This window comes from Camelus dromedarius, chromosome 11 (assembly GCF_036321535.1).
Source record: "Camelus dromedarius isolate mCamDro1 chromosome 11, mCamDro1.pat, whole genome shotgun sequence".
In the NCBI taxonomy this organism is placed as follows: Eukaryota; Metazoa; Chordata; class Mammalia; order Artiodactyla; family Camelidae; genus Camelus; species Camelus dromedarius.
In genome coordinates this window covers 4196588-4265732 of record NC_087446.1, presented here as the reverse complement: position 1 = coordinate 4265732, position 69145 = coordinate 4196588, and the positions used below count along the sequence as shown (strand labels likewise).

General features: G+C 58.2%; 1 protein-coding gene across 6 annotated transcripts; it reads left to right on the top strand.

The window, feature by feature from the left end:
- The first annotated feature begins 17357 nt into the window (after window positions 1-17357).
- Window positions 17358-68278, top strand: PRR5 (proline rich 5). 6 transcript variants are annotated; one of them, XM_064491376.1, is made up of 9 exons: window positions 17358-17431; window positions 42424-42543; window positions 52144-52224; window positions 55316-55364; window positions 56651-56708; window positions 61371-61462; window positions 61881-62021; window positions 65663-65798; window positions 67331-68278. In XM_064491376.1, exons 2-9 carry the CDS (start codon window positions 42434-42436, stop codon window positions 67804-67806), a joined length of 1143 nt encoding a protein of 380 aa, XP_064347446.1. In that variant the 5' UTR covers window positions 17358-17431; window positions 42424-42433; the 3' UTR covers window positions 67807-68278. The 6 variants fall into 6 exon arrangements, with proteins under 6 accessions (XP_064347446.1, XP_031319278.1, XP_064347447.1 ...); XM_031463418.2 differs by lacking the exon at window positions 17358-17431 and adding an exon at window positions 23637-23762; XM_064491377.1 differs by lacking the exon at window positions 17358-17431 and adding an exon at window positions 24283-24495.
- The last annotated feature ends 867 nt before the right edge of the window (window positions 68279-69145 follow it).

Below are 69145 nucleotides of genomic sequence, written 5' to 3'. Positions count from 1 at the left end.
ATGTCATGTCATTTTGATGCTATCCCACACGATATTTTGAATTTTAGTGGTTTTTAATTTAGTATGACTGCGTAAGCATTTTCTCATGTCTTTAGATACGGGAAACCTAATTCTGATGGGTGCATCACATTCCAGAAGAAGGATGTATCGTCACGCTGTGATTCATTTTTATTGGACGTTTACAAGGTGTCTATGGCCTTTCAGCACAGATGATGCTCTGACGAACAGCGTGAAGGTTTTCCTAAGGTTCGGAATGCTTCCTTAGCATGGCTTTCCTGACGTGGAACTGCTGAGTCAGCTCACTTCCTGAAATATACAGCCAGAGAGGCCTCCAGCAAGTTTGTAGCCATTTACTTCCCCCCAGAGGTACCAGCTCCCCCTGCCAGTGTGCCTCATACACCCACGCGCTCTGACCTGGGCTGCTGCTGACTTGAAACTGGAAGGGAGGTCCCCTTGCCTGGGAGGCGACCCTCCGACTGCCCACAAGGATGACAATGTGATTCTCAGTTGATGCTCCTGCCCCTCCAGGCATGTCTCCTCCAGGCCTGGCTGGGGGGGGTGGCTGGGGAGCTGCCAAGGGGACCATTGCTTGCTTTGAGAAGCCCACAGATTCAGCTCTATGGCTTTGGCCAGTGGCTTCCTAACCTGTTAATGAGGACACTGGGAGGGTCACAAGAGAACATGAGGACAGCGGGCACAGGCACTGACCGGCCACTGCACTGTCACTCTCACAGCCGGTCCCCTCTCTGGCCCGCTTGGTGGGAGGGACGCACTGTTCCTTGGTCCAAAGCCACTCCTGCCACTTCCCAGAACAGCAGCAGATCAAACGCACTGGGTTCCTGGACTTCATTAGTGACTTATTTACTTCTCTTTGCCGGGCAGAAGTTTCCATTTAACTAGAGAAACCTTTTTTAAATTACATGTCTCTTCCACCAGCCACGCGGCTCGGACGCTGAGGAGAGATGGGCTTTGTCGGGATCCATGTGTCTCAGGACAACTTCCTATTTCAGGGCGCGGGGCCCCCATTGAGGGGTGCCTGGGTCCACTTCCAGATGGAAGGAGGCCGGGGCCCGAGCACAGCCGGCCAACTCCAGGGGCCCGAGAGCTCCCACTGGCCCAGCAGGAGAGCCAGGGGCCCGGTTCGGGGAGGCCCCGGTCGCTCATCTGCTCACTCATTGGCCCCGTGTCCCTCAGCCTCAGCTCTGGGGCTGGCCTGGGGCTGGGGACAGAGAAATAAATCAGACAAAACCCTCTTGCCAAGTTACGTCAGGCTCTGGGGGAGAGATGGGCGCCCGAACATGTAATTACATTCAGACCGTTGTTGAAAATCTATTTTCTGACCACTTAACCGTGGGTCATAAATTGCGCTGGGAGATTCACATTGTAAGAATTCTGCGAGCTGGGGACGGAATTTGTCCCAGGCCCTTGCTGGCCGAGGCAGACGGAGGTCCAGCGTGGGCCAGGGCTCGCCCAGGGTCACACCCAAGCCACCGGCAGGAACTCAGGACCTAGGTGCCCAGCCCCTCTGGCTCTGCAAACTTCTGATGGGGCTGGCAAGGAGGCCGGGATGCTTCTGCTTCCGGGCTTCCCTCAGGGTCACAGAAAAAGGGTCCCGAGCCCCTGGGGCAGGGTCACCCAGAGGAACATGTGACCCACCTGTCCTGGGTGAGCTGGGGAGGGCTGGGTTCCTGCAGGCAGCCTGGGCAGGAAGCAGCTGCAGGAAGCTGGGAGGGGGTGGGGGGTGAGAGGCAGCAGTCACCTCCATGGTCCACCCTCCGCGGAAGCCAGGGCAGGACCCTGCTCCAACGTGGAGCTGCAGTGGTGAGGCCGAGCCCAGCTCCAAGGCCCGACGGTCCCCGCTGGTCAGTCACTGCCCCACTCTTGACCTGCTCCAACCCAGTGGCCTCAATGAGGTGGCAGCTGACAGACACACAGGCTGCGAGCACCCCTCAGAAGTGGCCAGGTACATGTGGCCAGTCCTGGAGGATGAGATGGAGATTTCTAGGCAGAGACGGGGTGAAGGATACAAACAATGACCCCGCTCCAGAAACACCAAGGCCAGCTTTTAAAGAAAACAGAGCAGGAATTAGCAGGATTCCCTTCCTAATAGACTTCCCTGTGTTCTAGATCCATCTTCCTGCCTTCATGCTCCCAGCCTCCAGCCTCCAAGAACCCAACCCTTAGGTAGACAGTCCAGCTGAGGCCACAGAAGAGGGCAAGAAGGTGGGCAAGAAAGCTCTTTCTCCAACCTGAACCCCACAAGTGACAGCTGGATGTAGTGAGCCCACCATCTCTAGAAGCAATCAAGCTGCATCTAGACGCCCAGAGGCCAAAAAGCCCAGGAAGGAGTCTTTAAGTGTTGGAGAGCGTTGTAACAAGGTATCAGGAGGCCCCCTGGAGCAGCACTGTGTCCAGGGCCCAGAGACACCCAGGTCCTCTAGACAGACCAGGGGAGCACCCCAGAGCCCCTAGGGAACCAGAAACAGCAATAAAGGGTGAGCAACTGCCACAGGCCAGGAGTTCTGATCTCATCTCAAACCATCTCAACGCTTTCAGAGCATGGATTACTCTCCCCACGTAGATGAGGAGACCAAGGTCCAAGGAGGTAAGTACTTGCTCAAGATCGCACCGCCGTCTGGGGGCAGAGCCAGGATACTGACCCAGCTCTGGCTGATCCGAAGTCTGGATTGAGCGCTCCCCTTTAGCCCTCTCTCAACTGAGAATTCTTCCTGCAGTGCCCTCTGCCTGCGACACTGGCTCTCTCTCCACCTGGCTTTGGCTCAGGCATTTCACACATCTGCCAAGACTGCCTGTGTCTTTAAGTTTTATTGTCTTCAACACACTTTGACCAAAATATTCACTCCATTTCTCTCCTCCTTCCTAAATTATATACGTTCCCTCACTGACTCAAGCCCAGCAGTGGGGGCTGGGAGTTAGCCAGCCGTTAAGTCAGGTCCCTGGACCACAGCCCCAGAGGGGACAGGATGCTGGGCTCCAGGGAGGAGGGGCTGCCGGGACTGGTGTCAAGCCTGGGGCACGCAGCAGCCTCCTACAACCCCCACCCCCTTGCACAGGCTCTGTGCCCATGTTGGGGAGATTGCTACCCCATTCTACAGCTGAGAAAAGTGAGGCTTAGAGAAATCCCAGACATGGTGTCCCAGAGAACATTGGTCAGCCCCTCAGGTTCAGCTGCTGTCACCCCACCCCTGAGAAGCCGCAGCTGGGATGCTCCTGGTTCCATCACCGATCCCTGCCCCCTCCTCGCGCCCGAGGCTGTGGTTCTGGACCCTCGGGGCGCAGGGATTGGCAGAGGGCCCTGTGCACAGACACCCCTCCTCCATGAGGGTCTCACCACTCCCATGTCTCCTCCAGGTGGCTGGACACTTCCCAGCACTGTCCTCTGCTGCATTGGGGCAGGGATGAGGGGTGGGGGGCAAAGAGAGGAAGATATTTCAGGCCCTGGGGGCAGGGAAGGGAGTATGGGAGGCTTGAGAACACAGCGCTTCGCTCTGATTAGTTTATTTACTCCTCACAACCACCCTATGGGTGGAAGGCTCACTCATGGCCACGGTCCACATGCTCCCTGGGCTGGACACGAGCCAGGCCCTCATTTCACCCCCATTTCAAAGACTAGACAACTGAGGCTCCCTGAGGAGGGATTAGAACCTGCAGCTTCCTCTGTGAGGCCCCAGATCTTTTCACTTAGCCACACCCCTTTCGGGTATCAGTTTTTTATCTTCTGCATTGAATGTTTGTCAAAGTATTTCACATTCAATAACTGATCTGGGACAAACTCAGCAACTATGTGGAGTCAGTAAGGAAGCGAGTGGGAGGCTTTGGGCAAGGGCTGGTGCCGCAGCAGCCATCATTCCTGCCCCCAGGAGATCTTTTGCTCAAAATTCAGAACATCAGGATCCAACAGAGGCCACTAGGTCCAAATCATACCCCTGGAGCTCTGGGGGTCCCAGAGGTGGAGGGAGCAGACAGGGTTCTGGGGCCCCTCTTACAGGAGAACAGCTCCTCTGAGCCATGCCACCGGTAAGCCAGACACCAACTCATCCCCAGTCCTTCAGCCTCTGGGGGCTCACCTGATGCCCACGCCCACCTAGAAGCAGATTCCAGCCCCTTCTCAGTCTTGCTGCCCACCCACCCCCTGCTACCCAATCCACCCCCTCCACCTGCACAAAGCACTAGTGAGAGGGAGAGCTCGATGGAGATCTGGTGGGGGCCCAGCAGGGGCTTTGCGTTGCCTGCCACTCAGCCACCGGGGGTGCCTCCTTGGGCACCTCGTTCCCCAGCCGCCCTGGGCAGAGCCTCACCAGGGCGTCGTCTTCTGCCTCTTCCTCCTCCCAGTCCTCACCTTGCTGCCTCTCACTGTTCCTTGATTTTCTCACTCTTCTCCTTCCAGATCATGCTGAGCCTTTCACTCAGCTACAGGTCCCTCCCCATCAGGAACTGGGACAGTCAGGACCCTACCTGCAAACTGCCAAGTGAGCCGCCATGGTTCCGTGGATGCCGGCAAAGACGCGAGATGCCTGAGTCAGAAGCAAAGGATGGCTTACAACTCACCGCAGCAGCAGGAGCCAGTTATCAACATCGTTATGGGCCAGTTCCCCAAGATCGATTCCCACAGGACAACGCACCTGTGTGCTCAGTGGTTGTGCTACAGGAGAGGAACCCTGACCTCAGGGAAGCCGAATCTTTCCTGGGAAGCAGTAGACACGCCTGCCCTTTGCTCTGGAGGGAGAAAGGAGCCCTCTGTTTCCAGGCTGTGCAGTTACACTGTGGTGAATAGCATCCTCCCAAAATTCATGTCCACCCAGAGCCTGTGAATGTGGTCTTATTTGGAAATAGGTGGAAATAGGGTCTTTGCCAATAAAATCAAGATAAGATGAGGTCATACTGGACTAGGGTGGACCCTTCATCCAATGTGACTGGTGTTCTTGTAAGAAGGGAGTCTGAACACAGGGGAGACAGCCATGTGAAGATAGAGGCAGAAGCTGGACGGATGCAGCCACAAGCCAACGGATACCGAGTGTGGGCAGCTGTCACCAGCAGCTGGAAGGGGCTCAGAGGGTCCTTCCCTAGAACCTTCAGAAGGCACGTGGCCCTGCTGACACCTTGATTTTGGACTTTTAGCTTCCAGAACTGTGAGAGAATAAATTTCTGTTGCTTTAAGCAACCTAGTTTGCGGTAATTTGTTAACTGAGACAGGAAGGGACGGGGCAGGGCCCAACGACTGAAGGAATGACACAGCAATTGAAGGTAGAACATAAGCTGGTTAGAACCAAGATGGCAGAAGATTCAACTTCCAGTGGACCTTGAGCCTCATGGCACAGCCACAGGTGCTGCGACAGTTCCCAGGCTGACCGGAAAAGGCCACAAGTGGGCAGGGCCATATTCCTGGAAATCCCCACTCCTTCCCCAACATAGTTGGAATAATCTTCCCACTCATTAGCATCTGGAATTACCTGGCCCATAAAAACTAACCACGCCTACACCTCATCACCTGCTCCCTCTTGCCTTCTGAGACGGCCCACGTTCTGCCAGCGGAACGTGTGTCTCCGAGGCTGCCCTCCCTTCTGAGTGAGACGGATCGCATTGTCTGTGGAGTGTGTATCTCGCTGAACAAACTTGCTTTCACTTCACTATGCCTCGCGCTGGAATCCTTTCCCGTGCGAGACAAGAAGCTACTCTGCGGCGACAGAACCATGGGAACTCACACATCACTACCCGAAAGCCTTGAAAAGCTAGCCAGGAGCAAAGAGGAGTGGTTTTGCTCACAACACGCACAGAAACACGGGGGGCGCTTGGAGGCTCATCTCCAAGCCGCGTGATGCTTTTGCTCATCAGAACCGAAGACCTGCCCATCTTTTCTTGCCCCTGGGGGTCTCACCTCTGCCCCAGTTGGCTCACCGTGGCATTTTCCCACTCCTTGTAAAGGAAATTTTTTACTGGCTGATAAGACAAATGTTTAATGCTTCTGTCACATCATCGCTTGGACTTCCGCCCAAGATTGTCTGAAGAAAAGCTTCCATGGATTTCAAATTTTTTAAAGCTGGAACATCTGGGCCCAACCCTCTCAGTTGGCAGCTCAGAGAAGGACAGGGGCTCACCCAAGGCCAAGAGTGAGTCAGAAGCCGGGTTAGTCAGTTCCCCGAACTCCAGCCCCGAGAGCGGCCTCCCGAGTTAGTCCTCAGTTTCCGTTGATCAAAGAGAGGTCAGAGCAGAAGACGGAGGTTGGGCAGAGCAGGAAGATGTAGACGTCGCTGGGGCCCAGACAGGTCGGGCAGGGCTCACGCCTCTGCCGCTGGGGACAAAAGTGTACTTTTAACAAGCGGTATCCTCTGACCATCTCCTCCCCTTGTCTCCTGTCTAACCGCAGAGAGCTCAGCCACATTTCTAACACCCACCCCTCCCATCCACGCCACTTCCTTCAAGATTTCCATCTCAGTCGTAAGTGTTGTCAGGCCAACATGCTACCTAAAAAGCCTTGTCGAAAGGGGCCACTTCTTCAGTGGCGAGGCAGGGATTTCTTCTTGCTCCCCAGACTGGCAGGTGCTGCCCAGTGTGTATCTGTGACTCCTGTGCTGGTGCCAGGGACTGCTGGGTCTGCTTAGCTGGCCCACCCACTCCTTTCGCAAAGGATCCGTAGCCAGGATCTGGGTTAATCCCCACGACAAGGTGACGTCTGCTTATTTCACACATAAGGAGCCAAAGACTCAGAGAGGCAGGTCTACAGACAGAAAGTAGCCATGTTGGTAAAACGAGGGTCGGGAGTTGGGGAGGGAGGGAAAAAGGAAGGGAGGGAATCTCTAGATGCCCTTTCGAGAGACTAGGCATATCCTAGCACATTAGCTGGCCCTATAAGGGTCTGTATCTTTCATCGTCTTTGAGCAAGTTCACAACTCTGTAAGTGGTGGAAGACAGATAATAACACAAAGGTTTTTACCCGAAGAGATGCAAGTGAAATTCATCAGGTGGAGGCGCGCTGGGTCCCCTACCCCACTGAAGGAACCAGTTTTGCATTTATTAGCAAATTCATTTCAGCCTTCCTGATTGCCTACACTGTCTGCTCTTGGCTTTTCCTCTGAATTGATTGCAACATCTTACTGGTCCCCTCATTCATTAATGAGTTACATACAGTCTTCGGCACATGTTCATTTAATCTTTGTATAAGAGTCATGAGTATGCCCTTCAAACCAGGCTCTCCTATCTAGGTCCAAGCAGCCCCTCAAATCCCAAGTGTGCCACAGAGTCACCTGGGGTGAGGCTCCTTCCCACCCAGTCTGCAGCCCCACCCCACATTTCTGATTCAGAAAGCTGGGTGGGGCCTGAGAATCTGCATGTCTAACAAGGTCCCCGGGTCTGGGGCTGCAGAATTTGAGGACCACACCTCTCCCATAGGCTGACCTTGCTTCTTCCACTTGATTCACCTGGTCCTGCTCTCCTCCCAGGTGTAAGCCCCTCAGCCCCCTGGCAGGTCCTCAGAGAGGATTCTGAGGTCCTGTTGTCCCCACCTGCTCCCACTCCCAGAGGTCCTCTGAGATGGACAGAGCCCCGAGCCTGGCACTGGCACTCAGGGCCCAGCCTCATATTCAGGGGCTCTCTCTTTTGGGATTATGGGGTGGCTGAGAGGCAGACAGTGCTCCTGTTCAGGGTTGGAGGACCACGGCAGGGTCCTCACAAGGCCCAGTCCTGGCAGAGGAGGCCCAGGGGGAGGCCCTCAGAGAGCAGGGCCAGGAGCAGGGCACCAGGAGCAGGAGGCTCACCCGCCACACTTGCAGCCTCACATCCCTGAAGCTGCTCCCTCGGCCTCCAGCTTTAACCCCCTCTTAGCTTCCTGAGCAGACAGCCCTGACTCCCAGGACTGGCTTGGAGGGACCAGTCCCTCCCCCTGCCCATTCAGGTGGGGGTCAGGGCCCCAGAACTCAAGCTGCATTCCCCTCTTAAATTCTCCCCATTGGCTTCTGCTGGTGGCTACGAGGCTGTTCCCACCTGAGTCCACTTTTCCAGCCGCCATGTGCCCAGGAAGGACACAGAGGTCCCCAACATCCAGCCCCTGCAGGCCGAGTCTGCATGGCTCTCTGGGCTTCTTGGTTTCCACACAATCCTCCCAGATCCCTCCCCTCCCACAGTCATGGAGACCCAACCTCAAGGAGGCGAGTGACTGGCCCCAGGCCACACCGAGGAGGACTGGCAGAGGAGAAACAGACTCCCAGTGGTACCAGGAGCTGCCGAGACACATGCCAGCAGACAGACGGGCACAGTGACCGTGCAAAGCCTCTGGCAGCCCAGGCACTGGACCCCCCAGCAAAGCCGCTGGGCTGGTCCTTCCGTCTCCAGGAGAATGTGTGTCCGCTGCTTGGGGACAGGCGCTGCGCTGAGAGGACGCTGGAGAGACTGGAGCCAAGAAAGGATGGAGGCAGAAAAGGAAGGTCCCCAGAAGGAAACGCTGCCCACGTAAAGCCACAGGAAGTCCTTCAAGTGCTAAATAAGGTGGGTGTTATTTGAATTAGAAAAAGAATATGTAAACCTTTGCTCAGGTGTTCAAAATACAGTAATATTACGTGAAATAACGCAAAGTGAATAAAGCATTCAGAGCGCTACCGGCTGGGCTTGGATAAAGGAGTTTCTATCACCTTGAAGAAGCCCACGCCCCTCCCCACCGCGGAGAAAATCTCAGAAAACGGGGCTTGAGGGCGGTCCGTGGGCGTCCCAGACAAGCCCCTGGGCTCCGTCTCATGAGCCCGAGCTCACGCAGCACCAGGCCCGCACCCAGGCTGTCTCGCTGGGTTTCTCCACGGTGGTGCCCTGCCCAGGCCTCCCACCGTCCTGTTTGCCTCCTTCACAGCTGGGACAGGACTTCTGGCCAAGACGGCTTCCTTGAGACAGGCTGCTCTGAGCCGTCTTCCCCACTAGGCCTCACCTTCGGGCCCTGTCTTCGGCCAGCCCCGCCCGGTTGTAGCAGGAACCACCCCCCCCCCCCCCGCCCCCGAGGTCAGTTTCCATCCACCGACCCTCTAAGCCCGCTCCTTGCTTTTAAGTCCTCAGCCATCTGTTGTCTTCAGAGTCGAGCCCGGTCTCTCTCCCCTACTGCAATAGTCTTGAATAAAGTCTTCCCCTCTGGTTTAACATTTAACAAGTGTCGGAATAATTTCTCTCCAACACTGCCCACTCCCCAACTTCTGCCATTTCGTGAAGCCTGAGACAGCGGACATGGAGTGAAGTTCCACGGTCCCGAAGCCTTCAGTCCCTCATGCCCCTGCCCTTCTTGTGTGACTGACCCAGGTCTCCCTAGTTGTGACAGCTCAGCTGTAAGAAGCTTGTCTCTGCCTTTGCTTCCTCCCTTAATTCAGCAACTATTCCTTCCTTCCTTCTTCATTCATTCTAAACCTTGGATTCTAAGCATCCACATGGGGCAGAACTCCTGTGTAGTCATCTGGCTTTGATCTCCCTGTAATGCCATGAGACCAGTCTGTACAGAGACGTCCATGTGTCTGTCTCTGCCCAGTGCCTTTGCCTCCTTCCACCAGCAGCACTGCAAATTTCTTCTGAGAAACCACCCGTCTCCCACTTACAACTTGTGTGGGTTAGGAGGTGAGGAGAGGGGCTGACAATATCTCCCAGTTTCTGGAATAAGCCAGTGACCTTGGCCTGGTCAGTCATCAAGGTACAGCCCGTGGCCACATTGAGTGGTCCAGGAATGGGTATGGGATCCCCACAGGCTGATGACAGCCAGCCCTAGGATTCTTGCTGGAACTCACTCCTCATAGGGTTGCTATGCTGACAGTCTGGAGCTGTTGGCAGCCTCCTTGCCACCACTAGGAGAGGGTCTGCTTGAAGATGACGCCATCATAGAGGAAAGCCCCAATGAGGTCCTTGGAGCCCCTGGATCCAACAGTTCCTAAAGCCACCTCTCAGTACATCAATTACATGGGCTAATGCGTTTCCACGGGTGTGCACGTAAGGCAGTTTAAGCCATAGTGTAGCTGAATAAAACAGGCACTGTTCAAACCTCTCGCATCATTGTGATCAATTTCATATATTCTTTCTCTGAATTTCATAGCAAGAAATTCTTATCCTCATTTTATCAAAATAGATAAATAAACTGAGTCTCAGAGAGAAGTCACTCACTCCAGGTCACACACGAGTTAGTGGCCGCCCCTTCTGGCCAAATCCCCTACACCCACCAGTGCCCTTTCCACCACAGAAGTATCTAGAAACTTCTGCTTGACATAAGAATTCACGTGTCCTACTTGGGTCTTAAAGCAAAGCCATGCAGATCACAGCAGATAGCATCCCCTCTCCAGAATAATGCCTTTTTCCTCTACTTATTTAGGTTCTGCTACAAGGAGAGGGGGTTTTAAACAACGATGGAAAACCTGAAGCAACAAAAGGACACCTCACAATGCCTCTGTGGCTCTCAGATCATCGTCTGCAGTTCCGCCAAATGTGATGGGGCCCTGATATCCATCAGCGAAGGTGGAAAATTCATTTAAGGAAACAATTCTTGTCTAGGGTTTGATTTAGGGTTTTTGGAAGGTTGTTGATCTGTTTTTGGTTTTGCACTCATTTATTCTTTTTTTAAAAAGTTGCACCTGGAACCCATTTGTTCCAGGACAAGCGTAAGTCGCATAAATGCACATTTAAATATGAAACTAGCAAAAGCCCCAAAACTTTCAGAGGGAAATAAAGGAGTGTGTAATTATAGACCACGCGTGAGTGTGAGAAAGGGAAATTTCATCTTGGATGTCCTCTGGCAGGATTGCCACAAGAGGGTCTGGCCCACCCCTGTCCTTTCTGTCCTCTTTCAGCTATTGGTGTGGAGCTGGGCGAACCTCTGCAGCAGGGAGAAGAGTGTGAGCAAAGGCCCAGGGCGGGAGAGCACAGCATGTGCTCAGCCACCTGCAGGCATTCCTGGGGACTGGGCAGGGAGGGAGTGGGCACCAGGCACACAGGGCCCTACCGGCCAGTCAGAGGGCAGGCTTATCCTGCTTCAATGGAAAGCCACTCATAGACTGTGAGCTGGGGAAGGAAGAGCTGGTTTTAGTGCAATCACTGTGGCTGCCTGGAGGAGGTGAGGCTGAAGAGGGGAGGGGAGTGAGGCGATAAGGAAGGCTCCAGGGAGAATGCGAACTGGACTGAGTCAAGCCAGGAGCCAAGGATGTGAGAGGCAGCCGGGATGTCAAAGCTGATTAGAAACTTTCAGTTAGGGTGCAGAATGACATCCTATGTTCATGATTAAAAAAATAGATAAAAATGGAAATGATGTTTCTATGGGGCTATCAAGGAGGGTGAGGTGTAAGGAAGCACTGATTAACTGAATTCCAGGGAAGGCTGAACAGAGAGCCAAGCAGCTACTTTGTCTGGAGCGGAAGGGAGGGGGGAGGGGGAGGGGCAAGGGGGGTGGGGAGCACCTGTCTGGGTGCAGGAGGGCAGAACCAGAGACTGCAGGATGAGGAGAAAGCGCTGAGCCACTGGTAACAGCGTAGAGAAGGAAGGAAATCTCTTTCCTTTACCCATCTCAGGTTCTCTGGCTGGGCCCTGTAAATTAAATTAACAAGAGAAAAACAAACAGAAGTTTATTAACACATGCATTGCACAGGTACACATGGGTGCACCTAGTCCAGAGAGTGGCCAGAACTTGGGCTTATATACCATCTTGGACTAAAATGAAGAAAGGGGGCTTGGGGCATCTGGGTAGGGAAGGAAAGTGATGGGAAAGTGTCCAGGAAAAGTATGGTAAGCGAGGGCTGTTTAGTCAGGTCTGTTATGCAGATTCAGGCAGATGTCTTCTCCTTTGATAAAGAGTTGTTAGGAGACCTCCTTTTCCTGGTACTAAAGAGGGAGGCCCCCGAAGTTTAAGGAAGAATTAATACCAATCTTACAGGAATCCCTTCAGAAACTAGAGGAAGGAGCATGTCTCAAATTGTTTGAACAAGCTAGAATTACTCTGATAAGTAAACTTGGTGAGGATTTTATAAGAAAATTAGAGATCAGTATCACTCATTAACACATTTACAAAATCCTCAATACAATTTTAGCAAATTGAATCCAGCAATATATACAAAGGATAATGAATTGTGACAAAGCAGGCTTTTTTCCAGAAATGCAAGGTTGGTTTAATCTTCAAAATCAGTGATTCACATCCTTTCAAAGGATTTTTTTAAAAATCATGATTTCAATAGATGCAAAAAATTATGTGATCAAATTCATTCATGATTTTTTAAAAATGTTTTTAATTTTTAGCAGTATAGGAATAGAAGGGGACTTGAACCAGATAAAGAAATTGCAAGAAAATCTATAGCTAACCTCACAGGGGAAGAAGGGAGACTGAAGTTTTGCCCAGAAGGCCAGGAAGGAGACAGATGTCCACTGTCCCCACTTCTATTCCACCTGTCCCAGAGGCTCTAGCTATCTCTATTTGCCAGCAATGTGATGGCCTACATGAAAATACTACAGAACCTACAAAACACCCAGGCCCCTCCTCAGGGAGGGAGGGATGGTCCTTGCATTGAGTGAGGGGGTCCAGGAATGCTGGACCAGAGGGGAGGGCTGCAGGCACTGTTTCTGCTGAGTTATTTCAAGTCAAATTGGGCCTGGGTTTCCTGCAGAGGCCAGGCTTGCTCTCTTTGGGAAATCGGAAAGCAGCAATTGAGGACAGATTCTCGGCGGGACTGCGGGGCGGCACTGATCCCGCTCCCTGGCCCCGGCTGCTCGGGCCAAGTGCAGGGGGCTGGCTGCCAGCACACAGAGCGTGCATCGGAGGGATGTGGGGACCAGGGCTGACTGCGCGTGAAAGGCCTCAGCCCAGACCCTCTCATTCCCAAGTTACAGCACTCGGGGGGGAAGGGAGGGGCAGTTGTGTGGCCAGAGCCACTCCCACGGGGAGGGGTGAGCCAGCAGGTCTCGGGAGAGGATATCTGGCCCACAGGGCTGGCAGGCTGGGTGAGCTGAACCCACTCTCTTAGGCACCCTGTCTTGGCCCAGCACCTGGACCTGAGTCCCAGAGCCTCATAGGCAGGCACGAGGCCTGGAGCACTTAGCCACAGGCTCTGTGTCCCGGGATGCCAGCCTGCAGGGTGAGCGCTGGTCCCGGAGTCCTGGGCCTGGTCTGTCCTCCGTGGGAATCTTCCACTGGTCTCCCAGGAGGAGGGTAGATGCCTCCAGCTCCAGCTCCCAGGGCCCTTTCTGGGCTTCCAGTATGACAGTCCTCTGCCATCAAGTGACAGAATGGGTTTCTGGGTCTGGTCCCCCTACTGCCACCTCGGAGCTCCCTGGGCTCCCATTGGTTCTAGGCCCAAACTCAGAGGCTAGCGTGCCCGAGGCACGTGCAAAACACTCCTTGAACTGAACCAGACTCAGCCCCTGTGGCCGGAGGCTGGAGGCCCGGGCCAGCACTGAAGGCAGAGGGGTGCCTGGTTTTCAGCTGGGACAAGGGCTGGGGCACACAAGCCTAGCGCTGGGGCCGGAACCGGTGGGTGGAGTCAGGAGCCTCCCCCAGGGCCCCGGCCCAGCCTGGCAAGAGCTGAGCCACCCCTCTCCCAGCCAGCCTGGCCCTGTCACCACGGGAATATCAGCAGCAGATGGTCTGCTGGTCAGTTGGCACGGGCACCAGCCTGGCTGCCACCTCCCACATCCTGTCCTGCCCTCTCCCTCTCGGTCTGAGGGTCTGAAGGAGGGGCTGTTTCATGGTGGCCCAAGAGGCTCCCCATTACCAAAGCCCTCTGTGGGGAATAGGGAGGGTGGACCTCTTGTTGCCTAGACAGAGGACGTGCCTAGGAGCCCTGGATGCTTGGAAGAGGGGGTTAGAAGAAACTTCAGGGCACTGAGCCTGTGCTGGGTGTGCTGGGTGATGGGCGCGGGCGGGTATGAAGATGCAAGCTTTGCTCTGGACTGGATGCTGTCAGGAATGCGGGGTGATTCTGTGATCAGGTATCTTAGTAAACCTTGTTGACAGGGAGGGGAGCCTGGAGTGAGAGTCTCTCCTGCAGCCGAGCAGAGGCGGGGTCTGGTCATTTTGTGGCCCAGACACCACTCAGGCTGTCCCCTGTGTTCAGGGGTCACCAGGCCAGGGGCCATGGTTTTCTCCCAGGTCGGCCTTGTTGTGTGTTGGTGTCCTGTACAATGCTTGGTATTAAATGGTAGGACAAGCTCTTTGTTCTGAAGAGGGAAGGGGTCCCCGTCATGTTTAACCCTCAGACCTGGGCCCTTCGAGGAGAAGAACTCAAAATCCCCCAAAAGCCAGACACACAGACTTTAAAGCAGGGGGTCCTGGGTTGGATCACGGGCTCTGTCATTACTCATGGCATGGTCCTGGGTGGGTATTTTTTTGAAGACTTTATTTTTTTTTTTTGGAAGAGTTTATGGTTTACAGCAAAATTGAGAGGGAGGCACAGAGATTTGCTCCCCCGCCCCCATTGCATAACTTCCCCCACATACCAGAGTGGTACATCGTTTACAACTGCTGACCTTATTGGACACATCATTATCACTCAAAGTCCTCAGTTGACACTGAGAGTTCATTCCTGGACATTCTATGGGTTTTGACAAATGTATAATGATATATACCCATGACAGTATCACATGAGAAGTTTCTCTGCCCTAAAAATCCTCTGTGCTCCGCCTGTTCATCCTTCCCTGCCCCCCAACCACTGGCAACCACTGCTCTTACCTGCTCCATAGTTCTGCCTTTTCCAAAATGTCATAGAGTTGGACTCCCACTGTTTGTAGCCTTTTCAGATTGGCTTTTTCCACTTAGTAACGTGCATTTAAGTTTCCTCCACAACTTGATGGCTTAATAGCACATTTCTTTTAGCACTGAATATATTCCTCCATATGGCTGTACCAGTTTATCCAGTCACTTACTAAAGGACACCTTGGTTGGTTCCAAGTTTTAGCACTTATATGATAAAGCTGCTGTAAACACTCCTGCACAGGTTTTGTGTGGAAGTCAGTTTCAGCTCCTTTGGGTAAACAGCAAGGACAGTGATTGCTGGATTGCATGGTAAGAGGATGTTTAGTTTTGTAAGAAACCGCCAAACTGTCCTCAAAAGTGTCTGCACCGTTTTGCAGTCCCACCTGCAGTGAATGAGAGCTCCTGTTGCTCCACATTTTTGCCAGCATTTGGTGTTGTCTGCGCTCTGGATTTGGGCCATTCTAATAAGTGTGTAATGGTATCTCATGATTGTTTTAATTTGCATGGCGCTAATAACATTAGATGCAAAGTATCTTTTAATATGCTTATTTGCCTTTTGTGTGTCTTCTTTGGTGAGGTGTCTATTAAGAACTTTGGCTGGGAGTGTTTTATTACCTCTCCGCACCTCAGTTTCCGATTCTATAAAATGGCAAAAAATAATATATATCTGTGTTAGTCACGGTTCCAGCAGGAAATAGAATTTACCCCAGGTGGTCCAAATAGGGAATGTAACTAAAGGGACTATTACAGAGGTGCAGGCAGGTTCAGGAGCACCCAGAGACTGACAACTGAGGTCTCTGGAAGCTGCTATGTCCCTGGGGCTAGAGGAACAAGTGGAGGAAATGGTGTTTCCAGCGGAAGTTGATGGGAGCTGTGCTCAGGGAGGGGCACAGACGGTGCCGGTGCTACAGCACATGGGCAGTGGGAGGAAATGCCCCATCCTCTCCCTCCCCCCCGACCTCCAGCTGCTGTCCCCATTGGCCAGACCCAACCAGGCACCAGCGGGGGATGCAGTCCATCAGGCACAGAGCCAGGCAGCGGATGGAACCAGGGGGCAGGGGGACGCCACGAATGAAAAGTGACCAGCACTGCTCATTATGGACTCATTCATCCACTCACTCTTTCAACAGACATATATTTGGCCCCTTTTAAGTGCCAAACACACCACAGACCCTTTAGGGGAAGAAAAGAGGCAAGCTCCCCACTCCCGCCGCAGGGAATTTACATCCTAGCAGACAAACTAAGCAATAAAGAAATAACCAACTGTAGAATGTAACGCCAAGTGCAAGAACTCAGGAGAAAAAGGAAGCAGGACCAGAGAAAAGAGTGGAGGGGAGGCAATTTTAGATCGTCCAGAGAATGTGCCAGCAATACCCAGGACACACCATTACATGTATTGGCTCCAGCTGGTCCCTTTGTTCAGATGCCTCTCTGCCCTCTGGGACACATGGCCTGCTGCCCAGACAGAGGTGCTTATCCCAGGACCCTGGTGAATCACCCCCAGCACACACCCCCTCCTGGATTCTAGTCACCAGGAAGGCTGCCACCTGATCTGTCCCGTTTCAACACTGTTTCTGGGGGGCAGGGGGCTTCGCTGCAAACAAGCACAATGATGGCAGGGAAAGATGTTTTAGTCCCAAATATGAACATAAATATTTGCACAACTGAATTTCAAAACTTTAAAACAATCACTACACATGAAAACACATAAGAACCAGTCACTAACCATCCCCGCCGGAACACCCCAGCCGGAACACCCCAGCGGGGCCGCCTGGCCCCTGGCAGCACAAGGCAGCTTGGCTTCGGACCAGCACTGACTGTTAATCCTGCTAGAGAATGCCTGTCCAGGAGCCCCTCCCACCCCCAGCACAGTGTCAAAAGGAGACCGGGTGAGCCTTTTTAAAGTGAAGAGTGAAAAGCACCCCTTTAAGACACTCTGGGGTGTGGACGTGGGTGTGGGGAGCGAGGTGTTCGCTATTCCACCAGAGCAGTACTTCTCAAACTGCCCGGGAACTTGGAAATCTCCAGAGGACTTGTTAAAACCCAGGTTCCTAGACCCCATCCTCAGTTTCTTTAAGTCTGGGGTGAGGCCTGAGAATTTGTTTCTACCAAGTTCCAGGGTGATGCCAACGGAGCAGTCGGGACACACTTTGACAATCACAGCCTTGGGATATCTAGATGCTGGAAGCGTTTGTTCACCCCATCCCTGCCTTCCCTGCCGCCACCGAAAGACCCCAAGCCCCAGAGCAGGGACAGAGTCTGAACGTCTGATCTTTCCTCCCGGCTCCCGGGGCCCCCGCAGAGGCCAGGGCTGGGGAGGGGGCACTCAGCGGGCGTTAGAGGGTCGCGGAGGGGTGGGTTACTGGCCGGAGAGCCGATCTGGGCCGCCGGGGTGGCCGGGACGCCCCCTTCCCCGGCGGGCGCCACCCACAGCCTGCGCAGTGCACCGGGATGGGGGCCCCCGGGGAGGGCACCCCTGCCCCCAGCCCCCAGCTCGGGCGGCGCCGGGCCCCGGCGCCCCGGCGGGTGGGCGTGCCCGCGGCCCAGGTGGCCGCCTCCCGCGCGTCTCCGGCAGCTCCGGATTCCCTGTGGCCGCGGCCGCGTCGGGCGCCCTGCGCGGGCCCGGGGGGGCGGGGCGGGGCGGGGCGGGGCCTCCGCGGCCCCCTCCCCCGGCCCCGAGCTCCGGCTCTGCGCGGTGGCAGCGGCGGCGGAGGAGGCTCGGGGACCAAGGTGAGCAGCGGCGACGGGTCCCGGAGGCCCCGGCGGGGGAGGGGTCCGGGGGAGCCGGGGGCGGCACGCGCGCCCCTCGGAGGGCGGGGGCCCGGGCGGCGCCGGCGGAGTGGCGTGTGTGTGCGCGCGCGCGCGCGTGTCGCGCCGAGTGCGGGGACATGGGGTGGGGTAAGGGTCGGACGGTCCCCTTCGTTGGGGGTGTCCAGCGTCTCCCACCCCCCCGTCTCCTGGGACCTCCGGGCTCATCCTCTCTCGCAGTCTCTCTCTTGGCCCCCTCCCCGCCCCCTCCCCCGTTCCCTTCTCTATCTCTGACTTTCTCTCTGTCTCTGTGGGTGGGTCTCTGCGTGTCCGTCCAGCCGCTTGTCCAGCCGCCTTGTTTCCTGATCTTCCTTCCGCGACACTGCCCCCTCCCCATCGGGTCTCTCTCCTCGCTTTTCACTGCCCCCTCTTAATAGAGCAAACAAAGATGGTCGAGGGAGGGAGACACCTCCTTTCTGAGCCCTGTCCTGGCTCAGCGTGGGGCCCCACCCCTCTGGCCTCTGGCCTGGGCCTCGGGCCACCTTCCTGCGGGGAGCTGGCCCTGCAGAGCTGTGGGGGTGGGTTTGGGACAGCTGGCACATCTGAGGGCAGAGGCCCCAATGCTGGAGCTTGCAGAGGTTTGTGCCCTCAACCTGGGGAGCCCCCCTCCCCTCCCTTGAGAGGTGGCACACTGGCCTGGTCAGGGCTCTGGGCCTCTGGCAGAATCAGATCATGCACTCGACCCTGTTCACATGAGCAGATCCTGACGCTTTCTAAGATTTTTTCCAATGGAGCCAAGGTAGGGAGAACTTGCTGGGCTGGGGGAGGGTCCCTGTCCTGAAGGTCACAGGGTGTGGTCTCAGCCCGGCTTGGCCAGGCCACTTCCTGAGGGTGACCTCCATCTCCCCATCCATGGCATGGGGCAGCAGCGAGAGCCCTGTGCAGCCGCCTGAGAACCGCGTGGGCTGGCCATCATGTCCAGGTGATTAGCGATGCTCTTGGAGAGAACGGGGCTGTGCCGGAGCTCCCCGGAATCCCAAAGACCAGTCCCTGGACTGCATCTGGAGGGGGAGGGGGAGCTCCCTGCAGCCTCTCAGACCTGCTGCAGGGCCAACCCAGGAACCCTTCCTGGAGGGGTAAGCTCGGGGCTCTGGGAGTGGAGCCTGGACCACCAGGCTGTCCTCTTTAACGACTGTGCTTGATAAAATGATGATTCCTGGACTCCTATCCTGGCCTCTGATGGGGTACCAGGAATCTGCATTTTACAACTCCCCCCCTCTTCTGATGCACATTCAGGTGTGAGTGGTGGCATCGGCTTATGGGACAAGGTCATATAGCTTCCTCTGACTGGCAGGCAGTGGGGCGGACCCAAGAGGAGCCGGCCTTACTGTGTCCCTGGGCAAGCCGCTCTATCTCTGAGCCTAAGCCCCCATCAGTCAAAGGAGATCAAGGCCTCCAAGGGTCTTTCCTGCCAAATGGTCTGGGATTCTGAGCCATTGCTTTCAGTGGGGATAGGGGGTGGCTGAGGGCTACAGAGTCAAGGAGGCCCAGGTCGGCGTCCCAGGACCACCACTGGCCGGCTGTGTGGCCCTGGGCAAGTCACTGTGCTTCTCTAGGCTTCAGTTTCTTCACCTGAGAACTAAAGATCACAGCATTACCCACTCCTTACGGGTGGTGAGGAGCCACAGAGGCCCAGCGCCTGACACGTCACAAGCCCACCGGGAACATGGGGGTACCAGTCACAAGAGAGGCTAGCACTCTGCAGTTTTCACTGTCTGGTGATGGGGACGGTCGCGTGGACTTAATTTCTCATCAGCAGGAAAAGTGGTCTGTACAGAAACATTTGTTAGCTAATGGATTTTTTTTCTTTCTAATGGATGGCTTAAAAGCCCTGAGGACGGCCACGCAGAATTGCCTGGGCAGCTCGGGTGGCGTCTTATGGGATCCGCTGGGTGCCACCGCCAGCTCCCCAAGCACTGGGAGACAACACCCTTGTCTCCTGGGCGACTCCCCGCAGAGTCAAGAGAGCAGAAACCCAGGAGGGGCCTGGGTCGGGGAAGGACAGAGAAAATCTCGGGCCCTTGCCAGGTGCCCCGAGTTGTGAGCGACCGTGGATGCGAACAAAGTCATCTTCTGGGACATCCGTGGGAAAAGCAGAGCTCTCGAGAAACCCATAGAGGGACAAGGAAAGTCGTTAATTCATTCACTCACTCACTCCTCCCCACAGGCCTTCTCCAGGCCTGCAGATGGCCAGGGTCCCCAGGGAGGCAGAGAGACCCATGCAGAAAAGGGGAGGCCACAATCTGGGTGGGGAGCTATTGGGTCAGACGTGCTGTCCATGGTCCCTGGGTTCAAAAGCAGGGTCAGGACATCCTGCTTCAGGGCTCACCCCAAAGCCCGGGGTGGCCCTCAGGGTACAGACACTGAGAAGGACCAGGGTTAGAGTCCGGAGATATGGATTAAAACCGTGGGCTGTAATGAAGACATGGGTTAGTGGGACAAGGAGGTGACTTCCTGAGGACAGTATAACCTTTTTTAACCATATCCCTCTTTTATGTCTCAAAATCGAATTTTGGTGAGGGAGCATCTCGTGGGGCGGGAACTTTGAAGTCTGTGTGTGAACACAGTTCTCGTGACTCAGGAAACCTGACGTCTCGAGAGCAGCCCGGGTGCATCTGCCAATAGGACTTGGCTCCAGCCTCAGACCCTGTGGCCTGGAGGAGAAGCCAGCAGGGGCCAGGGAGGGGCTGCAAAGGCTGGAGACCCCAGAGTTGGGTCCACCTGCTATAAATCCCAGCAGCACTATTGATAGCTGTGTGGCCGTAGGGAAGTGGCCTAACCTCTCCGAGCTTCAGTTTGCTCATTTGAGAAGTGTAGATTGGAAAACACAGCTTAGGTGACCAAAACCTGGGTTCTGGAGCCAGGCTTCTTGGGTTCGAATCCTGGCCCCACCTCTCATCAGCTGTGTGATGTTGGCAAGTCACCAAACGTCTCTGTGTGCCTCGGCTTTTTCATCTGTGAAGTGGTGATGGTGGTTGCACCTACCACCTAAGGCACTTGTGAGGACCACGTGGCTTCATGTAAGGTCCTGGGAAGGACAGTGCCTTGTGTTGGTATGGTAGAGTGGTCTTGCAGTGACAGGGGCTTGCGGTCAGGCTGGCCTGGCATTGGCCCTGGAGTTCCTGTCAGTGTTAACGTCAGGGTTAAAACCCACTTCTGGGCTCACGCGATGACTATGAGTGACGAGCCGTGTGCAGGCCCCCTCGGTGCCCGGCACAGGGAATCCCTCAGGAGATGCTGGTGCCGGTCTGTACCCTCTGGGCAGAGCAGCGGGGACATAGGTGATGTTTGCAATTGCTTTACCCTTGACTACACCCAGGAGCGAGTGAGGAGGGGCTGGGGCCAGGTCCCTTCTGAAAAGGTTATCAAGAAAATCTATGCAGTTCGTTTAAAAGGAGTACCGAGTGTTGCTCTCCTCGGTTCTGACTCCCAAGCGTCGATTTGCCACCTACTGTGTGCCAGGCCCTGTGCGAAGGCTTCCCCGGCCACCATCCCACTTACTCCTCCCAGCCAGCCCAGAAGGTGATCATGGCCCTGCCCAGTTAACAGAAGGGCAAACTGAGGCTCAGAGAGGCCAAAGGCTGCCCAGAGACACTGGCAGCAAGGAGCAGGGCTGGGGCTCAAACCGCCAGGTCCCCAGCAAGAGGGGACGTGTGCACGCCCACTTTCCAGTCCACGACGCTACGTGCCTGACGGTGAGGGACTGTCACTGTGACGCCTCCCCATCGGGAGCTGCCGTGGTGGGCTCCTCTGACCCCAGTGGAAGTCCTGCTCATTTTCTGGAAGGTTCTTAAGGTTTTGCTCTCTGCGCCATCAGCTGGGCTGATTAAAGACCTTCGTTCTTTTATCCAAAGCAGTTTCTCCAGCAAAACCAATCTGCCCGGATCCTAGAAGAGAGCAGAGGAGGAGAGACTCACAGGGAAGACCCCGGATGGGAGGGGGGCCCCGTTCAGCTCCAGAAGGTCCTGGTTCGCCACTTCCACCCCTTTGAGTCTAAGAGGGGTTACTCTCTATGCCTTGGTTTTCAAATCTGTGAAATGGGAATTTTTACTTCTGCTCTGGTGGGAGGGTAGGTAAAGCTGTGAAGTAATAATAGTCAACACATATATAGCCCTGGACAGGTACCTGGAAGGCATCTTACATATTTGCCCTCATTTAACCCTCTGAGGCCCTATGAGGTCATTGTATCATCCCACTGTGCAGGTGAGGAAGGCAAGGCACAGAGAGGTCAGTATCTTATCCAAGGTCACACAGCTGGTAAGACTCTGAGTCTGGTAAGCCAGTCCATCGAGGCCACTTCTTGGTAGATAGGCATGACACCCCTTGCTTGATTATTCCCACTGACAGGGAGCTCACTACCTCATGAGCTCCTGTGATGGTTAGTCTAGGACTTAGATAGGTGGCAGTGATGGTCCCTGGGACAGTAGACTCAGTGTGGGAGAAGATTCTGAGCTTGGTGTAGGCTGAGCAGGGTTTGAGGTGCTGGCAGGCTGAACCGTGGAGAGGTGGGGAGGGTGGTCCCCAGTTCTTCGTTTCTCCCAGTCATGTCCATCTCATCTGTCCCACAGACCAAATCTGAGGCTGAGAGAGGAGAAAACTCAGCACAGGAGGGCAGACAGTAGGTGTCCAATAAACCCTTGGGGGGGATCAATCCTGTTTCTAAGGAAAATTTTAAGTTATAAAATCAACTTAGGCATACGATATAAACTCTAGAAAATCAATCCCAGTTTTACCTGTAACCTCCCCCCAGAACATCAGCATTTTGTGTATCATTTCCAGACTTTTTTCAGTAAATGCATCCCGATGTAGAACCATTTTTACGTATCATCACACCATGTGTAGTTTCGCATCCTGACCTTTCTCGCTTCCTGTGAGTACCACGAGCACCTCCCGCGTTCTTTCAGTGGTCCGGTTGTTCCTGAAGAGCAGTGAGGACTTTTTACTGGCGGCACAATATCCTGTGGCTGTTCTTCATTTGCCCCAGACCATCCCCCTTTCAGTGGAGCCGCCACATGGACCATGATGTGAAAAGCAGGTGTTGCCCCCGAGGTCACGCCTCGGACGTCCGACGGGACAGCTGGTCAGCCCCGACAAGCTGTGTGACCTCGGGCAGGGTCCTGCCCCTCTCTGAGTCTCAGGCGCCTGCACTGCTGTGAAATGGGGGTAAGAGCCTGACGTCAGAGGGCTGCTGGGAGGAGTAAACGAGGAGATGTGATGTCAGTCATCTGGCTGTGGCGGGGGCTTGGAAGGTGGAAGTTATTACTGTTACTGTCATTGTTATTATTTGGTTCCTATCTCCCCAGTTAGATTGTGGAGCCTGCAAGCAGGAGCCAGGCTCTGTGCATTCCTGTGTCCCACAGGCGCCGTTATATTTATCGGATTCCTCACATTCAGGTCCCTCCAAATAGAATGAGTCTCTGTGCGGGCGGGGCCCTGGGAGACCCTTCACTGACAAGGTCTCATCTTGTCTCCATGAGTCGGGATCATCAGCCCCATTTTAGAAACAGTTTCAGAGAGTGTGATGGGCCTGCCCAAGGTCCATCACAGTGGGAAGAAGACAGCCAGGAATACTTCCTGGAGGAGGTGGCATGGCACAGGGCTGACAGGATGGGGCATTTGACTGGGCCAAGGGACAGAGTGCTGGTGTTCTGGGGGCGGAGCAGAGGCGCCTGGGAGCTGTCGGGGGGCCCAGCAAGTGTGGGGCAGAGTGTGAGTGAGGCCTGGGGGCATTTGCTGAGCTGAGCTGACCTGAAGTGACAGCAGGGCAGGAATGAGCTAGCTGTCTGGGCTCCTGGCCCCAGCTGCACCCGACCCAGCCACTTCCTTCTGTCCGGGCAGGAAGGGGTGCTCTGCGGGACTGGAGGCTGCAGGCACCTTCCTGGGGCCTGCTCTGTGAGCAGTGATAAAATATTTATCAGAAGCACTGGCAGCTGGGCTTCCCTGCACAGGAAAGGGGGCAGCTCCCACCCCTGGGCCTGCAGCCTGGCTGAGTCCCGCTGAGTCACAGGAGAGCCCGGTGAGCCACCTGCCCGCACCCTGCTCGGCCCCTCTGCCCTTTGGCCACGTGGATGCCTTGTAATATGTAAGCTATTCGGCTGCCCACGGGGCCAGGGCAGCCAGTGCGCTTAGTGCTGAGGGTTTCAGAGCTCACTCAGCAGCCAAGGTCACTGGCAGAGGAGGCCAGCAGGCTGGGATCCCCCCGGACCCATCCCTGCAGGGCCCCACCTCTTTAGTCCTCACAGCACCCTGCAAGGTAGGTCTTCTCGCACCTCTGTTTGGTAACGAGACGCTGAGGCTCAGAGTCGGGGCACGACGGGTCAGGTCTCACGCTGTCACGGGCCGAGCAGAGGTTCGGCCCTTGGCTGCCTGACCTCTGCCATGGAGGGGCTGCACTCTGTCCTAGCCCAGAGTCAGGGCCTGGGGGGCGGGGGGTCTGCCCGCCCTGGTGTGACCAGGAGCTGCGACTTCGGGTTTGTGATTTTGATTTTCAGAGGAACAGCAACAACAAAAAACAGTAGCAGATGGCTCCTTCTTGCTGCCACCAGCGTGGGCAGAGGGACGAGGCTTTCAGATTCTTTTGTTCACTCATTCATAAAGCACGTTCTGGGTGCGCTGGTCAGAGCCCCGCATCCCAGGCTCCCAGGACCAGTGAGGGACACTTTGGCTGTGGCTGGGGGAGCCCTCAGAGCCAGAAAGGGCGGGTTCTGCCCCGGGGCCCACTTCCTGCCTACTTATGTGCTCTGTGACCTCTGGCAAGTTCCTCTGCCTCTCTGAGCCTTGGTCTCCGGTTTGTGGATCGGAGGATCAAGCGAGGATCACACCTGTGTCCTTGTTCTCCATCACATCTTCACATCAGCCTGACGAGCATCAGTAGGCCTTTGGACGGCTCTGGTTTCCAGAGAGGTCCCGGCAGGCCTGTGGTTGGCTCTTCCAGGGAAGAACCTGAAGCCAGTGCCCTGGGGGCCTTGCAGATATGCTGATGGAAGGTGGGAGTTTTTCTAAGCTTGATTCTGAAGGGAACTGGTCCCTGCAACCACACTCACTGCTAGGAGCTGTGAGAGGGAGCCCTGTGGGTGGCCGGGGTCACCTCCGCTTCACTGCCTGCCCCTGCTTGAAGGTCACTTCATATTCCTACTCGTTCTCTGCCCTTCCCTCCTCTGGGCCTCCTCCTGCCTTTCCACTGTCTGGAATTCTTTTCCTCCCTTCTTCACTGGTGGCTTTTGTTGGTTCTTCAAGTCCTTGCTGGAAGATGCCTTCCTCCTCCAGGAAGCCCTCCTGGCTGCCCTGCATTCACCCCAGCAGGGTGGGTAGACGCCCCTCCCATGCTCCTTTACCTTGGAATCTTCGCTCCTATCTTTGACCCAGCACTGGATGTGTTCCCCAGTCTCCTTCCCTCCAGCCTGGGGTCCAAGCGCAGAGCTCGATTCATCTCTGGGTCCCAGGGCTGAGCTCGGAGCTGGCACACAGTGGGACCCCGGGAGTGTCTGATGAACGAGAGAGCAAGTGGCAGACATAGGGGCTGGGTTGGAGTTTTAAGAACCTGTGGTAAGGGACAGGAGCGGACCTGTAAGATCTGCTCCATGTGTGAACTCCCTGTGTTTCTGTGAACTGTCTGCAGACAGGACCTTCCCAGATGATGGACACTCAGCCAGACAACAGGAAGTAAGGACTTCTGGGGCCGAGACTGTTGTGGGACGGGGGTGCAGTGTCTGGGGGGATTGGGAGGGCTGGCCTCCCAGCCTGGGTCCCTCCTCTTGGAGCTGTGTGACCCTAAGCCTGTGTGACTCAGCCCCTCTGTCAGGCCTCACGACCGCTCTGCAGACCCAGCGTCTTTCCGTGCAAGGGAAGGAGGCGGGTGGCAGGCTTGCGTTCAGGGGCTGCTCTGGGTGGCGACCAGCACTCAAAGCCCAGCACAGAAAAAAGACCAGGATGGGCAGCAGTAAGTTTCTCTGGTGGTTTGTTTCCTCTTCCAACTTTTTTGTGTTTGTCCAGTTTTCTTGAGTTCACTCAGTGACTTTGCATGGGTGTTGAGAGCCTTATGATGTGAAAATAGAGCCCCTGCCGCTGGGACACTTAGTCTGACGGACACTTGTCCATCAGGCTGTCCCAACACGGTCTGATGGGGGAGGCTGCCGAGACTAGGCCCGTGCTGTGATGGAGCTGTCACGGAGGGAAGCCCAGAGGGGCCCCTGGCCCAGCCTGCAGGCTTGTGAAGGTGGCACCTTGCCGGGGGGCAGGGGGCTGTTGCTAGGGAGGCAGGTGTGCTGGAGCTGGGGCAGGTGTTTGGCTGGAGCCTTAGAGAAGGGTGAGGTGGGCGTGGTGGGAGACCCTGCGTAGAGAAGGGCTGGACCAGATCCTGAGTGATGTTGGGGGTTGGTGCTCCTGTTAGAATCCCAATAGCTGCATCCCCTGAGGGTGTCCACCCACCAGCCTGCCCCTGGGGGCCACCGGGGCATTCAGGAGCCCATGTGACCCTTACCCCTGGGGGATCCTGTGGGGCTGGCACTGCTATGTCCCCATTTTACAGAATGGGAAAATTGAGGCCAAGTACAGTGAGTGACCAAGCTGAGTTTCAGATTCAAATCTGTCCCCAGAGCCCAACTCATAACAGCCAGCCTCTCCTGCCGCCCTTGCTCCTTCACTGAGCCCCGGGGCCTCGGCTCTGTCATTTGTGGAGAGGGGATTAGAGCGTGACATCATAGGACAAGTGAGTGCCATTCATGGGACTAATTTTCAAGCCCATGCCCTGAGTTCTCTCTGAGTTCATGATTTCTGTTGTCTGTGGTTGGAGCATCGCTCAGGGGGGCAAGTTAGGGGAACCAGATAGAAGCATCAGAGGCACCATGGGGACAGGGCTCTAAGGAGAACCCACAGAAATGGGAAATGAATTCGATTCCACAAGACCAACCCGAAAGAGCATCAGGCAGCCAAAAGGAGGTCAATGCTGACACGCCCAGGTGTGGCCCCGAGGGCGTGTGGCTGGCGGGCCCCTAAGGGTGGTGGAACAAAGCAGGCAGGTCTGAGAGGGAGCCGACTCGGTGCTCTGGGCCCCGGGCCAGCTGAGGACTCAGAGGCAGGTGGGGAACACAGCTGCCCCGGGGTCACAGAGCAGGTGGGGCCAGTGCCGCAAAGGTGTCTTCTGCTTTACCTGAACCAGCCAACAAAGGGAGACCTCCATGCTGATGGTCAAGGTCGCCAGCCATCGCCTTGGTCTGTCCGCTCCAAGGCCAGGAGGCCGCAGCCCTTGGTACCAGGCAGGGCGCGTGAGGGTGGGGGGATGTCACTGAGCTCAGGTGTGTTTCCTCCCACATGTTTGCCAGTGCAAGGGGCTCTGACGGCTGCTGTAGGCGGTGGGTGGGCGAGAGGGCAGGAGGGAGGAGGGGGAGGCCCGCCCCGGCCCCTGTCAGGGCGCTCCATTCTCCTAACCTTGCTTCACCAGGAGATGGTGAGGTTTCCCGCCCCCTGTGGGTTTTGAGCTGAGCAGGCAGGGTGGGCAGAGTAGGTGAGGTGGCCTGGGCCCCCCGGGGGCCCGGACGTAGCCTTGGATGCTGGGCTCCGGCTTCCACTGGGTGCACAGGATAGGCCTCCGTCCACCATTGGAAAATGAGGATGCCCCCTCCCCCTCGTCCCACACTCTGTCTTTCTATCAGAGCAGTTATGAGGCCAAACAACCACTGGTGCGCCACAGGATAAAAGATTTGGCCAAGGTCAGATTCAAAGCCAGCGCTCAGCTCAAGGCCTGGCGCATATTAGGTTCTCAAGAAATACTTATTTTACAAACGGCCTTTGACAAGTTGTGCGGCCCTCACAGGCCCCGTGTCCTCCGTGGAGGGAGCTGCCAACGGCCCGTCCCACCTGGCAATGTCGTGCAGACAGGCCTGGCGCGTGGGGAGTCCTGTGGCTGCTAGCCGGAGACAGTGAAGGAGAAAGCCAGCAGCATGGCCGTCATAGTGAGGGCTCTCTCTCTGAGCCTCCCGGGGAGTGGGCCACTGCAGCAGGTGGCCTGGGCAGCGCTGTCCTCCAAGTGCAGGCGCGTGGGCGGTAGGGTGGGGCTCGGGGAGAAGACTTTGGTGGGTGAGGTCACCCTGAGTGGGGTTTTGCAAGATGAATAGGAGTTGGCCAACCAGACCAGGCTTAGGGAAAGCTTATCCCAGATAGTGAAGGACAAGCATGTGGTCACGAGCGGGGCATGGCCTTCCAGGACAGCAGCCTTCCGCTTGCAAGCTGACTTTTGCTTTCATTTGCTCAGGGTGCTCCAGGGAGGCTCTTGGCTCTCCCTTCCTCTCCCCTCAGACAGCCTGTGGGCTGACAGCCTGGGCTCCCTGTAAGGGGCCAGGAGCTTGTGACTGACAGCTCGCCCTCTTGTCTCATCCGTGCAGCGAGGCCCAGGAGAACCCCCTTCTGTCGCTTGCCCCCCGAGCCTGGGGAAACCCTGCGCAGGAGGCCAGGGCCGGAGGAGCGATGCCGCTTGCAGTTAGGGCAACCGCCTCTGCCCCTAGGCCAACTTCTCACCTCTGTCCTCACCCCATCTGCCGCCCACACCGGGAACCACAGAGAAAGAGCCCAGGCCTCGGTGACTCAGAAAGAGAAACTGCCAAGAAGACCTGAATAAGGAGCCCCTTGGGGGTCAGGCAGGGGCTGGGCAGGGTCGCCCTCCCACACCCAGCGCCCAGAGGAGGGTTTCGGGGAGAACAGGTGCTGGGTCTCCCAGTCCCCACCCTGCCAGGCTGTGGATCTGCCCAGGCCCCGTCACGTGGGTGACTTGTGGCCCTTGGGGAGTCCCCTCCCTGAGCCTCATCCGGCTGGCAAGTCATCCAGCCGTGCCTCAGGACCCCTGCCCAGCCCGGGGGTACACCCCACCGGCCATCGCAGTCAGAGTTGAGTAAAGTGGGGTGACCCTCTGCAGAAACAGAATTTCATGCACACTGTGAAAAGTGAGGAGAACACACGGGTGGACACCCCTGGACCCCGTGCTGCCCCACAGGGCCACCAGGTGAGCAGCAGATACCCCAGCTCACAGGGGGAGAGACAGGCTCTGGAGGACACGGCAGTGAGCAGGTGGGGGGAAGCGGAGGCATGACTGCATCCATGCTCTTGGGGCCCCAGGGGGCCTGGATTTGAGGCCAGCCTGGCTGACTGCCCCCAGACAAAGGGTTCCCCAATGGATGCAGGTCCGAGAGGGCCTGGTCAAAGGGACAAGCTGGGGACGGGGCCTGGCACTTTTCAGCTAAAGGAGCTGCATGTGATCCCCTCCCCACCCAGAACTCACAGAGCCGGAGCTGTGGCCCAGCCTCACCGTAACATCCTGGTGAAGAGGGGGTTCCCAAAGGCCCTCACCTCTCATTTCGAATCCATGGTCCTTTCCACCCTTGTCACACCCCTGAGAAGCATGTCATCCCCAAGTTCTCACCGGTGGAACCAGGTGGGAAACTCAAACGGGGCAGAGCCTGGGGGCAGCAAGGCCTGGGGTGGAGGGTGGGGTTGGGGAACAGAGTTGCCCCAGCGGAGTCAGGAGGTCTGGACTCCCAGTGGTGTGTATTGAGGGGGCTTTAGCTGGCGTATTCAATTAAGAATTTGCAGATCAAAACCTGCTGAATGAGGAGGCACGAGCCATCCACACGGAGTCAGCAGGGAGCCCCTCCGCATCTGAGCTCCCACTGGGGGAGGTGAAACCCGGGGTCGTTGTGATTGAAGCTGCAGTTCCAGTACACTCAGACAGAGGGCACAGTCACAAGATTCCTCACTTACAGATCCCAGAAATGGGAGTGGGGAGCATAATGACTGGGGAAGGGCAGTCCCCGTCCCAGGTCACGGGCAAGCAGGACACAGAGAACCGGATTTGTAAGGTGGCTTGTAACTTATAACTAGGGGACCCAGCACCCAGTAGGACCTCAGCACTTGCTCCTGTTCCTCATCCGTTAGGACAGTCTGGGTGGGCGACCCTGCATGTCCCACCCCGTGCAAGGCCTCAGTCTCCCTGTCTACAATGTGGATACTGGGCTACCTGAGCTCCCAGGGCCTCTGGGCCTGGCATCCCATGGGAGACACAGGGTGCAGAGGGTGTGGGAGGCATCGGGTCGAGGTCACCCAGTGTCCTTTCTTGGGAGGCCCCTTCTCTGACTTCCGCCTGCTGTTCTGGTATTGAACAGCCTTTCCTGTGGGAGAGGAGGGCCAGGCGGGTTTTGCTAAGTGCCCTTTCTTAGCTGCTTGTGTCAGTTCCCAAATGTAAACCAAGTTCACGGAGAAGGAAGGTACAGGAACTCCAGACACGTGTGAGGAGGGGAGAGTAAAGGAGAGCTGGAGGGGCCAGGGACCCCAGGGGCCTAGGACAAGTGTCCCTTCCCTCAGACGCCTCTGGGAGTGGAATCCTCTCAGTCTCTTGCTCCCCCATCCCCCGTTGGCCCCCTCCCCCTCCCCCAGGAAGCTGAGCCTGATCGCTGCTGCTACCCTGCTATGTGGGCCGCGGGGGAAATGCCCTGTTTGATGCTCCACTACCCTGATCTCGCCACCTGCATGCCGTGGGGGCATCACTGCACCTCCTGTAGCCCCATCAGCCATGACTGCAGAGCAGGAGGGCACCACCTACATGAGAGGGTATCGGGCCTGCATGACCGTGTGTGCGTCCTTCACGCCTGTGCTTTGCTCTTAGAAAATGCTCATAATGTAATACCTGTGGTTGTGTTATTGTTACAATCATTAGCAAGATGTTCCTGGCTTTAAAAAAAAAATGCCAGGAGATCTAGTACACATGTAAGATATGGACTGATTTTTTTATCCTGAGCCTCCTAGCAACAAAAGTGAAGAGGGAAAGATCACTCACTAGATTCAAAGATGAAAACACAGCTTTTGCTGGTAATGAAACCAAGGGACGAGCCTTTTGGGAGCCCCCATAAAGGATTCCCCGTGTGATGTGTGAGCAGCCTCCTCAGTGCTCCTGGGGTCTGGCTTGATCCATGGACCTGTGTCTGGAGCAGGACCTTCAGGCTCTCCTAACCGCAGGGGAGAGGGAGGGGGTGTCCTCAGGTTTTCTGCAAGGGGAACCCAGTGAGGCCCATAACCTTGAGATGTCTGAAGTTTCATGTGTTATCTTCAAAATCCACGAGGATTTCCCCTCAGTCTATAGTTGAACCGTGTGTATTTAACTACAAAAATCACGTTTTCCCTCCTCCACTCCATACGTTTGGGTACCACAGATGCTCCATACAGATGGGCCACGGTCATTCCTCAGCTTTGCCTTAACATGGGGTCCCAGCCCTTTTAGAGAAGCTCATGGCAGCCACATCCCTCGCCCCAACAAAAGACACACTCATGGTTAGGTAAGTGGAGAGAGCCTAAAGCAATTACGCAGATGATTTCAGGGTTTCACAGATCCTGAAAAACTCCAGGGACTCCAGGACCCTGGCTGGACAGGCTCCAACCTGGATGATGGGGGAACTGCACATCTTCTGGACCAAGCTCATGATTATTATTTCTCCCAGCTGGGCTTTTGTTAGACGTGAAGCAGTAGAAAGCTCAAATTTATCTTGAAGTTGTTTATTCTGCACAGAGCCAGATGTCTTCCTTGTGACCCAGACAGGAGCGGGCTGAGTACCTAACACTCTCCTACACCAGGCACTTGAGTTGGTGGGGACTTTTACACTGATTACGGAACAGCAAGGATGTGGGACTGGCGACTGCTGAGACTGCATATGATGCTCCCTTCTCCCGGGTCCTGTCCCCTTTTACACCTGGGTAGGTGCCCAGGAGGCTGGTACCTGGTTTTTATACCATCTTGTTCTAGTCATGTTTTCTTTTGTCTTTGATTATGTTAAGCAAATTCATTTTACAGTCTCTTTCCAAAAGTTTCTTGCCTGAAGTTCTAGGATTTTCATCCTGACATTTGAAATGTTTGCTCTCCTTCCCTCATGGTGGCCTGTTTCCTTGCGTATTGTATAATTTGAGATCATGAGTTTATTTCCAGCCAGGCTTTTATCTGTGGGAACCCCAGGAGGCCTGGCTTGTGCACCTGCTTCTCCAGAGCATCTTCAGAATTGCTCTGCCTGGCAGCCTAGGGTTGTCACAGCATAGGGCCACTTTTATGTTAATTGCTTTAGTCTCTCTCCACTTACCTAACTTAACTCCCCATCCCCCAGGGCAGATGCATGGCTACAGATTCTCAGGAGACATGCAAGCTTTTTCCTACCTCGAGTTCTGGTGGGCAGAGACAAGTTTTTTTTTGTCGTCTCTCTTTGTCAGTGGGCATATCTCGGCTACCCATTCATTAGGGGTGCAGCCCCTCCAGCCCCCGGCTTTCTGTGCAGAGCTCAGTTGCATCTCCCATCGTCCTGCTTGCTCAGTGCCTCATCTCCCGACTGCTGGTTTTAACCTCCCTCTGCCTCAACACCCCTCCCCCGACCCCACAAGCCTGCCCTACACTCATTTAACATCTAGGTTCTCAGTTCACCATGTTCCTGTGACTTAACTGTTAATACTGATCAGCATACAACTTAGTAGAGTGTAACTGTTAAGAATACAGACTCTGAAGCCAGACTGCCTGGGCTTGAATCCCAGCTCCACCAACATGGGCTGCACTCAGTCTCCTCATCTGTGAAATGGGGAGGTGGGGTTGCTGCAAGTGCTAGAGGGTGTTGATGGAAAACGACAAAACACCTGCTATTTTACCAGCAAAAATGGGTTTATTCAGGAACAGCAAAGAATTACAATTCAGGACACGCAGTGCATGCGGCACCACAGGCACGTCCTGGGTACCATTCTTTTATAAGGGAGAAGGGGAGTTGGGAGGGGCTGTTATAAACAAAGTGTCCACTAGAGAAAACTGGGAGTTCAAAGTGTAGTAGCTTTTCATTGGCTGAGTTGTAACAGTTTCTCATTGGCTGGGCTGTTGCCAGGCAAGGGGAAGTTCTTCTTCCCTCCTGCTGGATAGTAAAGTAGTCACCTTCTTCCTGTTGGAGTCCCAAAGGTTCATCTCTTCCTGCCGGGTCTGCAGTTGATGGGGGAGTGGTCGGGCGTGAGAGCTCCCTCTTCTGGTCTCCTGACTCCATTTTAAATGAGGTTTCTGTTTATTCATTTTCTCAAGGGCTTGATGCGTGAACATCGCTCCATATTGAACTATTGCCTATTGCAAGCATTATAGAAGTTAGTATTAAATATCATATAGACATAGTAATAAGATTATCTTAATGATGATATTAATATTGTCATTCTGGTCCCTGGTGATTTTCCTCTTTCTTACAAGCTCAGTGATGTATTTAGAAGATGCTTGTAATTTTTTTTTCTTTTTAGGGGGAAGATAATTAGGTTTATTATTTTTATTTATTTACTTATTTATTTATGGAGGCACTGGGGATTGAACCCAGGACCTTGTGTATGCTAAGCAGGCACTCAACCCCTGAGCTATAACCTCCCCTCTATGTTTGTAATTTTTTCATCTTACATTTCTAGGAGATACGTAAGAAAAAGCTTTCAGGTTGTGTAGTGATCTAAATTGTCCAACCTCTTGACCTGTAAGTGGTTAAAGCAGAATAATAATAATGCTCCCTGTGTATTAGTGCTTCTCACAAGCACATTCAGAGCCTGTATGTAGCTCATCTCTAACTCTCCCACTAAATTGCAGGCCATCTTTGGAGCCTGGTGGAATCCAGCTCAGCCACATACCTACCGGCTCCGTGACACATCTTGCCATCTGTGCACATGCTCCATCCCTTATCTGGCTGACACCCTCAGGGCCAGATGTGACTTTGGAATTCCTATTATTTTTCAATGATAAGGCAATCTGTGGCAACTCTGGGGGAGGGATCAGGGTGGCATCCTGGGGACAGTTTCTACACAAGATCGCCACTAAGTGGGGTGGACAGAGACTCTGAATAGCCTCGCTTTTTCTGGTCACATCAGATTTTGTAGCCAAATGAGCCCTGTAAATTCTGCATTTTCAGAGCTCTTTGCATTTCCAGATTGCACACGGGGTCTCCCAGTGGGGGCGGGAGATTGGATGTGACTCCCGCTCCAACAAGAACAAGTGGGGATTTACAGCCAAGGAGCAGGGCGGGGGTCAGTGGATGGGAAAGCAGGAAGAGGAGCCATCTGGGGAACGGGGATTCTTGCTGACTTAGTCTACTCAACCGAACTCTTACTGAAGGCTGGCTGGGCGATAAGGTATCAGGGTGGTCAGATGCCAGGGGTAGGGGACTTTCCTAAACCAACTTAGCAGGATTCTTGCTCAAAGTGGATTCTATAAGGACAGAGAGGGAAGCTCACGCTCAGGCCTCAACCAGCCGAGAGCTCCAAGGAGGCTGATTCAAGTTAGGTCAAGAAGAAAGTCGTTGTCAGTGTCCACTGGGCATGGTCCTCGGGGAACACCTGATGGAGGAGGCAGGCCCAGTCCTGAGACCCCAACACTGGGCAGAGGGAGGGCAGCCTGGGGGTTGCTGGCTGAGCTGGGTCGAGGGGAGAAGGGACCACATCGCCGAGGTGGGGACCCAGGGCCCAGGGGAAGCTGGAGGACAAAGCATGTAGAGCGGGAGGCCAGCTGGTAAAAATGGCTGAGGCCGATGAGCACCCACTGTGTGCCAAGCCCCCCTGAAGCAGTTGGCGTCTCTGAATACAGCCTTGGGGTCGCCCGGGGGAAGGCGTTGTTCTGATTCTCATTTTACAGATGAGGAAACTGAGGCGCAGTTAAACAGAAGTCATCAGCCCAAAGTGGTCAGCTATTACCCGGTGAAGCCACCCCCCAAACCAGCCCACACGCTGAGTCACGACTGTCTGCTGCCTTTTACTGTCATTACCATCGCTGAGAGAGACTCGCTGGAGGGGAGGGAGGAAGGGCGTCCCGGGCAGAGGCCGGCTGCAGGCCTGGAGGTGGGAATCCGGTGGAAAGGCTGGAGAACAGTGGTCGCTTTGTCTCCTGGGTGGGGCGGGGCCGGGGTGGGGGGTGGGCAGGACGAGGCCTGGAGGGGCTTAGTGGGAGATGCAGGGGAGACGGGAGGAACAGAGGCCGTGCGCAGACTGCAGAGGTCTTGGACACCACGCTGGAAATTTGGAGCTCATCCTGCAGGGCAAGGGCCTCGGCTGGAGCAGGTCACAGCTGGGTGGCAGAGTGAGTGTGTTGGCCACAGGTAGGCTGGCAGGCTAGGAGGCCGGCTCTGGGGAAGGGGAGGTGGTGGAGAAGTCTGGAGCCTGCAGGGACCCTGGGGTGCAGAGGTGGGCAGGCTTGGGAGCAGGGCAGAGCCTGCGCTGGCTGGCTCAGCAGGAGCTAGGGGACATCTCGGGAGCGCTATCTGCCCAGGCTTCAGATTGAGGTCGGGGGGTGGTCCCAGCCTCCTCCAGGAGCCTGCCTGGATTCAGTCCACAGCCCACCACGGAGGAAGGCAGGAACTGGAATGGGAACCCAGCATCCATCCTGGCCCTGCCCCTCATCAGCCTGTGACCTGGCAGGTGCCATCAGCATCTGGGGCCTCAGTGTCCACCTGCGATGGGGGACAGGTCTGCCCGGCTGTGGGCCAGGCTGGCCGGGGCAAGCCCTCAGTAAGGGGTACCTCTCGCCCCCAGGAGATGGGAACCCCCCCAACCCTTCCAGCGACTCCCAGCAGCAGTTTCTCCTGCATTAAATCCACCACTTCATGGTCTGTGAACTGCGTCCTTGCAGAAGCGGGAGGGTGGTGGGTGGAGCTCTGTCCTGGGTGGACGCCCCTCCTCCGGGAGCGAAGCCTTAGACTTGGCAGAAACCCAGCATCACCTCCTCACTGGGCTCTTTGGGTTTTATTTACAAAGTCAAGAACACAGGTTCCCGACTGGAACTAGCCATTCGTGCCTCAGGGGGCTGTTCAGAAAGCAAGGCACTGCCAAAGCCCCCACGTCCACCAGCCTGGCCCATTACCCCAGGCTCCCCGTCCCGGGGCTTTTCATTATCAGTGTGAGGTCTCATGTCCCGAGTGGTACTTGTTCTTTCCAAGGATTCTTCCAAGAAAAGGCTGCTGGCCAAGAAAGTGCCTGGGGAGGAGTCGAGCCGGGTGTCAAGCCCAGTCCGTCCAGCTCTGCCCTGTGTGGCCGCAGCCTGCCTGTCTGCGCAGCGGGGATGGTCGTGGGGCCGCCTCCCAGGGCCGCTGCAGAGATGCAGGTCAGGAAATGCAGCGGGGGCACCGGCACTGTCCATGTTCAGGGGCCACACCCGTGATGCCTTTGGCCGACATTACTGCTCACCTCTCCGCCGCCTGGAGTTCGTCTTCCTGTTAAAGTAATTGGGAGTGGAGGAGGGGGGGTGAACGTGTCTCCAGCTTACTGAGCGTTGGGGCCTGACCTTTCCCCATTGGGACATGGGATTTCATGGACCTGGAGGTCAAAGCCAGGGTCTGGGGGAGTGCAGCCCTGCTTGGGCAAAGGTGATGCACTGCTGTCTTAGGGCTGCCCTAACCAATGACCACAAACTGGGGTGGCTTAAAACAGAAACTGTGGAGGCTAGAAGTCTGAAATCAGGGTCTCAGCAGGTCCTGAGTCCTTCCTCATCTCTTCCAGCTTCTGCTGGCCATCCTGAGTCCCTGGGCTCACAGCTGCATCTCTCCTGTTTATTCCCCCGCTTCCACGTTGCTGTCTTCCTCTGTGTCTCTGTATCTGTGTCTTCTCATAAAGACCTCCATCCCTGGATGCAGGGCCCACCCCACTCCAGGGTGACCTTATCTTGACTCAATCATGTCTGCAAAGACCTACACCAAATAAGGCCACATTCACAGGCACTGGGGGTTAGGGCTCCGGCAGGTCTTTTGGGGGTCAGCCCTACCCCCAACAGGTGAGCGGTCTGGATACCCCAGGACTCAGCCCAGCAGGCAGATTGCTTTTTCTGTCTCCAACTTGAGCATGTGGGGCTGGACAGGGCAGGTGGGGTTGTTCTCCGGACAGGAGACTGGGAGGGACAGACACCTTGGTGGCGGTGGCCCCACTGTGCCAATGTTGCCTCTACTCGTGACTTTGATTAAATGAAGGAAGCAGTGGCTCCTGTTTACTCAAGGGCCTGCTCTGCGCTGGGTCCCGGGCTGGCACACGCGTCCTCATTCATGTAGGAGGTTGCTGAGGGCACACACAGACACTGAAGCTGGTTGGTTTGAATCCCGGCCAGGCTGTGTGACCTTGGACCAGTCACTTTTCCCGGGGCCCCCGCAAGCTCCTTGTGGAAGCTTGGAAGTTGAGGGGTGGATGCGGTGACGTGGCCAGATCATAGTCGGGACTCCACGAGCATCAGCTGTGACCTCTACCCACATTTCATCCTCACACTCATGCTGGGAGGCACATTGTACAGAGGAGACTGGGGCTCGGGGGCTGAGGGGCTGGCAGGGGAGGCGGCCGAGCAGGGAGCAGCTTTAGTCTGGAGCCTGGAATCCCAGCTGGGCCACGCTCCTGCTCTGCACCCCTCATTGCGCCACCCAGCAACTATTTATAAACCAGTCAGCGTTATACAACGGCCGCCCGGGAAGGGCCTCGAGAACTGGCTGTTCACGACCTTGTTTTCAGATGGGAAACTGAGGCTGGGGAAGAAGCTCTCTTGGATGCATTTGTGGGATCTCAGAAAAGGGGCCTCTGCTGATCAGAACCCCTGACCCACCTCTAGAACTGGGACCCAGAGCAACGGAGGGGGAATGTTTTGAGAGCAGAGGGCAGGGACCACCAGGGGAAGGGCCCTGGTGGCAGCGGGCAGAGCGGGGGTTCAGCTGGCAAAGAGACGTGGGGGGAACATGAAGATGTTAGGACATGCTGGCTGGCAGAGCTGGGGTGGAACAGAGGGCTCACCCCATGACAGCAGAGACCCTGTCTTTCTTGCCCTGCTGTATTCCCAACACCCAGAACAGTGCCAGGCATACAGTAGGTGCTCAGTGAATATGTCTCCGGGGTTTATTAAAACACCAGGGAGGCGGACTGCCCCCCACCAGCAGGTGCAGCATCCCTGAGCCTGCACTTTCTAGCTGACAGCTTGAGCCAGCCGCTGCACCCCCTCAGCTTCACTTCCTCCGTCTGTGAAAGAAGGGCAATCATAGTCGGTCCTGGCTCTGAAGCCACTGGAAGGGACATTTCCTCTGGAGCACTCTGAGGGCAGGACCCACCCACCTTTGAGGTTGTTGCCCCGACCCCAGACCGGCACGGGGGAGCCTCTGTAAAGTGCGCCTGTTCATGAAATACAACACACGTGGCTTCTGATGGGCCCGACGCCCATCCAGCCTGGCATGATGACAGGTTGTCCAGCCTCGGGACAGTCACTGAGATCCAGCACATTGCAAAGCCTTCGGAGACGACCAGCCTAATCACAGCTGGTGCTGGAGTCACCGTGGGTAACGCGGGCTCACCCAGCGTCGCAGCTGTGACTCGGGAATCTCTCTGCACTGTGACTGTAACGGCTAGCGGCGACCAAGCCCTGGCGTGCACCCCATGACTCCCCATCGTGGGGCAGGTGTGTCCACATCCCTGTCCATCCCAGAGAAGGGAAGGATGAGCTGGGCACAGGGAGCCATGGGGGGAGTGCCCCTGAATGTCCAGGCCCCCAGGGTGCAGAGCCACTGCCCCAGGGGTTCCCCAGCATGCAGGGGGAACTTTCCCAGTCAGCTTTGGGGAGCACCAGCCTTCGCCACCAGGGGGCAGAAGTGCCCCTCAGAGCGGGCAGTGCCCAGGGTGGGCAGGGTGCAGCCAGCTGAGGTCAGCGCCAGCCAGAGTGATGGTGCTGGCGGCTGCCTCTTCCTGCTTGGCTGGCCTGGCTCCAGCTTCCGCTCCGCCCTTTGCTGACTCTGACTTTGAGCCTGTGTTTGGCCTCCCCAGGCCTCAGTTTCTCTGTCTATAACCCCCATCTGGCAACCTGCAAGGACTGGATGAGGCAGTGTGACTGACGCAGCCCTGCCCCTGCCGTGCCCTGGGCCCCCTTCCCACCCAGCCCCATTGGGGTGGGCTGACTCCCCGATTTGGGGGGCATACGGGGACGCTCCGCTGTTGCCGAGCTCCTGTACGCACCCCGGTGGACGGGAGTCTGGAGGCCTGGGTTCCAGAGCTGCACAGACTTACTGCAGTCCAGTCTCCGGGCGTCAGGCTGTCAATTGTTAAGTAAGGGGCCGAGCCAGGCTCAGGGTTTTGCAGACCCCTGGAAGTCACGAGAGTCCCCTGAGATTTAGCGACCCTCCCCAGGCCCCACCCCCAAAGATCCTGATGGGGTTCCCAGCAGGGACTGGGAAGCAGCATTTTGAACCAGCCCCAAGGTGTTTTCAATGCAAAGTCCCAGTGCCTTGAGCCCATCCACAGGTGCTGGGCCCATCCTGAAGGTCATTGCCAGTCCTAGCGCTGCGCCCATGAGGACAAAACCTCCAGCCCAGCCCCTCAGCACCATCATGCCTCAGGGATCAAAGACGCCTAGGTCACTGCCTCCCCTGTCACATCTACAGGGAGCATGTGGCGTCTAAAGGGCTTTATGGGTTCCCATTTCCCCGTCCATCCGTCTTACAGATGGGCAAACCGAGGCCCCAGAAGTCACCTGACTTGATAGCAGGGCCAGTGGACCCCGGTTCTGGCCACCCAACTGAGGGCTCCCTCTCCCAAAATGAGGAAAAACCCTGGGGGTCCTCCATAGTGACCAGGGTCTCACACCAGCTCCTGACATGCCGCTGGTGGTGGGGGCAGGGGTTGGAATGAAGTTTGGATCCTGAAGGAGGAGAGGACACGGGTGATGCCATCCGGGCTGGCGTGGATCTTGGAGCAAGGTCACTCCAGCAGCTTGTAGGGTGTGTGAGCGTGTACCTCTGCCTCCTGTTCCCTTGAGCGGGTGTTTTCCTTCCCTGAGTCCCCCGCACAGATGAGCCCCGACCAGGACCCCTCTCCCCCAATACCAACCCCTTATCTGGCCTGGAAGACCCCATCAGTGAGTGGAGGACCGGGAGGGCACCTGCAGCCCCGTGCCTGCCTGCGGGGGCAGCCACTCAGCCAGAGCTGTCACGTGAGGCCCGGGCCCCGGAGGCCTGGTCATCTGATGCTTCCCAGGAAGCCAGAAATCAGGGTTTCTGTGTCAGTCTCTCCATTGTCAAACCTTGGCTGCACGCAGTTTGGGTTTTTTGTTTCTTCCCCCACACTGCGGGTTGTGCTGAACACATTTAGAGGCTGGACTTGGCCATCGGCCACCCAGTTGCCCCTGCTCTGGGGGGCATAATGGTTTGTTTCCTGCTGGCCTCTGCTTCCGATTCCGGCCCTGGGGGCTGGCCACTCCCCTGGCTGTCAAGCATCCTCCCCACCCCGCATCCCTCTCGCCTGTCACCAGCCCAAACACGGGGCACAGCAACTTCAGCTGAGTCTCCAGTATACCCCCACACGGGCTGTTGGGTGTGGACCATGTAACAGAGGTCGGCAGCTGGGGCCAGGGGGCGGTTACAGCTAATTCCTTAGCACTGACTATAGATGGCTTTGGAATCCCTCAGCCACCCCCACCTCCGGCATTTCTTGCTGGCCACTTCTCCCAGCCCCCTCTCCACCAGGACCCCCTCGCAACTCCTCCTCTTCTTGCCTCCCCCAGCCTCCCACGGGGGCGCTGCCCTTACCACTCTCCTCCCATTTTCGCTTGAATTTCTTATCCAAAGCAATCCAGCCTCCCTCTGCACCGACCCTCCTACCAGCCAGGCCTTGCTGGTGGCTGAGGTCTGCCCAATGGAGTCTGCGCAGCAAACAAAGCCTCCAGCTTGGGAAACCCTCCTTCACCCCACCCACCCAGGGTCTGACACGATCCGGGGGTTCTCTGCTGCATTCCCCACAAGGGGCAGTTTCAGGGATTCTGTCTCTGTCTAGTGGGGCACCTTTTACAGAGCATTTAATTTCTTCACTCCTGTGAGACATGTTTATCCATCCATTTAACCAAATATTTACTGCTTGCCTACTGTGTGCTGGGCTCGGGAACATACTGGTGAGCTAAGTACAGTCCTGGCCCCCCTGACTTATGCCATTGGATAGAAAAGTCACCAAATGACCAGAGGACAAGCAGTGAGCCTAACTCAGGGCGAAGCAGTCAGAAGAGGGAGCAGGAAGAGACAGGGAATGCTTCTGGGCTCGGAACAGTGGAACCCGCAGGACCTTCATGCACAGCTGTGCACGTGTGTGCCAAGGATCACTCTGGCCACCGCGTAGAGGAGGGGCTTGCGGGTGACCTGTGTGGCCCAGGGAGAGGGGGCAGGGAGTGTCTGTTATCCTGGCCTGGGGAGGTGATGGTGGAGGTGGAGAGTGCAGGTAGGGTCCACAGATGTTTCTAAAGGACATAGAAACCACTGGGGGCTTGACTAAGAGCTAATGTAAGTCTCAGCCTTGGGGAAGATGGGCTCTGGGGGATTCAAAGATCTCTGCTCCCTGGATTTTGAGCCCAGGGTCAGGGAGTTTGCCAGGCACGACTCTGCCTCCTTAGGATGAGGGTAGCACCTGGCACGTGGCAGGTGCTCAGGAAGTGCTGGCTGAATTTCTCTGGGCAACATCTCCTCCCCAGGCTCTCATACACCTGATTGTGAGGCTCTCCTGGCTCACAGAAGCTCATTAGCTGCTCGGCCTGGCCTTAGCAACCCTTTCTGCCTGGGTCACTTGGCAGAAACAACCCTGCCTGGAGGCTGAGCCAGGCCCCCTCCACCGCCTCCTTGACTCTGAGGCCCAGATTCCTGTCTCGTACTGTTGACCGATGCCGCCAGACCAGCAAGCCCCACTCTCCCAGCGGGCAGTCCCTTTGGTTGTGCGCTTGAGGCGGGAAGCGTCTCATGCACACACCCTGGTGTAGGTAGGGGACCCAGTGACCTCTGGGCCTCAGTCGGCTCTTCTGTATGATATGAAGGGGGCGCCACTGGGCACCCTTCCTGCTCTGAGGTTCTAGGATCAGCCCCTCCTCTCCCTGACTGATTCATTCCAGAAGCATTTATAGGGAGACCAGGGCTGGGGTTCTGGTGACGCCAGAACTTGCTCAGTTGCTTCAGGAAAGGCCTAGAGGAGGACAGCAAGGGTGCCTTGCCCTGTCTGAGGGAGGGGGCAGGTGCAGGTGAGCCCCGTGGGAATCCCAGAAGCTGGAGGGTCCTACCGTGCGCTCAGGAGGCTGGGTTAGGCCCAGCTTTGTCGTTTGTCGACTGAGGTTGAACAAGTTGTTTCACCCATTCTGCCTCAGTTTCCTCAGCTGGAAAATGAGAACTGCGGAGGAGTGTGTGTCCATGTGACGCCGGGGTCTTGAGAAATCTGTGTTGGCACAGTCTTTGTGGGGAGGGATGGAGAGGTGGGGGCGACTCCGTAAGCCTTTGCACCAGGGATCTGGGAGGGGGCAGGAAGCTGAGCATCGTGTGGGTGTGGCCGCAGGGGACGGAGCGGGGCCTGTTCTTGGGGTTGGATTGTGCATTGGTGCGTAGTCGTTTCCTGTGGGCACGTGTGGCCCTCAGAAGAGCCAGAGCGCGACCCCAGGAGGACCAGCTCAAGGGGCGCTGAGCGGGCGGTGGCTACGGCCGCGGAGGCGCCGGCCGCGCCCCCACTCACTGCCCCGCCCAGGTTGGTCCCGCCTCTGCGCACGCCCCCTACCCTGAGGCCCCGCCTCGGCCCCTAAGCTCCGCCCCCGGGGCCGCCCCTGCTCCGCCCTCGGCCCTGGGCCCCGCCCCCTCCTGCCCAGGCTCCGTTTGCGCCGGGTCCGCGCTACCCGCCGCGATACTGGCGCTCCAGGCTGCGGCCGCTCCAAGCAATGATTAACCCCTCGGGGCGGCCGGCGCGGGGCCCGGGGCGGAGGCGGCGGGCTGGGGCGGGACCCCGGAGGACCGCTCGGCTTCCTGCTTTCGCCGAAGTTTCCTCGTAGAGGGCGCAGCGCCCGCAGGGGCCCGCGGCGCGGCGTGGCGCAGGGCGCGGCGCCGGGCGCGCGTGGGCGCCGAGTCGGCTGCCGGGGTCACCATGAGGACTCTCCGCAGGTTGAAGTTCATGAGTTCGCCCAGCCTCAGTGATCTGGGCAAGAGAGAGCCGGCCGCCGCCGCCGCAGACGAGCGGGGCACGCAGCAGCGCCGGGCCTGCGCCAACGCCACCTGGAACAGGTAAGGCCGCGCCCTCCTGGTCGGCCCGCGGGCCCCTGGTCCCGGAGCCGGGGGAGGGGGAGCCTTCTAGCCGGTCCGCGGGCGAAGGCGGGCCCCCAGCGAGGAACTGTGCCGGGGCAGCACGGCACTTAACAATTTGTAGAGAACTTGCTCCTCCAGAGTTGTGCGGGCGGGGAGGGAAGTTTAGTGCAACGTGTTTCTAGAACGGAGAGACGAGACTGTGGACCCGGGGCTGGTTCCAAAGCCCCCAGCTGGTGGGTGGCGGGGTGGGCCTGGATCCCGCGAGCCCGCCTTCCCCCGGGGGTCTTCCCACGCCTCTGCTCCAGTGCTCATGGCAACCTGGGAGGTAAATAGAGCAGGAAGTGTTTATCCCATTTCGCCTATGAGCAGATGAGCCTCGCGGGCGCAGTCGGTGGGTTGCTTCTGCGCTTCCTGTTTCTGCGTTAGGGTTCCTCTGGTCGGGGGTGGGCGGGTGGCTTTCCCTTGAGGGGCCCCCTGTCCTCCCAGCTGTCAGCAGGGGTGCTGCAGCTGCCCGGCATTCCTTAGACGACCCTCCCCCCGCGAGCCCTTCCCAGACTAGCAGGGGCGTGGGAAGTCCCACCACCCCTCCGCCCCCACCCCAGCTTTGTTTGAAGAGCAAGGCTGGGATCCGGAAAAAGAGACGGTTTATTCAGTGGGATTCCCCACCGTGTTTGCTCATGAGCTCTTTTCAAAAATAGGTGTTTCCACCCAAAGGAAAATGAGAGGGGAGTAGAGAGTGGGGCAGACTTTTCAGGGGGCTATAGATGCTGTCCCCCCACCACACACACCTGGCAGTGAAATCCTGCCAGATCCTCCACTGTCTGGTCTCGGCCACCAGGAAGCTGACTGTCAATGTGGATGCTCGTTTATTCAGTTCATCAGTCGTTTCATGAGCATCATGATGGGCACAGGGCTGCCAGCCTGAGACCCTCGTCTGTGCACCAGGCAGGACACAGCTGTCCGCGTCACGTGCTCCTCTCCTGCCCCCTACAGGGATGAAAACTGCTTGAGGGCTGGGACCGGTCGGCCTCAGTTTCCCTGTCCATCAGTGGGCACGCACATTCCTTCTTATGGAACTGCTGTGAGAACAGTGAAAGAAGGCCTATCCTTGGGGAATCTTATCTACCCAGTGACTGTACACTGTCTTAAGAGGCATTTTCTCCTCTCACAGAATTGAGGTGATGGAAGCAGTCTTTGCCATGTTTTAGCAGAAGGAGCCAGACAGATTTTAGTTCAAATCTTACATCTGCCTCTTCCCTACTGCGTAAACTTGAGCAAGTTGTTTAACCTCTCTGGTCCTCAATGTCCTTGTCCATAAAATGGGTTAATAAGAGTGCCCACCCATATCATAGGGCTGTCATAGGGATTAAATGTGAAGATCTGTATTAAAGCCTTTAGCACATGCCTGGCACGTAGTAGGTCCTCTGTAACTCATTACTCAAGTTCAAACTCATGCCCGGGACAAACTCGTGTCAGGGTGAGCCTGCAGGGATTTGAGGGGCCCCTCAGGAGACAGCTGTTTCCTGAGCTCTCACCTACAGCAACTGTCTGAGCACCCCTGCCCCTGCTGGGGTCTCCAGGGAGTGTCTGGGCAGAGGTGGGGGCAGCCTGAGGTCAGCACTGAGCATTCCGGGGCTCAGGGGGTGGCTGTAGAGTGAGGTCCCCTGAGCCCCTCCACTGCTTCTCACTTAGAGGAGTGTCAGAACTTCGGCTCTGTTCTGTGCCTCGGCCTGCTGACTGCAGGGGAGCGCCTCCTCCCGCAGCCCAGCCAGCACCTGTAAGGCCCTGAGCCTCCCAGCCCCTGGACCCACGTCAGCCCCACCTGCTGGGCTGTCCTTCATGACCCTTGGCTCACTTCGTCACCGTCATAGCCCAAGGATGCAGACATGACTACCACCCCCCATTTAGAGGGTGCAGAGGGGCACACCACCAGGAGACCTGCCCATGTGGACGCTGCAGAGCAGAGCCCCTGCGCTCCCCCTGAGCAGGGGGAGCACTGAGCTGGGGAGGGGCAGTACCTTCCCCCGCAGCGCCCCGCAGAGACCACTGAGGGGTCGGGCCTCTTCTGATCACTGCCTGCCTGCCTCCCCGCCCCCTCCCCGGTCCCGGCAGCGCTCCCTGCCAGGGCCCCTCAGGACCACAGCCTTGGGGGTCGGGACATTGCAGGCCCTGCCTTGCTGAGTTGTGGACACCTCATTTTGAGTCCAAGGTGAACCCCCTTTCCCATGTGACCACATTAATTTCCTAGGGGTGGCTGTAACAAATTGTCACAGACTGAGTGGCTTAAAACAACAAAAGTTTATTCTCTCCCAGTTCTGGAGGCCAGAAGTCCCAAATCAAGGTGTCCAGGCACGCTCCCTCCAGAGGCTCTAGGGGAGGCCCCTTCCTGCCTCTTCCAGCTCCTCGTGGCTCCCTGGCCTGTGGCCACACCTCTCACTCTCTGCTTCTGTCCTCACTGGGCCTCTCCGCCGTGCCTCTATGTCCACACCTCCTGTCCCGCTCTTACTTATAAAGACGCCAGTCACTGGATACAGGGCCCACCCTAAATCCAGGACAATCTCATCCCAAGTTCCTTAACTAATTACATCCACAGAGACCCTGTTTCCAATTAAGATCTAGGGTATCAAGTGGGCATGAATTTCTAGGGGACACTATTCAGCCCACCTCAGTGACATCCGTTTCCTCACCTGGATGCTCACTCAGGGTTAGTGGAATCCATGTCCCCACCTAGCATTCATTCATTCGTTCATTCATTCCCTCACTGGCACTGGGCCAGCCCGGGGCATAGAATCAAGCAGACAACAGCCTGGGGCTTGGAGTTGATGAGGGGATTCAGGAGATAAACAAGGATGCGTGTAAACCCCCGGGGTCTGTGCGGGTGGCGTTCAGTGCGGGGAAGAGGATGAACTGGGTGAGCGCGGTGCTGAGCACACACGGCTAGGGCCTGCGGCCCCTTCTTCCTCTGTGCACGCTGATCCTGCGGCTGTGTGGGGGATGTTTGAGGTCCGGATACCAGGCTTCCAGCTGGCTGGGCCACCCTCCCAAACCGTAAACCGGAACTGCTTCCTAAGCACCTGCTGCTGCATGGCAGGGCAGGGCGCTCCCCTGCGCCTGGCCCAGTGCTGGCGCTGCAGAGGCAGGTGCAGGGCGGCCTAGAAGGCTCACCTGTCGCTCCTACCTGGGATCCCTATCCCCTCCCTCCCCAAGGGCCCGGACGTCATGTCACCGTCTGTCCCTGTATTCGCCCCTGTTAGCTCCCTGCTGGGCTTGGGCCCCATGCGTGTTCAGGGCCTCTGGCTCCATGAAGGTCCTGTTCTTGGGCTAAGGGGCCAGTGGGGAGGGGGCAGGAACTCCCCAAATCTCAGCACAAGTCCCCTGTACCTGCATTTGGGCCAGAGGTGTCACCATCATGACGCCCTACTCCTCGCCTGGCCTGGATCCCCCCAGATGCTTGAGGTTTGGAGAGCCCAGTGCCCACCCACCTTCTGGATGTGAGAGCGGAGGCCCCCAGCAGGTAGCCTGTGCCCTTGCGCTGCGAGCGACCTTACCCTCTCACACCCCACAGGTTCGCCTCCAAGGCTGAGATGATGGTCTTTAGCTTAGAGATAGAGAAACTGAGATGGGGGAGAGGGACTTGATCAAGAGCCTCGGCCAGCGTTGGGTCTGAACCCTGGTCTGACTTGAAGCTGCTGCCCAGGCGCCCATGGGAGTTCGTGTCTGCTGGCCGGGTGAGGCCAGTATTGCTGGTAAGAGCCCAGAGGCTGTGGCTGCCCGCCTTGTCTGCCCATCCCTGGTCCTGGACGGGGAAGGCGGGGATAGGGGGCGCTGGCCCAACCCCCACAGAGCGTCCTGTACCCAGCTCTCCTCCTGGACCATGAGCATCCCATCCCCCCAGCTGGTGGTGCACACTCACCCCGACCCATGCTGGGCCCTGTCCAAACCCCGGACGTGGAAGAGCTGCTTTCATCCCTGCAGCACCTTCCAGGTGGTTCTCATCGCCCCCATCCTGCAGATAACAGCACTGAGGCTCAGAGAGGTGCAGGGACTGTCCAGGTCTCTGACTCCAAAGCTTCTGCCACCGCCTCGTAGGGGTCTCTGAGGAGCCAGAGGAAGCTGGCTGGAGCCTCAGGGTGACTGGTTGGTTGGGAGTAGGGGGTTGGAGGGCAGTCGGGGGCCTGTGCGTGGCTTCCCCACCACCCCCACCTACTCGCTCTGGGTGAGGCCCCAGGTCCTGAGCCCATGCCCCTCTGAGTTAGTCTGGGTGTGGCCAGCAGAGCAGTGGTCCCCAAAGATGCCCCGGAACCTGTGAATACATTTCCTTACACGGCAAAAGGGACTCTTCAGATGTGATTAAGTAAAGGATCTTCAAGTGGGGAGGTGATCCAGGCGAGCCCAGTGTTATCACAAGGGTCTCGACAGGAGGGAGACCGGGGCTCAGGGTTCAAGAAGGAGGCGTGAGGATGGAGGCAGATTGGTTGAAGACACCACGGTGCTGGCTTTAAGGATAGAGGGAGGAGCCCAGGACAGGGAACGTGGATGCCTCTAGAAGCTGGAAGAGGCCAGGAAACATTCTCCCCTAGAGCCTCCAGAATGAGGCTCGAGTGACACCTTGACTCTAGTCCTATGACAGTGATTTAGAGCTTCTGGTTTCAGAACTGCAAGAAAGCACATTGATCTGGTTGTAAGCCACTAAGTGTGTGGTCTCTTGTTACAGCAGTGGCAGGACACTCATACGCTGGGTTTCCCTCCCTCCCAACCCTGCTCACTTCTCTGCCCCCCAGCTCGGGCTCAGAGCCGTCTGCAGTCCCTGAACCTGGCCTCCCACTTGGCCGGTGGGGACGTGAAATCAGGCAGCTGTGGGAGGAGGTGGTTGCTCCACTGTCCCCTGCAGCCTTTCAGGATGGATAGGTCAGCCCACAGCCAGGCATCTGCCTACCTGGGCAGGTGAGCCTCTAGAGTAAAGTTCCAAGCTCCTGCCTGGCGCCCAGGGAGGAGGAGTGGTGGGCGCGGGGCCCCTCCCACTCGGCCAGGACCCCGGGCCAGGGTTGGGGGTTATTTAAACCAGGTGCCCCGAAAGCAGGGCGAGAGTGATGCTGGTTGCTGAGGAGCAGGTGAACCTGGTATTCTCAGCCCCACTTTCCAGCGGGTCAGATGGGGGCCCCGCATGGGGGCGAGGTCGGGTTCTGAGTCGCCTGTCTGCCTGTGCCTTTCACCGGGGTTTGAAGAGGAGGCCAGTGGACGCTGCTCCAGAGGCGGCTGGAACAGGGCCACGCAGCCCCCCCACTTCATCTCAGGGCTGGGCTGACCCTCCAGGATACAGATGAGGACACTGGGGCTCTGGTCACCGTTATATGGACAGGGCAGAGGGAAGGCTAGAACCTGGTCTGTCTGAGGTGGGCTGGGAGCCAAGGCAGACACTGTGGGGCCCCAGTGGAGCCCAGCACCCACACCCACCGTCGTCCACCAGCGGGGAGATAGGTCTTGAGAAGAGTCAGGCTTTGACACCAGTGGGAGGGGCTGGAGGAAGTGCCAGCCCCTCTCGGGTCCAGGTCGGCCAGTTTTCTGGGCCTCCAGAGCAGGGCAGGGCTCTACCTCCAGGCCCCCAGCCGGGGCCTCAGCCTCTGAAGGCGCACTGGCCTAGCCTGCCACTCACTCACTCTCTGCCAGGGCTTCCTGTATGGGCAGGCAGGCGACACTGAGAGACGTGTGACAGTGGGCCAGGGACCGACCCAGCTGGTGTCCCACCTGCTCTCGGCACCATACTGACCCCAGCCTGAGCCAGGGCAGCCACGGGCAGGTCTCCCCCAGGAGCCCCACAATCTGCCCTTCCTCCCCAAGCCTGACCGTGGGGGCCCCGTCCTGTCCCAGGCAGCCTTGATGGCAGCACGTCTCGGCACCATCGTGGGTGCCGTGGAACCTCCCTGCCCCTTCCCCCCCAGGTGAGAGGCTGAGTCTTGTCCCTGCCCTCCTGCCTCCCTGCATGGGGAGAAGGGATGGGCCGGAGAGGGCCTGCCCAGTGAGAGGAAGCAGTGGAGGGAGGTGCTGGGCCGGCTGCCGCTCCGGCCTCACCAGGAAGTGCCCCAGTGTCCCCGGCTGGGCCTGCCCGCCTCTGGCCTGGGAGGGCCCGTGCCAGGGTTTCACTTCTATTTGAGGTGTATAAGCCTCTCCTCTCCCCACCCCTCCCCTCTCCCCCAGTGGCTCCTAGCAAGGTCTTGTTATTTACCGAACTCGGACTTTGGAAAGAGCGTGGAACCTCGGCTGGAGAGGCCTTGCCTGTCCACCTTCCCGCCCCGGGTTGGTTGGGGGCAGTTTCTGAGCAGCCGCGTGGAAGTCGGGGGACTGTGGGCCTGGGGCTCTGTTCTGGTCCTTCCAGGCATCAAGCTGTGTGGCTCTGGGCAGTGTCCCTTGGCTTCTCTGAGCCTCAGTGTTTCCATCTGCAACCTGGGCTGTAACAGTCCCACTTCATGCCGTGGTTAGAAGGAGGTGGGGATGCTTGAGCTGTGGGGGATACTTTGAGGGGCACTCCCTCCCCTGGAGTCACTGCTGATGATACCATAGCACGCATGACCCCGCAGGGCGCTCTCTGCTCCCCAGTGTCTCCTACAGGAGCTGTAATTCTGGACCCTGTTGTACCCATTGTACAGACGGAGAAGCTGAGGCACACATGGTCCTATCTCTTGGCCCAGGCGTGCAGCAGGGAAGCCCAGACCTGGGATTCAAACCTAGACTTGCACCTGAACCAGCCTGAGGGCTGGAGGTGGGATGGGTGGGAGCAGGGTCCACCTGGGTAGGAGGCTGGGCTGGGGTGGGGTATGGACAGGAGAACTCCAGGGTGACCCCAGGGCTGGGCAGGTCGCTGCTCAGATACACGGGTTGAAAGGTGGAAGGGTGGGGACGATGCTGGGCTGGGAAGGGGGGCCAAATAGCAAACCAAATAGACCTCCGCTCCCCCGAAAGAAGCCAGGGTCAAATCCTCATCCAACACCAGAGTGAGGAGGGGTGGGCCTGACCTCATGGTGAGCCTCCAGAATGGGGAGCAGCAAGGGCAAAGGCCCTGAGGCAGGAGGAGGCTGCTGCTGCTCAGACCCGGGCGTGGACAGTGGTAGGGGGTGGTTCTGGTGACACAAGGCGCTGGACCCCTGAGGGCCTCGAGGCAAGACTTTTCCAAAGAGCTGTCTTACCCTCCAGAGCCATGTGGTTAAGGTCCCCTCTGAGCAGGCGACCAGAGTGGGCTGGGAGTCCTCTGGAAGGTTTACCAGAGGGGGAGGAAGGCCTTGGAGAGGCAGCAGGACTGGGTCTGGCAGGCTGACCAGGGCTCCCTCCATGTTGTCCCCTTGGCCTGATGGAGGCCTAGGCCCCAGGGAGACCTCAGGAGTGGCTGGGCCCGTGGGGCCAGGGTCAGGAACGCCCCACCTGCCAGCCCCCAGGCTCCTCCGCTGACAGGACTGGGAGGGGCTGACCCCACTCTGTGGTTGTCCCTCCTCCGCTCGCTGCAGCCTCATGGGCTAGGAGTGAGTCCCCAGCTGTTTGGATTTCGGGGTGGCAGCTGCTTTGGACAGCGGGCTTCCTGGCGGCCATTAGACTTCCCGTCAGAGTTTCACTTGTTTCAGTCTGTAGACAGGGAACAGGTTACCGTGATGCAGTTGTGGGCCTGGGTCTACCGGGGAACTCTTAACAGGTGAGTCCACCCCGGCCATGACCTCCCACTGAGGCCTTCATCCTCCCAGCAACCTGGGGCAGGCGCACTCGTGACCCCCATTCACAGACAGGAGACAGAAGTTAGAGGACATGTGCCTGGATGCACGAAAAAGCAACATTCCAGCACCAGGCGCCGGAGTCAGGCACTCCGGGTCAGGTGACGAGGCCTCTGGCCTCGCCAGGTCGGGACCAGCCGTGGAGCCCAGGCAGGTCCCTGCCCTGCTCAGAGCAGCCTTCACCCACCTGGGGTGTGGGGCCCTGCCCCTGCCCTGCCCCCTCCAGGGTGCACAGCTGACTTGGCATCAGGAGGCTGCGTGGGGAGAGGAGGCAGCTGTCGGGTGAGCTCTGTGGCTTCCCAGAGGGACTTGGCTCTTCTGAGCCTCAGTTTCCTCATCTGCAAAGTGGGCGGCTAGTCCACGTTGCTGGGAAGGGCAGAGCTGATAAAAGTGGACCAGGGCGCCCAGAGCTGGGTCACTGCCATCTAATCCGTGCTGCGAATAGCAGCACATGTCCGGCTGTCCCTCCAGGCCAAAAATCGCACTGCCTGTCTGCAGTGGTGAGCTTCAGAACAGCAGCCGGACCCTGGGGGGAGCAGTGCAGCCACCCAGACTGCGCTTTCGCCCTCAGGAGCTCATGGCTGGTGGCAGGGACTGACATGAAAGTAAATCGGTGGAGTGCTAGGGTATGAGTCTGTGCAGGGAAGGGAGGGGGCCAGGAGGGCTTCTTGGAGGCAGTGGCCTTGGAGCCAAGGCTCTAATATAGATCCCTAGTAGATAGAGAGCATTAAAGGCCTGCCAGGTCAGGGGCAGTGGGTGCAAAGACCCTGACGTATGGCAGCCCCTGGCAGGTCCAGTACTCTCTGAGATTATAGTGTAGGATGCGCAGGAATGCAGGGAGGGACCATTCTGGACGAGCGTCAAATGCCATGTCCAAGGCCTTGGGCTATATCTGCAGGGCCCTGGGCAAGGAAGGGACTCTGGCTGCAGTGGGTTGTGGACGCACTAGGGAGGTAGCTGGGGCGATCGGAGGTTTAGGGAAGCACAGAGGAGAGAGGCAGGGTGCGGCAGAGACCACGGGGTAGAAGTGGCTGGGGCTTCAGGATCAACTGGATTTGGAGGGTGAGGGAGAGTCAGGATAAATTTCATCAGATGCTTAACCAGGCTTCTTTGAGCCAGGCTTCTTTGAGCCAGGCGCTGAGCACACGGTCATGAACAACACGGCCCTGTGGCCTGAGGTTTGTAGATAATAGCGGAGACCAACCGCTGAAACAAATCACGTATAAACGTGCGGGTGCCCACTGACAAGTTTTGTAAATGCTGAGATGACTTGTGGCCTGAAGGAAGGATCCACATGGATCCAGGGGAGGGGGGATCAAGCAGGAGAAAGGACGCGTGTAAAGGCCCTGTGGTGAGGGTAGCTCCCTCGGTGGAGCTGGGCTCCCGTGGCACAGGCATAGCCCGGGGGGCACCGGGGGCCAGCTCACAGCGCCCTGAAGCACAGGGAGGGAAAGCCAGTCGGACTCGGTTATGTTTGGGGGTGTAAGGCGATCAGAGGGTGGCCCCTAATTTCTGGCCTGGGTGTAGAGGGTTCAAGAACACGGGAGGGGAGGCAGGGTGTGGAGAGTACACAGATGTCCTGGAGAGATGATGGGGAGGCTGGGGCTGGGAGCTGAGGCTCTGGTGTGGACAGGGCCCCACGGGGACGGCCAATCCCTGTGCTCCAGGGCCTGCCTCCTGAGAGAAAGGACTGGTGCCCTGCTTCTGACCGGGCCCCCTGCTTCTGACCGGGCCCCCTCTGTTCCTCAGGCAGAGCAGGAGGGGCTCCCGGGGAGAGGGGTCTCAGGGCCTCTGGACAGACATTCTCCTCTTTCCCCGCCTACAGCATCCACAACGGGGTGATCGCCGTCTTCCAGCGCAAGGGGCTGCCCGACCAGGAGCTTTTCAGCCTCAACGAAGGCGTCCGGTGAGTGGCCGTCTGTCCTGTCCCGGGCCTGGGTCTGGGAGTGGGGGGAGGGCCTAGGCTGAACCCTCCCCACCACCATCCCCCAGCCTCAGGTTCTACCATTAGGACCGAGGTAGCAGTGACCACCGCGGGGACCTTAGCTGCAGGCGCTGTTCCCTTCATCCCCACCCTGCCTGACAACTCCTTTTCAGGGAGGCAGGGTGGGACTTGGACAGTGGTTCAAGATAACAACCGCATTCCTCGCTGGTGTTGAGCATCACAGAGGATATTTATTCTGTTAAAAGAGGAAGGACCCACCTGCTTAATGATGGGAGTGTCGTTTCCAGAAAAGCAATTACAGCCGGCCGAACGCCCCTCATTTCCTGTGCATAGCCGAGAACTGAGCGCTTGTGAAGGCGCCCAGGACGGCCCAGCTCCGAGGGAGTCTGCAAGGCCAGTGTGTTAGTCCTGCGTTGTAGTGGAGGCTGAAGCTCAGAGAGGTGCAGTGAATTGTCCAGGGTCACACAGCCGTTGAGGAGGTGTGTCTCCCACCTCTGTGCTTTTCCTTCCACCCCAGCCCGTGCTACCCTGGCCCCGCATCAGAAGACTTTGGGAAAAATAGGCAGCAAACCTCCTCATCAGCCGGGGCAGGAGTAAAAGGGTGCTGGGGACAGGGTCACCCCACCCCCACCCCCACCCCTGCAATGGCAGCGTTAAAACGGCCCTTACACATGGTAAACGGAGACCCAGGCCGGGAGAGGGGCTGGCTGAAGTCACAGAGAACAAGGGCTTGTTGCCTCCCCCAGACCTGATGTGTGTGACCGGAATTCCGGGGGGTCCTGCTTTTCTGGGGCTCATGTGACCAGACAGGGGTGGGGCCCTAGGAGCCACTAGGGGGTCTCAGTGGGGCCCACAGCAGCCCCATTTTCCTAATACGCCTCTGCTTAGGGTAAAAGGAGTTCTTTTACCTGAAGAATCGGCTGGATGTTTAAACAACAAAAACAAAAGAGGAAGTATTTCTAAATCCATGGACGAAGCAGCAAGGACAGCCCTCCTGCAGTGTGTACATCCTTCCCATCCCGTGGCAGAAGCAGCAGGTGTGATCGCTTGGCCTCCAGCCGCCTCCTCTCCACGGGGACTGTGACTGCAGCCCCAGTGTCCCCGTGCCCAGCCCTTGGGGGGGCTGGCACAGTGGGTGGCCTCCCTCAGGAGCGTGTGCTGGGAATGGAGAGGGCAGAGGCTGCCCTGGGCTCCAGGTCACCCTCGCCAGCCGCAGGGTCCTTTCCTAAGAAGCAGGTAGAGGTCAGGTGATGTGAGGCTTGGAGCTCCTGGCCAGTTAGGCTGTTTGGGGCAATGTCTTTCTAGCCAGTCGAAAATTAAATGGTGGCAATTGTTAAGTAATAACAGAGCCTTTCTGTTGAGGGTTTGTTCTGTGCCGTGAGCTTTTTCCATGCCCTGAGCTCTCTCTGTGGCCCTGAGGACCGGGCACCTTATGGTCCCCATTTTACAGATGAGGAAACTGAGGCACAGAGAGGGCATGGGCTGCTCAGGGTCACAGGACTCGTCAGCAGAGCTAGGGCTCAGGCCCCCGACTCCAGGGCCTGTGGGTTCTTCTCCCCCGCGCTGCCCCCCAGCTCATCTGCATCACGTGGCCACATTAAATTGAGTTTAATTGTGCAGTAAATCCGTTATTGGTCATTAGCTTTGATGCCACGAGAGAGCCTTGTGACTGGAGCCACCGACTGTCCTGTTATCTGATGTTTTCCACTCAATTCTGAGGATGGTCAGTGCGGGTGAGGGCTGGGGTTCTCTCAGCTGTTCCCAGGCACGGGCGGGGCCAGGGTCAGCTCACCGTCACAGGATTCTGATGTCCGTCCGTCATTCTCGTTTTCTGCCATTTTATATAAATGTGTGTGTGTGTTTTTAAGATATGATTTGCTCTTTTAAAATGTACAGTTCGGTGGTTTTTAGTATATTCACAAGGTTACGTAACTATCACCACTATTTAATTCCAGAACGTTTTAATCATGCCCCCTCCCAAAAAAAAGCCCCTTAACAGCCATGCCCAGTTCCTCCCCTCCGCCGGCCTCCGGCAAGTACCAGTCAGCTTTGCCCCTGTGGATGTGCCCTTCTGGACGTCTCACGTAGACGGGGCCACACAACACGTGTGGCCTTTTGCATCTGGCTTCTCTCTCGGCGAAATGCTTCTTGCTCGGGGTTCATCCACGTTGGAGGGTCTGTCAGTCCTTCGTATCTCTTTACTGCCACTTAATATCCTGTTGTATGAAGAACACGCCGTTTTGCTCATCTAGTCATCTGATGATGGATATCTGGGTTGCTTCCACCTTTTGGCCATTGTGAGCAGCGCTTCCGGGAACGCCTGCGTGTGAGACCTCGTGTGGACCTGTGCTTTCACGCTGTCGGGTCTGCGCCTGCGGGTGGACTTGCTGGGTCGTATCCAGGAGCCTGGCCCCGAGAGGGTCTGGACTACAACACCCATCATCGTTTCGGCCCCCGGAAGTGTGCACTGCCAGTTGTCCACATGAGTACAAAGGACGTGGCTCAGCTTCTAGCTCGGCGTGTCCTGTGTGCCCTTGGACAAGTTGCTTGACATCTCTGAGCTTCTCTCATCTCCCCTGTAAAAGGGAACAGCAGTCAACACCTGCTGCTGGGTTGGTGAGGACAGAATAAGCTTCTCTAGAGTAAGGGAGGAAACACTTCAAGCCGCCCTGCAGGGGAGAGAGGGCAGAGAGCAGGGGCTGTGAGCCGGGGCCGGGGGCGGGCTGCCAGCTCTGAGATTAGGCGTGGACGAAGGGGTGGGGCTGGGTGTTGGAGGCCCGGCCTGCCGGGTGTCTCCCAAGAACCTGAAGGATGCCTGTGGCCCTCGCTTCTATTAGCGGACCCCTCCACTTCCCTTCGTGTGAATCGGAAGGGTCCTAGGGAGCCACTGCCATGGCCCAGGGAGCACGCAGCCTCCCCGCAGGGCTGGGCCGGGCATGTGCCCCCCTCACGTGGCTGGGCTGTGCGGCCCCCACCCCAGCCCCCGGCCCTAACCGGCACCAGGCGGTCCCTGACTCCCGCCTCCCTCACTGGTCTCCCTTCCTGCCCACAGGCAGCTGCTGAAGACGGAGCTGGGGTCCTTCTTCACGGAGTACCTGCAGGTGGGTGCTCTGTGCTCTCCAGCTGGGCCGGGGTTGCTTCCTGAGCTGGCCAGAGGGACGGCGGCACCCGCTCCTGGTGGGTGCAGGGAGCGTTAGGTCTCCGCCTTGCCGTGACTCGGTTTCCCCATCCAGCCAGTGCAGCTGGTTGGGAAGGTTGCACGATCAGGTGCAGGTGAAGACCCAGCGCCGTGGCCGGCACAGGCCGGGGCTTGAGGCCAGTTCTCGGTCGTCCGCCTCCTCCCGGAGCATCAGTATAGGTTCCCAGAGTCCGTGTGTAGGTGTCTACATACCCCAGCGCCCTGAGCTGTGGGATGACGGTGTGGGCGTGTCACCAGCATCGCCAAGGCCACTCTGTCCCAGACGCTGCAGCTCCAGGCCTGCAAAGTCGATGAACATGCAGGGTCCTGGGGCTCGGGGAGGCGAGAGGACTGCCAAGGTGGCGCAGCCAGGAGGGCCGATTGGTGCAGGGACATCCTCAGGCAGGCTCGGAGCAAGGCGCCCCCTCCCAGGAGAGGGTGAGGCGAGGTCCAGCCTGTGGGTTTACGGTCGGCTGTTTTTCATTTAACAGCTTTACTGGGGTGCAATTCACAGACCCCCAGTTCTGTGCACCTGCTGGAAGGGGACACTTCAGGGGAGTCTGGTGTAGTCAGAGCTGTGCAGCCGTCCCTGCTGTCCAGCTCCAGGACTTTATTCATCGTCACCGGGAAGGAGGTCCCGTGTTATATAAACAGTCCCCATCCCGCTCTCCCCCGAGCCCCAGGCCGCCGCTGGTCTCCGTTCTGCCTCTGGACGTTTCTGTCAGGACCACACAGCACGTGGCCTTCTCTGGCTCCTGTCACTGAGCACAGCAATCTCAAGGTTCATCCACAGTGTCGCCTGTGTCAGAGCCTCGTTTTTTTCCTTATGGCTGAATAACATTCCCTTATACGGAGGGGCCACGTTTTGCTTATCCACTGCGCTGTTGGTGGCCCCTGGGTCACCTGGCTGCTGTGACTGGTGCTGAGACCACATGGTGTCACTCTGCCACACCCAGGAGGTGTGCACAGGGTCTGCCGTTCGAGCCTCTCGTGGGTGATGGCAGCGCCCGGGCCCGGCCGGTCTCAGGGTGGGGGTGGCCCCTGCTCCGCCCCCTGTCTCAGGACAGCCCAGCTGGGTCAGTTGCCCACGTCCACCCAGGGAGCTGAGGTTCCCGCTCTGGGCCTTGGCTGCCTGTTGGTAGACTCTTGGGGGTCCTGCCTGCCGGGACCCCACGGAGCAGTGACCGAATCTCCACATGTGCCTTTCAGAACCAGCTGCTGACAAAAGGCATGGTCATCCTCCGGGACAAGATCCGCTTCTACGAGGGTGAGTCTGGTGGCCCTGTGGCTGGACTGGTGCCGGGCCACACTGCTTGCTGGGAACCGTGGCCCTGCCAGCTCACCCGGGCCCCTCAGCTGGGTGGGCGGTGTGGCTCTCCTGGTTGAGGGAGCTCAGAAGGGGCAGAAGCAGTGCCTCGAGGGCGGCAGGGCTGAGGTCTGACCCCAGAGGGGACCCTGTAGGGAAAAGTGTCCCCCACCTTGCTGGAGCCCAGGAGGGCCGAGAGGCGACTGGGAGAAGGCCCCTGCTTCACCTCACTGCCCAGAAGACCTTCTGCCCCCATAAGCCCGTCCCAGCAGCCTGGGAGAACCCCCATCAGGGTCTTTGAGGGCCAGAAGGGAACTGGTTTAGGCCCAAGTGGCCCTGATTCTCCTGAGGGACAGGGTCAGGGCAGGGACCCACCACCTGGAGGGAGCAGCTGATGTGGGCTCCCTGCTGGGGTCTGGGGCCTGAGCATGGCCGGGGCTGCTGGGCAAGTTCTCTCCTTCAGGGCTCATGCCCACCTTGTGAGGCCTTTGGGTCACTGTGCCTGTTTCGCAGTTGGGGGACTATGCAGCGATGTCCCTCGGCTTGTCCGTGGCTGCACTGCAAGCGAGGGATGGAGGGGGGATTCGAACCCAGGACATCCCAACTCCAGAGCACACCCCCTTTACCCTTCTGGGGGGGGGAGCCCACAAGTCACAGCTGGCCTCTCTGGGCCCAGAGCCCTGACAGGACATCCTGGGGCTCCTGGTGTCTGCAGACCAGGGCAGGGGGCAGTGACAAGCACAGCGTGGGCACTTCCTCGCAGGAGTGAGCTGGTGTAGACAAAAGTCAAATTATGGGGGAATTCAGCTCAAACCAACACGCCTTGCTGAGGGCCTACTGTGTGCCAGGCCCCGCTCAGGGCAGGACCCACTGTGTGCCGCGCACCAGGCCCCCGCACATGCTCGCTCTGTGCGAGACTCTGTCCCAGGTGTTTTCCATCTCCTGACTCACTGCCTTGCCCAGCGACCCTGTGAAGAAAGTTCTGACGTTGCAGTCACTGAACGTTTGGGTAAATCAAGGCACAGAGGGGCTCGGTAACTCACCTGGGCCACACAGCCCCCACCTGGCAGCCTGGCTTCTGAGCCCGTAGTCCTCTCTCCGCTGCTCCAGATTCCTCCTTCAGTCCTTGCTGACCTCGGGAAGAGTCTTAGCCTGTTTCACAGAGGCAGAGTCTGAGGCCTGGGGTGCTCAGCATGAACTCGGAGCTGTGTGTCCCGTCTTCCTTCTGCACCATCTCTGTGTGTGTTGGGTAGAAGCAGCTGAGGCAGGAGCCTGAGAAGGGCTGTGAGAACCATTGACGTTGGCGCAGGAGGCACAGGCCACCGGTGGTCTGGACTGGCTTCCTGGAGGAGGCGGCACCTAAGCCGGCAGAAGGATTTGCTGGTGGAGATGCCCTCCCACACCCATCCCCTGACTCGGCACATTCCGGCAGTGCCTCACCTCCCACCAGCTCCGGCCCAGGGGAGCTGGGACCTTCAGAGAAGAGGTGCTTTGTGTAGCTTCATGGACTCCTGCCCACGGTGGCCGTATCCGCCAGGCCACCCAGTTGGGAGTACCAGCCCCTCCAACCTCCCCTGGCCTCAGGGACAGGCACAGAGCCCCAGGCAGGGGGCCAGAGGGCCTGGTCTCTAGTTCTTACCCAGCCACAGACACGTCATTTACCTCTGGCCTCAGTGTCTCCACCTTAGCACTGTGGGGTTAGATGGACTCCATCTGTGTTCTCACTAAAGGTCAGGCTCCTGGTGGCCTCTGGGGACCTGGATATGGATACCCAGGCTCTACCTGGCAGGGGCTCACAGCCCAGTTAGGGATATAGACGTGGAGCAGACAGTGACAGTCCAGTGTGATAAATGTCAAGGTGAAGGGAAGCCCTGGGGAAGGAAAGGTTAGTTCCACCTTGGCAGTCAGGGAGGACTGCATGGAAGCGGCGGCCCTTGAGCCAGGCCGCAAAATGTGGTCATTTCAGAAGGATATCTTGCCCCCTTCAGCCCATGCACTGGGGACAGTGGCTAATGTCACACCCCAAGGGGTGGCCTTGGGAACCTCCCCCTTCTGCCTTCTGCCCTGGTTTAGGTCCCAGGGAGAGCTCTTCCCTGAGACTGCTCCCTGTGGCCAGCCATGTCCTCAGCCCATGCCTCTGTTGGATGGGTTGGATGGCCCTATCTGGGGCAGCCCCAGGACCTTGCTACCTGCTCCCCTCCAGCCTCCAGTGAGGTCTTGGACGTCGGCTCCTGAGCAGAGTGATTCCTGGAATTGGGAAGCCTGGCAGACAGCCGTGGGATGGAGGCCCCCTCCCTGGGGCCACGTTACTGGTAGTGGACTGGTGGTCTCAGCCTGTTAGCTTGCAGGAGTGGGCGTGGCTGCAGCCAAACAAGTTGGGGACTCTGGGGAGGAACCCAGGGTCTCCTGTGGGCCCTGGGCCCTGAGCTCTGCCTCTTGTCCTGCAGGAATCCCAGCCTGGTTTAGGTCAGGCCACCAAACACTGCAGCGAGCCTTCACACGCTCGCCTCCAAGCCTGGGCTGTGCACATGCCCCTGCCAGACTCCACCTGAGTGTCCTCCTCGGAGTCCCCGCTGTGGGCTTTTCCACTGTCCCTGGGGTCTCCCCATCCCTGAGCCCGGAGCCAGGATTGGCCTGGTCCCTTCCAGTCTCCAGGGCCTGGACGGTCAGCCCCCAGCACACTTAAGACTGAAGAAAGGAAGACAGACAGGCTGGCCCACCTCTCCCCACCATCCGGGGGAGAAAGAGCTCAGGGGCGCGGCCGCTGCCCTGGCTGGGTCCTGCTGAGCCTCAGCACGGACACAGGACGCAGGACACGCGGTCCCGGGCAGCACCAGGCTAAGCCCTGGCTACCTGGCAGCTGTTAGCCCGAGGAGCGCGGGGGCCTCCATCACGCCGGTTTTACAGGGACCGCACTGAGGCTTGGGCTGAGGGACTCCTCGGGGTCACAGAGCCAGGCTTTGACGCCGGGCTGCCTGACTCTAACCCCTGACCACCCCGGATCCCCAGCAGAGAGCCCGGCCCGGGGACAGCACCGAGCTTCCCGGCCCCTTGGTGGGCGTGCGGCTCTGGCCGGGACTGGACTCTGTGTTTTACAACATCTGCTTTCCGCCACGTTTCCGCCCCGTGGGCTGGAGAGCAGCCTGCGCCCAGCAGACGCCGGCCTGGCCCGCGCCCAGAGCCGCCCCACGGCCGCCCAGGGAACTGAGCAGCCTTTCTTGCCGGCGACAGCAGGGACCTCAAGGGACCTTTGTGTGCAGAGCTCGGGTGGCGGGCACCTCTCGTCCTAGGTTCCGCGGAGCCTGGCCTGGGTCCCCCGGGAGGACCCAGAGCCGGCCACTGGGCAGGGACCCCAGGGCCAGCAGACGGGCCACACTGAAGGCCGATCTGCCCTCCCCACGGTCGCCACCCCACCGCCCCAGGCTTCCCTTCCAAATCCGGCCCCTTTACAGGCCTAGGGGCTTGCCGGGTGGGAGCGTGGGGCCCAGAGCCTAGGGAAAGTGAGCAGGAGTGGCGAAGTCCCGACCTCCTCGTTCCCATGGAAACCTTGAGAAGTCGGCAGGGGCAGTGCGGTCCTGGAGGCTGGCCAGCCTGTCGCCCCGGCCCCCACCTGACACGCCCACCAAGCCCATTTTTCTGCAGCTGATTGCTAGTCTGGCTTCCAGGTGGGGGTCCCGCCAAGCAGCAGAGGCCCTCCGTCCCAGCTTTCTGCTTGTTCCAGGCAGAAGGGCTGAGGGTACAGCACTTGGCATTTCCCAGGGGAGCCCAGGGCTGTCTTGCGGTGTCTCAGCTGTCCCCGCCCTTAGGGGCTGTCCCCCGTGGCTGGGGCCGCTCCTTCCTCAGAGCCAGCAGAAGGGCCTGCGGAGCTTGTCCAGATGCCTGCTTTTCACACTCCACTTCCGCAGTTCATGCAGCAAGGCTGTCGGTCAACCAGGCAGAAGCACTTGGCCAGCACCTCCTCCTTGAGTCCCTCCCTGCCTGACGCCCTCTACCCGGGACACGTTGCTGTTACTGGATATGGTCTCCCCGGCCTCCCAAGTCCACTTCAGGCAGCCCGGCTGGGGAGGCCCCGGGCCCTCGAGCGAGACATCTGAGCCTCTCGGAGGCCCAGCCTCTCCGTCTGCCCAGCGGGGTCACTCCCCCCTCGCCAGGGTTGTCCTGCTGCCCTGTTGTGATGGGACCAGGGAGTTTGGGGCTCAGCTGGGACCCCCATGCCAGGCCTGGCACAGTGGCGGCGCTCTGTCAGTGTCTGTCCCGGGGACAGAGGGACAGACCAGTGGGCGAGGCAAGCGTGTGAGCAGGAGCTCCCACTGGGGCCGGGCCATGGGGCTCGTGTGTGAAGTAGGGACCTACGTCTTCTTCTCTGCCCCGGGTCCCGCTTCGTCTGGCTTCTCCCGGCAGCTCTGGGGGTCACCCTGCTGCAGCCCCGTTTCATTAAGTGGGGCAGCTGAGGCAGGGGACGGGTGGGTGAACGGGGGTCCAGATCCCATGACTCTGGGGCCTGGAGCCCGGCCCTCAGCTCCTGCATCCTCCACCGACGGGAGGGGTGCCTCATGACCGGGGAGGGCGGGAAGCGGCTGCCGGTGCCCGTTGGGGCAGTGGTGATGCTCCCTGTGCCCACAGGACAGAAGCTGCTGGACTCCCTGGCAGAGACCTGGGACTTCTTCTTCAGCGACGTGCTGCCCACGCTGCAGGCTGTCTTCTACCCGGTGCAGGTGAGCGGCCCCGGGCCCCGGTGACAGCCCGTCCTGGCCTCACTCCCTGGCCCCCGGCCTGGGGGCGGGCACACCTCTGCCCATCGCTGCCACGGGTGGGCTGTCTGCGCCTGCACACATCCCTGCGCCTCTGAGAACCTGTTTCCCTCCCCCGGGGTGGGAGCCAGGACAGCTCACTCCTGTGGGCCCTAGGAAGCCCCGAGCAGCACACAGTAGGCCATGCCCTGCACACAGTAGGGTCTCTGTCGGTGACAGTAAGGAGGATGTGTGGGGCCCCCCTTCTTCAGGACACAGGTCATCTGGGGAAGAGGACAGGGAGGAAGGGGGCCTGAGGTTTCAGCGGGTCCTATGTATCTGACCCCAGAACTCAGCGAGGGGCGGGGAGCGAGGGTCTCACGAGGCGGCATTGTGTCCGCAGGGCAAGGAGCCGTCGGTGCGCCAGCTGGCCCTGCTGCACTTCCGGAACACCATCACCCTCAGCGTGAAGCTGGAGGATGCACTGGCCCGCGCGCACGCCCGCGTGCCCCCCGCCATCGTGCAGATGCTGCTGGTGCTGCAGGTGGGTGGGGCCCGAGGGGCAGCCGCTGGCTGGGCCAGGCCCCCCAGTGACCTGAGAGGAGGATTTGGGTCCACGTGGCTTATCACCGGGGCTGCTGTCAGGAGAATGCATGGAGAGAGAAGCAGCAGCCGGGTTAGAGAAGGAGCCGCACAAAGATACGGAGTCAGGAGACTGCCGGCCTCCGGGTTCCTCGGAGAGCCCAGGAGTGTGAGCGGAGTGTCCCTCCCTGCAGTGGTGCTGGGCCGATGCACCCCTCGTCTGCCAGTCTCTGGGGCTGGGTCCACCTCCCCCTGCTCCCCACCACGGTTCCAGACATGCCTGGTGCCGGTGGCTTTTGTCTGTGAGGGCAGCTCTGAGGAGGGGGCAGTTGTGAGACGTTGGCAGCCACACTCCTACAGCTGGAGGGAGTGGCCCCGCCCAAGACGGGGACTCTGATGGGCTTTTCTGCAAATGGCTGCATCCCAAAGGGGCACAGCACCCTACAGTTTGCCAGTTTCTCTCACTGTCACAGGACAAGAGAGGGCACCGTCAGCACCCCCATTTTACAGGCAGGGAAATAGAGTCCTCACTTGACTGCAGCTGAGAAGGCCAGGAGGCTGGCCTCCCCATTGTCCTGAACCCACCCAGGCACTTGGAAGTCCTTCTGAATTAGGGTCAGTGAAGTTGTTCCTGGGGCCCAGGGCAGCCAGTGAGGATTCCAGGGCGAGGAAGGAGCTGAGGAATGTGGAGGTTTGAAAGGCCAAGGGGCTGCACTCTGCGGGGGCTGGTGGTCGCCCTGGCAGCCAAGCAGGGTGTCAGGCCTGCAGCTGGATTTCTAGGGGCTTTAGGCCAGACCCAGCTGGGTTGAAGTTTGTGGCAGGGGAGGGGGGCTGGAGGGACATTGCATCTCGGCCTGTTTTCTCATTTGTGTGATAGGGTAAGACCGCCTACCTGGGAGGGCAGGAACAAGGTTGATGGAGAGAAATCAACGCCGAGTCCTCCGTGGTGCTCGCTCCTGGGGGCAGGCAGTGAAGGAGCTGGGCTTTGGAGCCAGGAGTAGGAAGGTCTCCCCTTGATCTGAGGAACAGCACTTGGGTGGCGGCCAGGCTGGGCAGTGCTGCCCCCTGGTGGCCACTGTGCCTCATGCAGCTTTGGGGCTTGGCCCCATGTCTCCCCGTCCTGGTGGTGACCCCTGCCCCCAGTCACAACCCTTTGCTCTTCCCTGGCCTCTGCTTTGAATGGCCTTGTCCCAGCCTCACAGTAAACTTGTCCCCACTGTTGTCAAGTGTCAGATGGGTCTGAGGTCACAACTCCTGGTCTGTGCATTGAAGACCTGCTGTGCGCCCCCTGCTGCACCGGCCGAATGACGGTTCCGTCTCACGGGGCCCAGAAGCTGGGTAACGGCCCCTCCTCTGAGTGCACAAAAATAATTCAGCCCCTGGGCCTCCATTTCCTCACTGCACAGTGGGGAGCAGAGCCCAGACTTCAGAGACAAGTTCTGGGAATGAAACAGCAAGTCTGTGAAACGCCAGCACAGCTCGGCATTCACGCCGTCCCACCCGCACGGCACTGGCGCTGGGAGCGGGGGCAGCTCCTTCCCGTTCATCCGGGGGGCACCCCTGGGGTCCACTGCCTCCTTTCAGGCACAGCTGGGTCCGTGGGGTCTGCAGCGATGTCCCCGCCTTCGTTTCTGGTGTGAGTCACTGGTGTCTTCTGTTCCTCTCTCAGCCTGGCTAGAGGCTTGTTGACTTCATTGATCTTTTCAAAGAACCAGCGTTCAGTTTTGTTGATTTTTCACTATCCATTTCCCGTTTTTTATTGATTTCTGCTCTGATTCTTACTTATTTTTTTCGGCTTACTTGAGACTTAATTTGCTTTTCTTTTTCTAGTTTCCTAAGGTGGAAGCTTGGATGATTGATTTTAGACCTTTTATTTTTTGTTGTTGTTTTTTTCTTTTCTTTTCCAACATATCCATTCGATGCTATAAAATCCCCTCCACACACTGCTTTCGATGTATGCCATAAATTTGGATGTAGTGTTTTCATTTCGTCTAGTTCAAAATATTTTAAAATAGTTCTTGAGATTTCTTTTATGACCCATGAGTTATTTAGAAGTGAGTTGTTTAATCTGTATGTATTAGGGGATTTTCCAGTTACTATTCTGTTACTGACTCCTGGTTTAATTCCTCTGTGGTCTGAGCAGACGTCGTATGAGTTCTGTTCTATTAACCATGTTGAGGGGTGTTTTACAGCCCAGAATGTGGTCTCTCTTGGCGAATGTCCCGTGTGAGCTTCAGGAGAACATGTTCTGCTGTCGTTGGACAATGTTGTCTATAGATGCTGATTCTGTCCAATGGCTCAGTGGAGTTACTGAGTTCATCTGTGTCCGTACGGACTTTCTTCCTGCGAGATCTGTTTCTGAGAGGGGTGTCGAAGTCTCCGGCTGTGAGAGTGGATTTCTCTCTCTCCCCCTCACTCTTTCCCCCACATACTTCCCTGCCCTGTTGTTTGGTGCATACGCAGTAAAGCTTGTTATGTCATCCTGGAGAATTGACCTGTTTACCATTAGGTAATGACCTTCCTCGCCCCTGATCACTCTCCTTGGTCTGAAGCCCGTCCTGTCTGAAATTGACGTGGCCACTCCTGCTCTGGTCTGTGATCCGTGACCCGTGTTACCACGTGTAACTGTCTCCTTTACTCCTCATCTGTATGTCTTTATAGGTTAAGTAGGTCTCTTGTAGGCTGTGTATAACGGTTCTCTTGCTGTCTTCAACCATCATTTGACATTAACTTGGATGAATCTTGTTTCTTAATTGCTGGCAGCTCCTTCAGGAGCAATGTCTTTCATTCATTCATTCATTCATCCACTGAGACATCATTTGTTCAGCAAGCACTCCCTAAAAACCTGCCGTGTGCCACCCGCTGCTGGGGTGCTGGGAGCACAGGGCTTCCCCCTGAGCAGCTCATGACTGGGTGGGCAAGACCAAGGCTGTCCTGTGGGCAGCCTCATTCTTCAGGCTTTGGCTCAAGTGAAACAGGAGGAGGTGGGGTTCCCTTTGAAGCTCTGGATGAGGGGAGGTGTTGAGGGGGGAAGCTGGATGAGACCTGGTGGGGGCAGCCACGTGGGACGGGGAGGGAGGGCTCTGTCTGATGGGTGGGCCTTGACTGCCCAGCTGGGATGCAGACCTGGGCCTGGGCCCGGCACCGGGGGACAGCCTTTCCTGTCCACGGCACTCCACGAGGCAAGGGAGTGAGGGTCGGGGCCCATTGACGCAGCTGGCCCCACAGGACTGCCCAGAGTTCCTAGGAAGCCAGCTCACGGAAGGGGACACACGATGTCCTGAGAAGGGGCGTGCAGGGAACCCAGCCTCATTTAGCCACAGAGCCCTTTCCCACAGGCATCACCGTCTCTTGGACCACGGCAGCCACTGTGTGCAGCAGGCAGCCACGAGGACGTTAGAGGAGGAGAGGGGCACAGAGGGCCCAGCTCGAGAGAGGGCCGGGGAGGGAGGGCGCTGTGGGCACTGTCCTGGGGGCCAGGGCCCCCTGGGAATTGGGGGGGTGGGGCTGATCATGGTGGCCTTTGAGCCAAGCCTGCTGGGCTAGGGAAGCAGGGGACAGGCTGTCCCATGACCCTCCCGCCTCCCTCCCTCCCTGTTGCAGGGGGTACATGAGTCCCGGGGAGTGACCAAGGACTACCTGCGCCTGGAGTCGCTGATCCAGAAGGTGGTGTCACCCTACCTGGGCACCTACGGCCTCTACTCCAGCGAGGGTTCATTCACGCACTCCTGCATCCTGGGTAGGGGTCTCCTGGGTCTTGGGTGGGGAGCGGGCTGACCACTGGCCTCGTCCACCTCTTCCCCCGGGGCCCAGGCCTCCCAGTGAAAAGACGTGCAGAACCAGGATCCCAGCAGGATTTGCGTTCCAGCTACATAGCTAACCTGTCCAGAGCATCCTCCAGCTGTGCTGTGTGCTGGGCACTGGGCACATGGGGGTGGGTCACCTGGGATCCTTCCTTCAAAGGCTGAGGAGGACTCGGTGGGCAGACACCATAAGTGGTGTTGCAGTGACTCCCCTGAGAGCCCCCAGAGGCCCCGTCACCCCCAAGGAGCTCCCATCCATACTCAGTCCTGAAAGTCAGGAGTTGTCCAGGCAGAGGACACAGCACATGCAAAGGCCTGGAGCGCAAGAAATCCGGCCTTTTTGGGGACTCATGGGGGCGTGGACGGGTTGTGGGGTGGGCGTGGCCTGGCGTTGCTCCTTTACCAGATGGGCTTGGCCCTGTTGGCTCATTCGGGGCTGTAGACTGAGCACCTGCTGAGCGCCAGCCCCTCTTCTTGGTCCTGGGACTTCAGCAGAGACCAAGCCCCACCTTCACGGGCTCTTGTTCCCCCCGGGAGGCAGGCTAATGAGTAAACCATCCCCAGGTGAGTGCCCGAGGTGACCCCTGCCCAGGTGACATGAGGGCCATGGGCAGGGAGGTCGGGGAAGGCCAGACTGGGAAGTGACCACTGAGCCGAAGGACAGGGAGGGCCCAGCCCAGGGAGAGGTGCACAAAGAGAACCAAGGGGACAGTGGCACAGGGGCTGGTCAGCGGTGTCCCCTCGTCCAGAGTGCCCACCCACCTCAGGTATAAACCTGCCCAGCACCATGTCTCAGCTCAGGCGGGACCCCAGCCCCTAGAAGAGAACTTGGAGCCTCTGCTCTGGTCCAGGAGCGGCCCCTGAGCCACTCACTGTGCTCCGTCCTGCCACCTGGTGGTCACGGTGCAGAACTGCAGGGCCCTTAATGGGTTCCTGAGACCTGCCCTTTACTATCCTCTTCTCCCCACCCCTGACCCCTGAGAGCTCCCAGCGCACTCAGGATAAACCCCAGCCCCGACCTCAGGTGGCGCCCCGTCCGGGCACTTAACACTGCCTGACCCGTGCCCACCCAGAGGGATATCTAGGCCCCCATACCTAGCAAAGTGCTGGCGCCTGGCAGGTGCTGAGACTGGCGACTTTCCACAGGTGGGGCACTTAGCAGGCACACAGGTTGCTGGCATGGTGCACCTCTGAACCCAGCAGTTGATGAGCCCCCACACCCCCGCCCATCCAGGCTGAGACGAGATCACTTACGGGGGTGGAAGCCCCAACTCCCCTCGCCCGGCCACTCCGCCCCGGCAGGGTCTGCACCAGTCGGGCTGTTGCCTGTAGTGGACCTTTTGTGCAGACCCAGGCGCGCAGCAGATGGACGCAGTAGGTGCTCCCTAGCGTCTGGCCAGAGGGAGGGCCTGGAGCAGGCAGTGCCCGGAGTGGCCCGTGCCTGACGCTGCCACCTGTCTCTCTGCAGAGAAGCACTTCCTGCGCCGCTCCCGCTCGGGGGACGTCCTGGCCAAGAACCCGGTGGTGCGCTCCAAGAGCTACAACACGCCGCTGCTGAACCCCGTGGCTGAGCACGAGGCTGAGGGCGCGGCGGCCGGCGGCGCGGGCATCCGCAGGCACTCCGTCTCCGAGATGACATCCTGCCCCGAGCCCCAAGGCTTCGCCGACACGCCCAGCCAGGGCCCCGCCGGGACCTTCAGATCCTCCCCGGCCCCCCAGTCGGGGCCCTGCCCCAGCAGACTGTATCCGCCCGCCCAGCCCCCCGAGCCCGGCCTAGGCCCGGCCCGTGGCTCCCCAGCCTCCTCCAGCCCCGAGAACCTGGTGGACCAGATCTTGGAATCTGTCGACTCGGATTCGGAAGGGATCTTCATTGACTTTGGCCGGGGCGCTGGCTCTGGCACGTCTGAGTCTGAGGGGGCCGGGGGCCGGCAGAGCATCGTGTGAGCGCCTCGTGTTTTACTGACCCCATGTATCTGGTGCGTGAGTGCGGGAGTTTTCTACTCTGTCCCATCCTGACCCCCGTGGGCCTCAGCCACCTGGGCATGCCTGAGCCTTGGCGGGAAAAACCGTCGCTGCCCCGGGTCCAGCACCACTGTGTCCTGGGGCGTCTGCGTGCCGGGCTCTCCAGGTGCCCGGGGCAGCCTTGTGTGTGTGGAGCTGCCATGGCCGTCCCACCACCCCTGCCCACCCCAGCCCTCCGACGTCCACACCTTGGAGACTGTGAATCCCTCAGCTTGGCCAGGCCCCCAGAGTGATGGGGTCTGTAGCAGACTGGCCTTTTCCCTCCTAACTCACCTCAGGCCACAGTGTAATCTCCTGTGCGTGACTCTGTCCCAGACTCTCTGAGCGCCGTGTCTTCTCTTTGCCCAAGGTGGCCATGGGCAGAAAGCAGGTGGAATAAAACTTGTATACCTGGCCCCCGAGCTGTGTCTGCGATGCCAGGCCCCAAGGACATCCTCCCAGGGTCCTCACCCTCACGGGGGACTCCCCTCCCCTCCCCCAGAGGGGGCAGGTTCCCAGGGCCAGCTCTGGGCCTCTGGCAGGAGCCTTCTGGGCTAGGTGGGGGACCCCAGACCCCCTTCCAAGTGCTCCCCTCTCGTGGAGTTAATTTTCTGTTGGAGGTGGGGAGGGGGCGCCTTCTGAGCAGTAAAGGACAGACCCAGGGCAGGTGAGCAGTGTGACAGGGTGCTGGAGCCAGGTGGTCGGGGGAGGGAGGTGGACGCCCGGTGGGAAGCATCAGCCCCCAGTGCTCTGCAGGGCGAGTTGTCTGCGTGGACGAGGTTCTCCTGTCTCGTGGGAGGAATGGGCCAGGAGCCCCGGTTCCAGCCCGGGGTGGGGTGTGGGGGCGGCAGGGTGGGAGCTCAGCCCTGTGGTCTGTGATGGGGAAACATACCAACTGCACAGGGCCTCACAAGCACTCAGCGTTCAGAAGGTGCCCTGGAACAGTGTCCTGGAGAGAAGTAACCCCAGCCTCAGAGGAACCAGGTTTGGGGGGTGGGGACAGAGCCAGAAGCCTGTCCCTGGTCTGAGAATCAACAAGAATGCTGCCACTCAGCTGGGCTGGTGGGGCTGAGATCCCTGACCTGCCCCCCGTTCCCCTGCTCCCTTATGGAACCCGGGGAGGCCTGGGGCCAGCTCACACTGAGAGGGTGACGGGGGAGGTGGGGAGCATTATCAGCAGGGTCCCCTCAAGGCAGAAGGACCAGGCAAAGGGTGGAAGTTGTGGCGGGGACCTGGCTAGCTGGGCTCTGCCTGCACCGAGGGGCTGGGCCCTGTTCTGCCC

What these genes read in the sequence shown, in the direction of transcription:
- PRR5 (XM_031463417.2), top strand. Translation starts at nt 42,407, where the DNA reads ATGAGGACTCTCCGCAGGTTGAAGTTCATGAGTTCGCCCAGCCTCAGT. An exon ending in CAAGATCCGCTTCTACGAGG is followed by an intron (nt 56,709 to 61,370) that starts GTGAGTCTGGTG and finishes CTGTGCCCACAG; the next exon opens with GACAGAAGCTGCTGGACTCC. An exon ending in AGATGCTGCTGGTGCTGCAG is followed by an intron (nt 62,022 to 65,662) that starts GTGGGTGGGGCC and finishes TCCCTGTTGCAG; the next exon opens with GGGGTACATGAGTCCCGGGG.